The sequence below is a fragment of the Mobula hypostoma genome, chromosome 6, assembly GCF_963921235.1.
Source record: "Mobula hypostoma chromosome 6, sMobHyp1.1, whole genome shotgun sequence".
In the NCBI taxonomy this organism is placed as follows: Eukaryota; Metazoa; Chordata; class Chondrichthyes; order Myliobatiformes; family Myliobatidae; genus Mobula; species Mobula hypostoma.
The window spans coordinates 73,210,536-73,280,984 of NC_086102.1; positions in this window are offsets into that span (position 1 = coordinate 73,210,536).

The window sequence follows — 70,449 nt, forward strand, 5'->3', positions numbered from 1 at the left end:
CATTGACCTGAGATGTCTGCATATGCATGAATGCAGCTCAGAGACAGCAGTGATTAACGTTCAATCTAGGATGTCTATAGTGTTGCTGTGAAAATGTAGATATTTGTAAATCATATGCAACATTGTCAACCCAGATTATTGAAGGAAATAATGTTATTGTAACTATTGAAACTATATTGCGTTACCATTGATCTTAAGGATATGAAAATATGATGTATTTTGAGTTTAGGAGCCTCCTCTTCCAAGAGTGTGTCCAGTATGATACCTGCTTGTTTTGCTGAATAAAGACTTCTACATCCACCAGCTTTAGTGTCTCTCCGGTGACTTCGACCACAGTCTCAACATAACAATATTAAATTTGTTGTTGACCTGCTATTGACTCACGTTACATGGGTGTTTCTGGTTACTGTCAATTAAAGGCTTGTCATCATTCTGGAAAAGAAGGCATGGGATGAGTATGTCAAGGCATCTTTGTTGCAAGAATGCACAGTTAATCATCTTCAACAGAATACCAACATTGCTGTGAATTATCTGATGGGGAAATTCAGTTATATCCAATTAGCTTCACAGAAATTAAGAACACTGTTGTTTCTGCAATTATTTTTAAATTGCCATGCCCTTTAAACATCATTGCTTATAATCTCCTTAGTAGACATTTGGTTATGCGTGCTGTGTATCTCTGTCAGTGTATCTCCATCAGATGTCTCTTTAAAGGGCACTGAGAAGGGAGCCACACTGAACACATTGCCTCGGACTGATTTATTAAAGACAGCATAACAAGGTATGAACTGTGAGGACGAATAGAGTAGCATATACAGTACAGACTTATAAAAACTATTTGGACAAATATGGGTGTAATTTGCTGCTTGCTTGGACACACAGTTCCAGCAATGTATGATAAGTACCTATATACTGGCGTGGAAGTAGGATGACACAGATATTCATTGTTTCTCCTGATACTTTGTCTTTAGTCCAGCTTCTGCATTTAGTTAGAAGTATTTTGCTATTTTTGTGCAGGCTGAGTTTTGTTTAGTCATCTTTTATTTAAGTGGGTTAACCGAGTACGGTATATAAAGAAAAGTTTAACTATTCACTTGTACCAATATAAAGGGTTTAATGAGTAAAATAGCAATGCAGTTTTTTTTTTGGTTATGGTTTGGAGGCTGGCATGCCTTGACCCAGAGAGCTATGCTCTATGCTTTGACTCTTGCTGGTGTTAGAGCGATTTTTGGGCTCAGCGCATTTACAGTTAGCAAATGACTTCGGCTAGCAATGTTCACATGTGAATATGTATTGTGGATTTGATTTTAATGCAGCTTGGAATAGGTTTGCAGACCAGGAAACAGGAACTTTGCTGATTGTCCACATTGGCATGAGTCCAATCATCATTCCATTGGATGGGATGTGGCAGTGATTAACATTTATTTTGGGTGTGATTTTGGGAAAATTGTAAATATGGATTTGTTTGAATCACCCTGAATTTTTTGTTTTGTCCTTTAGCCGCTAAAATGTGTGTAGTGTTGGGCGTTATCAGACCTTTCCACTGAAAGCATCTCCTTATGATGCCTGCTATACCTTGTGTTGTTGAATAAAGAAACAGCTTCGTCTCGACCAGTGCTTTGCTCGGGTGACTTCGTTAACAGACCAACATTAGGGTCACCCATGCCAAACAGGTCAAAGGGTAGAAGTCGGACTAAGTGTGGTCCCCTGATCCTCTAGGTTTGGGGGTTCAACTCAAGGCCAACAACTGTGACAGGTCAAAGCAAAATGGTAACAGCAATGAACAATCCTCCTGGGACCTGCATAACTGACAGTAAACCAAGAGGAAGCAACAGTGGCCGTGCCTCTGGCACTGAGTCTGGTCCTGTCGCTCAGAGGGTAGGGAATGGAAGAGGATGGCAGCGGCGACAGGGGACTCAAGAGTTAGGGGGACAGATAGGCGATACTGTGGATGCGAAAAAGAAACATGGATGGTAGTTTGCCTCCCAGGTGCCAACGTTCATGATGTTTCTGAGCATGTCCACAATATCCTGAAATGGGAGGGTGAGCAGCCAGAGGTCATGGTACATATTGGTAGAAAAATAGAAAAACAGCAACATAGGTAGAAAAAGGGAGGAGGTCTTGAAAAGCAGAATACAGAGAGTTGGGAAGGAAGCTGAGAAGCAGGACCTTAAAGGTAGTAATCTCAGGATTACTGCCTGTGCCACGCGACAGTGAGTATAGGAATAGAATGAGGTGGAGGATAAGTGCGTGGCTAAAGGATTGGACGAAAAGGACAGGTTGCACGTGAATCTGATGGGGACCAATATCCTGGCGGGAGATTTGCTAATGCTTTTAGAAAAGGTTTAAACTTGATTTGCAGGGGGGTGGGAACTGAAGTGAAGAGGCAGAGGATGGGGAAGTTGGAGCACAAGTAGAGACAGTTTGAAGGGAGTTTGTGAGGTAGGATAGGCAGTTGAAATGATAACGTATGTAAAAGAAGCAACAATTTGTTAAACAACAGCAGCCTGTTTTTCTGAAAGAAACTGCTGATGTTCAACGCATCTGCTAAGCCATGCTGAGCCATATTTCTTCTTGATGGTAGCTAGCTAGGGTTTCAGGATGTTTATCTCCTTGTGCGCTCATGTGCAAGGATAGGACCACTTCAGCCTGTTTATGTATGTTCCATTTATGCCTATTCTGCAATTTGTTTTTCGAGGCTGCCATGTAGTGGGTAACTTTGACTTCAGCCTGTCTTGTGTGGGGGGTATCTGAACAAATATATCTGTGTTGTAAGGGGAATTGTGAGTTAGTTGGTGGATTCGGCAGAAACAGTCACAGACAGACTGTTCCTGTTTGAGTGACTAACTGAGTAAGCCCTGGGTGCTTTGAATAAAGAGTTTTTACTTATGTAGTCTCTGAGTGACTTTACCCGGATACGACTTCTACAAAAAGAACAAAGATGCACTCAGGCTGATGGTTTGAGATGAGTCTATTTTAATGCAAGGAGTATCATAAATAAGGCAGATGAACTTAGAGCGTGAATCAATATGTGGAACTTTGACGTTGTGGCCATTACAGAGACTTGGATGTCTCAGGAGCAGGAATGGCTGCTAAGTGTGCCAGGCTTGAGATGTTTCAAAAAGAACAGAGAGGGAGGCAAAAGAGGTGGGGGCGTGGCATTGCTAATCAGGGATAGTGTCACGGCTGCAGGAAAGGAGGAAGTTATGGAGGGATTGTCTACTGAGTCAGTATGGGAGGAAATCAGAAATGGGAAAGGGGCAATAACTCTACTGGGTGCTTTTTTATAGACTCCCCAATAGTAACAGGGATATCGACGAACAGATAGAGAGACAGATTCTGGAATGGTGCAATAATAATAGGGTTGTTGTGATGGGAGATTTTAACTTCCCTTTTTTTTGGTGCGTGCGTGTGCGATGTTGGCGGGATGATGTTTTCTTTTTCATGCCTTTACAAGGCGCGGAGCGAGAGAGAGACTGAGTGGCGAGCCACTCTTCACACAGACATTTTGCAGTATTTTTCCCTTTATTTTACGAGGTCGAGTTGCGATATCGACACTCAACCCGGCATGGATGGAAAGTGTACTTGGGAACGATTCCGACTGGATTCCAACCCGGGAACATTCATTCCAGAGTCCAGCGCTGAGGTCATTGCGCCACCAGCCGGCCCGATTTTAACTTTCCTAATATTGATTGGCATCTCCTTAGAGCAATGGTTTTAGATGGGGGGGAGTTTGTTGAGTGTGTTCAGGAAGGTTTCTTTACTCAATATGTAGATAAGCCTACAAGAGGAGAGGCTGTACTTGATCTGGTATTGGGAAATGAACCTGGTCAGGTGTCAGATCTCTTGGTGGGAGAGCATTTTGGAGGTAGTGACCATAAATCTATCTCCCTCAGCATAGCACTGGAGGGGAATAGGAGCAGACAATTTCGGAAAACATTTAATTGTGGTAGGCACTGGAAGACAGCACCTTCAAGTGCAGTCAGTGTAGCCGAGACTATCACTCTCGTGTGGGCCTCTACAGCCACAATAGATGCTGCTCTAACACAGACTGAAGCAAGACCTTCCAGGCGCAGATCCATGGTCTTGTGAGACTAACGGATGCCACCACCACCACCATAGGGGGAAATATGATGCTATTAGGCGGTAACTTGGGAGCATAAATTGTGAGCAGATGTTCTCAGGGAAATGCATGGCAGAATTGTGGCAAACATTCAGGGAACATTTGCATGGAGTTCTGCATAGGTATGTTCCATTGAGGCAGGGAAAGGATGGTAGGGTTAAAGAACCATGGTGTACAAAGTGTGTAGATAATCTAATTAAGAAAAGAAAAGCTTATGAAAAGTTCAAGAAACTAGGTACTGTTAGAGCTCTAGAAAATTACAAGGTTGCTAGGAAGGGGCTTAAGAATGGAATTAGGAGAGCCAGAAGGAGCCATGAGAAGGCCTTGGTGGGCAGGATTAAGGAAAACCCCAGGCATTCTACAAGTATGTGAAGAGCGAGAGGATAAGCAACATGAAAATAGGACCAATCAGGAACAAAAGTGGAAATGTGTGCATGGAGTTGGAGGAGCTAGTGGAAATACTTAATGAATACTTTGCTTCAGTATTCACCAAGGAAAAAGTGACATTTGTGGGGATGACTTACAGTGGACTGAAACACTTGAGCATATAGACATTAAGAAAGAGGATGAGCTAGATATTTTGAAAAGCATTAAGTTAGTTAAATCACTGGGACCGGATGAGATATACCCCCAGCTACTGTGGGAAGTGAAGGAGGAGATTGCTGAACCTCCTGTGTTGATCTTTGCATCATCAATAGGGATGGGAGAAGCACTGGAGGATTGGAGGGTTGCAAATGTTGTTCCCCTGTTCAAGAAAGGGAGTAGAGATAACACAGGAAATTACAGACCAGTGAGTCTGACTTCAGTGGTGGGCAAGTTGTTGGAGAAGATTCTGAGAGGCAGGATTTATGAGTATTTGGAGAGACATAATCTGATTAGGGATAGTCAGTATGGCTTTGCTAAGGGCAGGTCTTGCCTTACAAGCCTGATTGAATTCCTTGAAAAAGTAACAAAGCACATTGATGAAGGTAGAGCCATCGATGTAGTGTATATGGATTGCAGTAAGGCATTTGATAAGGTTCCCCATGCAAGGCTCCTTCAGAAAGTATAGAGGCATGGGATCCAAGGAAATCTTGCTTTGTGGATCCAGAATTGGCTTGCCCACAGATGGCAAAGGGTGGTTGTAGATGATTTGTATTTTACATGAAGTTCGGTGACCAGTGGTCCACAGGGATCTGTTCTGCAACCCCTCCTCTTTGTGATTTTTATAAATGACCTGGATGAAGAAGTAGAAGGGTGAGTTAGTAAGCCTGCTGATGACACAAAGGTTGGGGGTGTTTTGGATAGTCTGGATGGTTGTCAAAGGTTACAGTGGGACATCGATAGGATGCAGAACTGGGCTAAGAAGTGGCAGATGAACTTCAACCCAGATAAGTGTGAAGTTGTACATTTTGGTAGGTCCAATTTGAGGACAGAATAAAATATAAATGGTAAGACTCTAGGCAGTGTGGAGGATGTGAGAGATCTTGGGGTCCATGTCCATAGACCACTCAAAGCTGCTGCGCAGGTTGACAGAGTTGTTAAGAAGGTGTATAGCGTGTTGGCATTCATCAACCATGGGATTGAGTTTAAGAGCCGTGAGGTAATGTTACTGGTATACAAGACCTTGGTCAGACCCCGCTTGGAGCGCTGTGTTCAGTTCTGGTCACCTCACTACAGGAAGGATGTGGATACTATAGAGATAGTGCAGAGGAGATTTACAAGGATGTTGCCTGGATTGGAGGATATAATTTATGAGAATAGATTGAGTGAATTTGGCCTTTTCTCCTTGGAGTGATGGAGGATGAGAGGTGACCTGATAGAGGTGTATAAGATTATGAGGGGCATTGATTGTGTGGATAGTCAGAGGATTTTTCCCAGGGTTGAAATGGCTAACATGAGGGGGCAAAGTTTTAAGGTGCTTGGAAATCGGTACAGAGGGGATGTCAGGGGTAAGTTTTTCACACAGAGAATGGAGGGTGTGTGGAATGCACTGCCAGTGGTGGTGGTGGTAGCAGATACAATGTGGTCTTTAAAGAGCCTCTTAGATAGGTACATGGAGCTTAGAAAAATAGAGGGCTATGTGCTAGGGAAATTCTAGGCAGTCTGTCAAGTAGGTTACATAGTTGGCACAACATTGTGGGCAGAATGTTCTATGAAGTTACTGACACAATGAAGGAAGCTGTGAATGCCGCCAGAAATGGAAGACCTTTACTGCTGCTCTCAATGCCAGAGGCATAATGGCAAAAGAAAGAAGCCTTGCAAAATATGGAATCTGATATTGGACTGGGTGCATGGATTCTGTTTTTATTTTCTCATTGACTGTGCACTTGTTTGAAAATCACGTATCCAAAGGCATCTTTATATTGATCCACTGTGCTCCTCTGATTGGGAACAAATTCTCTCTTCTAGTAGAAGAAACAGGATACGTGAAGTGAGAACATTAGTAAGGGCATCAAATGTTATGGGGCAAAGGCAGGAGAATAGGGTTGAGAGAGATGATGAATTAGCCAAGATCGAATGACAGAGCAGATTCAGTGTGCCAAATTGCCTAATTCTGCTCTTATGTCCTATGGTCTAAGTATGAATTAAGCTAATTTACTATTAACCTCAGGTTTGCTATCAACAGCTAACACCATTGTTAACACCGAACTGTACTTCATCCAGAGTATCCAGTGCATTATTGTACAAAACCTTTTATGTTGAAATGCAATCCCACAAATGATTTAAATTAGCTCTGTATGCTGGTGGATGAAGATAATAGTCAATTAGTGCTGGCACTACTTTGTTATTTTGTCATTGGCTATGCTTAGCTGAACTTCATCCTTTATAACAGATTTCATTTGATGTTCGATTAGATGCACACTGAAGGTTAAATAATTTCCCTGTGGGGGGAGAAGTGTTTATAAATTTTAGTATATCCTTTATAGATATCATACAGTCTGCTGGTGGTTGATCAGCTAGTCTGCTGCCCAAATTTTCACTCCTTGCAGATTTAATAGTTTTATTGGTCTTACCACAAAACAAGTTAAAATGTGCCACCTACTCAGCCACCAGAGAATTTTTAATTTTTAGTTTCATTATTTAGTATGGAAAAGGCCCTTTTGGTCCAATTAGCTACACCACAGAGCAACCCACCCATTTAATCCTAGCCTAATCACAGGGCAATGACCAATTAACTAGTAAGTCTTTGGACTGTGAGTGGAAACCCGTGGATCCCAGGAGACCCACATGCTCAAACATTAGAGGATGATGGAATTGAACTCCTAACTCCAAGTTCCAACACCCTGAGCTGTAATAGTGTTATGCTAACTGCTACAGTACCATGGTGGCCCATTATATCCAGTTAGATTATTGGAATTAACAGTTAGGCAATGGAAGGGACAAAAGATCGGTCCATTCTGGAATCTTGTATTTTCTTACCAAAAACAGACAGAGTGACACTCTTAAAGTGAATCAAGGAGTTTTAAAATGCCTTTTTACGTTTAAATAATCATCCAGATTACTAACTTACGAACAGCATAGCCAAGTACTCAGTTTTTAGAGCACAGCATCCGTTAGTCTTGCGAGACCATAGATCTGTGCCTGGAGAGTCTTCACTCTCCAGGGCACAGGCCTGGGCAAGCTTGTATGGAAGACCAGCAGTTGCCTATGCTTCAAGTCTCCCCTCTCCTCGACACCAATGTTGTCCAAGGGAAGGGCATTAGGACCCATACAGCATAGCACCACTGTCATCGTAGAGCAATGTGTGATTAAGTGCCTTGCTCAAGGACACAACACGTTGCCTCGGCTGGGGCTCAAACCCACAACCTTCAGGTCGTTAGTCCAATGCCTTAACCACTTGGCCACGTGCCCAACACAGAGCATGAGCAATACTAATTTGGGGAGGGGGTGATTTCAGGGTTGGGATTGCTTCTGGGATTTGGAGTGGGTTTTATGGTTGTTGTTTTTGTTTTGGAATTGAATGCTCGAGTGGCAGAGTTTGAGAGTTGGGTTAGACATTTATCAGGTTTTAATTCACTAGCCTCTCCTACTTTCCCAACATTACTAAAAAATCCTTTCAAGTTTAATTAATGGTGAAAGCCAAGAAAGATGTGGGTGTTGGGATAAAATGGTGACTGAAGTGGGCTATGGCTCCCAGCCTGGCCTGGACAATGAATCGGGAGAAACTGATCACAAGAGAGGTTGAAGATACAAGTGTGTGAATTTGAGGGTGTTTGCACTAGAGTGGGAGATGTTAGGCGGGTGGGAGAATGGAGTTGTACTGGAGTCATAATTGAAAGAATGTTTTAACAATCCAGTGAAGGACGGGTGCTGTGGTGTGTTTGGAGGTTGTGGGTTTCCTGACTAGCTAGGCTATGGATGAGAGTCACTAATCACAAAGGGGTATAGAAGGTTACATGATGGGAGCCACAGGTAAATTGTTGGACCTGGAAGAATGGTGATTTTTGCCTCTCGATCACGTCAACTCTGCGCTTTTGGATGCAACCCACCTATCTCCTCGTCCTTTCTAGGATTCCCAAATTCAAGGGAATACGGTTAATATTAGCCTGCAGGCCAACCTAATTCTGATTAGCACATATTTAATTCTAGCCCAAACCAAGCAAACTTATTCATATTGATTATAAGGAGTAAGATGTGTCCTTTTGCTTCAGAGTACCAATAATCCTGGAAGATTTTTCCTAGTAAATTCGAGATGTGGGAATGTGTTTGCTACCATCACGGAGGAAGTACAGAAGCCTGAAGTCGCAAACTCAACAAGTCAGGAACAGCTTCTTCCCTTCTGCCATCTGATTTCTGAATGGACATTGAACCTACGAATGCTACCTCACTACCATTTTATTTCTATGTTTGCAGTACTTATTTAATGTAACTATTTAATATATATATACTCACTGTAATTCATGATTTTCTTTATTGCATTGTAGTGCTGCAGTAAAAACAGCAAATTTCACGACATGTGCTGGTGATATTAAACCTGATTCTGATTAGCTGAAGTTTCAAAGAAATAGTTAAAAAGATATCAAAAAAGATAAACTACCATTTAACTGAGTAACAAAGTATATATTTAAATAAAATACAGAATAAATTAGAACACTATCAATACCATTACAATACCTTAAAACTGTGGATTAGTTCCTAGTAATTATCGATGACGGAATTCAACCAGTGTATGCTGACATGTTCTTTTGATTGACTGTAAATGAGTAAAATCAATGCAGACACCTCATGCAGATCATGGACTGCCTTCATGCAATGTTATCAATGATTGCATCCTCCAAATCTTCACTTTCATTGTAGCATTCAGGATGATTGCCGATACCTTCAATTTTTTTGTAGTTTCTAACCTGAAGTAGTGAAATCATTTCATTTTCACTCCTGACCATTTCTGACATCTCCAATACTGAATGCTTGAAACTGCAGTGAATAAAACAATTCTGAAATATCTTACTGATTACTTCTCACCAACAATCAGTGACAAAAATCACTGCTTTTTGAACAGAGAAACATGCAACTGACACTATGTAAAAACTGTTTGCTTTAAGCACAATATAGTGTCTAATAGCCTCACAAGTGCATGCAACTGTTGCTAGTTAGAAACTGTTTGGCAGCTGTCTTCTGTCCCAAATAAGCAGCATAGTGTCTGAAATAACGAAGAGAATCCTGGCTATTTTTTCTATTACTTTTTGTTCATTAAGAATTGCCCCAAATCAGCAGCTGGTCCAATTAACTGGACTCCACTGTTTCTGTGCATGGTTTGACTAATTTGGAAGTCTGATGGTAATTTGGTTTCTTGTGCAGAAAATTCAATGAAATGTTTCACAGGATGAAACTTGCAAATAATATCAGAGCTAAGAACAAAAGAATTATTAATAAATAAAATAGGAGGAAGGTGTTTAAGGGAATGTGTGAACCTGTTGAGGATAATTGTTGGTAAATCTGTACTGTAAAATAACAAAGTGCCGAACTTTGTACGAGAGAGTTTTTCACAGGGAGGGAGACCAAAGACATGTAAATGGAGGCAAAAAGTGACACTAATTTCAAGTCTGTAACTTAATTCAAAACTAAGATTGCATACCCTGTGACAATTTTACTATCACAATTTGCTACTTGGAAATAAATTAAAGCTTTGTAAAGTAGTCATTGATTTCTGTTTCCTGACTTCTCTGCTTTTGCACGTATTATCTGGTCTATATGATTGGTTTTGAGACTTCAAATCAGAATAAAAGATGCACTGCCATGTTGATTAATGTTGAAAATGGTATTTCTTCCTCTTTTTTTAAAAAAAAAGCTCACTGCATAAACTACTGAATAAAGACCCACTTTCATGTTGGAATCTATTGTCAAAGAAGTAGGAGCAGGAATTTGGAAAATCGTAAAAAAACCAAGTAGAGTTGACATGAGTTTATGAAAGGGGAATCATCTGTGTCAAATGTATTAGAGTACTTTGAGTACTGAATAAACAGGACGATGAAGGGGAATACATTAACGTGTACAGTATTTGGATTTCCAGAAGGCAGTGGACACAAGATAAGAGTTTGTGGGATTGGGAAAATGCTCAGAGGATTAACTCTGACAGTCAGGGTAATTAGGTCATTTTCAGATTGGTAAATGGTAAACCATTAGAGATTGGAGTAGTTTTAGAGCATTTAGCCCATTGAGTCTGCTCCACCATTTGATCATACTGTAGCTGATTTTTTTTTTATCCCTCTCAACTTCATTCTTCTATCTTCTGCCTGTAACTTTTGACACTCTCAGGAAGCTATTAACTCCTGCTTTGAACGTACCCAATGACTTGACCTCCACTGCCATCTCTGGCAATAACACTCTGATTAAAGAAATTCTTTCTCATCTCTGTTCTAAAAGGACATCTCTTTATTCTAAGGCCATGCCCTCTGGTCCTAGATTTTCCCATTACTGGAAACATACTCTCCACATCCACTCTTATATTAACCCTTTCATCCCCAGGTTTATAAACCTCGTCTGTATCCTCCCCAACAGCAGAACTTTCTTTCTTATATGGAGCCTAAAACTGCTCACACCACTCTATTTGTGGCCTGATCAATGCCTTCTAAAGCCTTAGCGTTACATCCTTGCTTTTATATTCAAGTCCTCGCAACATGAAATCTAACATTGCATTTGCCTTCCTTAATACTGGCTCAACCTGCAAATTAAACTTCAGGAAATCCTGTACTAGGACTCCCAAGACTCTTTGCATCCCTCATCTCTGGATTATCTCCCCATTTAGAAAAAGTGTGCCCCTTTATTCCTTCGACCAAGATGCATGACCGTACACTTCCCTGTGTGATATTTCATCTGAAACTTCTTTTCCCAATCTGCCAACCTGTCTAAGTCCTACTGCAGACTCCTTGACACTACCTGCCCCTCCACCTATTTTTGTATCATCTACAACTGGGACTGAAAGCCATCAATTCTGTCATCCAGGTAATTAGCATACAGTATGACGTGAAAGGTAACTGACCCAACACCAACTCGTGTAGAACACTAAGGAAGTGTCGAACTGTGGGAGGGGTGGTAGTTTGCAATATTGTATGCCTGCTCTTTTGCCTCACCTTCCCTTTAGAATGCTGTTGTTTCTTTGGGATGGAATAGCGTTTGATTTCCAAGTTACTCCCAGAAACTCCTGTCACTGCTGCTGCACAATTACCCCCGTTAGGATTCCCTTCCAGTCATCTTCAGCCAACTCCTCTGTTTCTCATTTCTCTGTGGTTACCTTTACTGAATTGTAATACTCATTCATCCAATTTTAGCTTCTCCCTCAAAGTGCAAGGTAAATTCTATCGTGCTATGATCTGCCTCCCAAGTATACCTTTACCTTTATCTCCGTAATCATATCTGGTTCATTGCACAGCACCAAATCCAGAGTTGTATTTTCCCTAGTTGACTTGGCCACAAGCTGCTCTGAAAAAATACATCTTACAGGCATTCTACAAATTTCTTCCATTGCAATCCAGTGTCAACCTGATTTTGTCAGTCCGCTTGCATAATGAAGTCCCCAATAACCAGGATTGAACATTGCCTTTCTTACATACCTTTTCCAACTCCTGTTGGAATTTGTAGCCACAACCTAGCAACTGTAAGAAGGCCTTTGTATAACCCCCATCAGAGTCTTCTTATCCTGGCAATTTCTTAACTCTATAAAAAGATTCCTCATCTTCTGATCCTATGTCACTTTTCCCTGACTTCACTTTTCACCATCAGAGCCACACCACTCTCTCTGAGGTTCATCTTCTCCAGATAGCCATGAAACAAAGAAAACCATGGAAGTCATTCAAAGAAAAATATCAACCTCCCCTCTCACCACACACACAAAAAAATCGTAAATCTCTCAGATGGCAACATGGTCATCAACCCTCTCCACGTAAAAAGAAAAATCAAGCAAATAGCAACAAGAACATCAAGAAGAACATCACCCCCCCCAAAACGAAACAAATCATACAAACGGCAACAAGAACATCACCCCACCGCACAACAAAACAAATTATGTAAACTGCAATTACATCAAACCCCAAATTCCAACAACCCCCACAAAAAAAAATCGTGCCAAGCGGCAACAAGAAAGAACAGGTGAAAAGCACAGGAATCCTCTCCGATAGCAGTGATGGAGATTCCATCACCCCAGGCATCTTCTCCGGCAGCATTGAGGGAGATTCCGTCACCCCAGGCATCTTCTCCGAAGCAATGAGGGAGATTCCAGCACCCCAGCATCTTCTCCAGCTGCAGTGAGGGAGATGCGGTCACCCCAGGCATTTTCTCCGACAGCAGTGAGGGAGATTCTGTCACCCCAGGCATCTTCTCCGAAAGCAGTGAGGGAGATCCCATCACCCCAGCATCTTCTCCGGCAGCAGTGAGGGAGAGTCTGTCACCCCAGGCATCTTCTCCAGCTGCAGTGAGGGAGATTCCGTCACCCCAGGCATTTTCTCCGACAGCAGTGAGGGAGATTCCGTCACCCCAGGCATCTTCTCCGACAGTAGTGAGGGAGATTCCATCCCCCCAGCATCTTCTCCGGCAGCAGTGAGGGAGAGTCTGTCACCCCAGGCATCTTCTCCAGCTGCAGTGAGGGAGATTCCATCACCCCAGGCATCTTCTCCGGCAGCAGTGAGGGAGAGTCTGTCACCCCAGGCATCTTCTCCGACAGCAGTGAGGGAGATTCCGTCACCCCACGCATCTTCTCCGAAAGCAGTGAGGGAGATTCCATCACCCCAGGCATCTTCTCCGATAGCAGTGAGGGAGATTCCATCACCCCAGGCATCTTCTCCGGCAGCATTGAGGGAGATTCCGTCACCCCAGGCATCTTCTCCGGCTGCAGTGAGGGAGATTCTGTCACCCCAGGCATCTTCTCCGAAGCAATGAGGGAGATTCCAGCACCCCAGCATCTTCTCCAGCTGCAGTGAGGGAGATTCCGTCACCCCAGGCATTTTCTCCGACAGCAGTGAGGGAGATTCCGTCACCCCAGGCATCTTCTCCGACAGCAGTGAGGGAGATTCCATCACCCCAGCATCTTCTCCGGCAGCAGTGAGGGAGAGTCTGTCACCCCAGGCATCTTCTCCAGCTGCAGTGAGGGAGATTCCGTCACCCCAGGCATTTTCTCCGACAGCAGTGAGGGAGATTCCGTCACCCCAGGCATCTTCTCCGACAGCAGTGATGGAGATGCCAACACCCCAGCATCTTCTCCGGCAGCAGTGAGGGAGCGTCTGTCACCCCAGCATCTTCTCCGGCAGCAGTGAGGGAGATTCCGTCACCCCAGGCATCTTCTCCGGCAGCAGTGAGGGAGCATCTGTCACCCCAGGCACCTTCTCCGGCAGCAGTGAGGGAGCGTCTGTCACCCCAACACCTTCTCCGGCAGCAGTGAGGGAGCGTCTGTCACCCCAACACCTTCTCCGGCAGCAGTAAGGGAGATTCCGTCACCCCAGGCATCTTCTCCAACAGCAGTGAGGGAGATTCCATCACCCCAGGCATCTTCTCCGGCAGCAGTGAGGGAGCGTCTGTCACCCCAGGCATCTTCTCCGGCAGCAGTGAGGGAGATTCCATCACCCCAGCATCTTCTCCGGCAGCTGTGAGGGAGATTCCTTCACCCCAGCATCTTCTCCGGCAGCAGTGAGGGAGATTCCGTCACCCCAGGCATCTTCTCCAACAGCAGTGAGGGAGATTCCGTCACCCCAGGCATCTTCTCCGACAGCAGTGAGGGAGATTCCATCACCCCATCATCTTCTCCGGCTGCAGTGAGGGAGATTCCATCACCCCAGGCATCTTCTCCGATAGCAGTGAGGGAGATTCCATCACCCCAGGCATCTTCTCCGACAGCAGTGAGGGAGATTCCGTCACCCCACGCATCTTCTCCGAAAGCAGTGAGGGAGATTCCATCACCCCAGGCATCTTCTCCGATAGCAGTGAGGGAGATTCCATCACCCCAGGCATCTTCTCCGGCAGCATTGAGGGAGATTCCGTCACCCCAGGCATCTTCTCCTGCTGCAGTGAGGGAGATTCTGTCACCCCAGGCATCTTCTCCGAAGCAATGAGGGAGATTCCAGCACCCCAGCATCTTCTCCAGCTGCAGTGAGGGAGATTCCGTCACCCCAGGCATTTTCTCCGACAGCAGTGAGGGAGATTCCGTCACCCCAGGCATCTTCTCCGACAGCAGTGAGGGAGATTCCATCACCCCAGCATCTTCTCCGGCAGCAGTGAGGGAGAGTCTGTCACCCCAGGCATCTTCTCCAGCTGCAGTGAGGGAGATTCCGTCACCCCAGGCATTTTCTCCGACAGCAGTGAGGGAGATTCCGTCACCCCAGGCATCTTCTCCGACAGCAGTGATGGAGATGCCAACACCCCAGCATCTTCTCCGGCAGCAGTGAGGGAGCGTCTGTCACCCCAGCATCTTCTCCGGCAGCAGTGAGGGAGATTCCGTCACCCCAGGCATCTTCTCCGGCAGCAGTGAGGGAGCATCTGTCACCCCAGGCACCTTCTCCGGCAGCAGTGAGGGAGATTCCTTCACCCCAGCATCTTCTCCGGCTGCAGTGAGGGAGATTCCGTCACCCCAGGCATCTTCTCCCACAGCAGTGAGGGAGATTCCATCACCCCAGCATCTTCTCCGGCTGCAGTGAGGGAGATTCCGTCACCCCAGGCATTTTCTCCGACAGCAGTGAGGGAGAGTCTGTCACCCCAGGCATCTTCTCCGGCTGCAGTGAGGGAGATTCTATCACCCCAGCATCTTCTCCGGCAGCAGTGAGGGAGATTCCATCACCCCAGGCATTTTCTCCGACAGCAGTGATGGAGATTCCATCACCCCAGGCATCTTCTCTGGCAGCAGTGAGGGAGATTCCATCACCCCAGCATCTTCTCCGGCAGCAGTGAGGGCGCGTCTGTCACCCCAGCATCTTCTCCGGCAGCAGTAAGGGAGATTCCATCACCCCAGGCATCTTCTCCAACAGCAGTGAGGGAGATTCCATCACCCCAGGCATCTTCTCCGGCAGCAGTGAGGGAGCGTCTGTCACCCCAGGCACCTTCTCCGGCAGCAGTGAGGGAGCGTCTGTCACCCCAACACCTTCTCCGGCAGCAGTAAGGGAGATTCCGTCACCCCAGGCATCTTCTCCAACAGCAGTGAGGGAGATTCCATCACCCCAGGCATCTTCTCCGGCAGCAGTGAGGGAGCGTCTGTCACCCCAGGCATCTTCTCCGGCAGCAGTGAGGGAGATTCCATCACCCCAGCATCTTCTCCGGCAGCTGTGAGGGAGATTCCTTCACCCCAGCATCTTCTCCGGCAGCAGTGAGGGAGATTCCGTCACCCCAGGCATCTTCTCCAACAGCAGTGAGGGAGATTCCGTCACCCCAGGCATCTTCTCCGACAGCAGTGAGGGAGATTCCATCACCCCATCATCTTCTCCGGCTGCAGTGAGGGAGATTCCATCACCCCAGGCATCTTCTCCGATAGCAGTGAGGGAGATTCCATCACCCCAGGCATCTTCTCCGACAGCAGTGAGGGAGATTCCATCACCTCAGCATCTTCTCCGGCTGCAGTGAGGGAGATTCCGTCACCCCTGGCATTTTCTCCGACAGCAGTGAGGGAGAGTCTGTCACCCCAGGCATCTTCTCCGGCTGCAGTGAGGGAGATTCCATCACCCCAGCATCTTCTCCGGCAGTAGTGAGGGAGATTCCGTCACCCCAGGCACCTTCTCTGGCAGCAGTGAGGGAGATTCCATCACCCCAGCATCTTCTCCGGCAGCAGTGAGGGAGCGTCTGTCACCCCAGCATCTTCTCCGGCTGCAGTGAGGGAGATTCTATCACCCCAGCATCTTCTCGGGCTGCAGTGAGGGAGATTCCGTCACCCCAGGCACCTTCTCTGGCTGCAGTGAGGGAGATTCCGTCACCCCAGGCACCTTCTCTGGCTGCAGTGAGGGAGATTCCATCACCCCAGCATCTTCTCTGGCAGCAGTGAGGGAGATTCCGTCACCCCAGGCATCTTCTCTGGCTGCAGTGAGGGAGAGTCTGTCACCCCAGGCACCTTCTTGGGCTGCAGTGAGGGAGATTCTATCACCCCAGGCATCTTCTCTGGCTGCAGTGAGGGAGATTCCATCACCCCAGGCATTTTCTCCGACAGCAGTGAGGGAGATTCCGTCACCCCACGCATCTTCTCTGGCAGCAGTGAGGGAGATTCCATCACCCCAGCATCTTCTCGGGCTGCAGTGAGGGAGATTCCGTCACCCCAGGCACCTTCTCTGGCAGCAGTGAGGGAGATTCCATCACCCCAGCATCTTCTCCGGCAGCAGTGAGGGAGCGTCTGTCACCCCAGCATCTTCTCCGGCTGCAGTGAGGGAGATTCTATCACCCCAGCATCTTCTCCGGCAGCAGTGAGGGAGATTCCATCACCCCAGCATCTTCTCGGGCTGCAGTGAGGGAGATTCTGTCACCCCAGGCACCTTCTCTGGCTGCAGTGAGGGAGATTCCATCACCCCAGCATCTTCTCCGGCAGCAGTGAGGGAGATTCCGTCACCCCAGGCATCTTCTCTGGCTGCAGTGAGGGAGAGTCTGTCACCCCAGGCACCTTCTCGGGCTGCAGTGAGGGAGATTCCATCACCCCAGGCATCTTCTCCAACAGCAGTGAGGGAGATTCCGTCACCCCAGGCATCTTCTCTGGCTGCAGTGAGGGAGATTCCGTCACCCCAGGCACCTTCTCTGGCTGCAGTGAGGGAGATTCCATCACCCCAGGCATCTTCTCTGGCTGCAGTGAGGGAGATTCCGTCACCCCAGGCACCTTCTCTCGCAGCAGTGAGGGAGATTCCGTCACCCCAGGCATCTTCTCTCGCAGTAGTGAGGGAGATTCCGTCACCCCAGGCATCTTCTCCGGCTGCAGTGAGGGAGAAGCAGGTAGTCACCGTTGAACACTTGTTTGCTTTCTTCCATGCTTTTAAGTTTGCATCACCATGTGCCCCAGAAGCGCATAGGGAGCTGCCTCAACAACTATCACCCACTTACACTCATATTTCCTGTGGTAAAGTGCTTTGAGAGGTTGATCATGGCCAGAGTCAACTCCTGCCTCAACAAAGACCTGGACCTGCTGCTATTTGCCTGTCACCACAATAGGTCTACTATGGATGTAACCTCATTGGCTCTCCATTTGGCCTTGGATCACCTAGACATTAGCAATACCTACATCAGGCTGCTGTTTATTGATTACAACTCAATGTTCTACACAATCATACCCTCAGTTCTAATCAAAAAGCTCCAAAACCTGGGCCTCTGTACCTCCCTCTGCAACTGGATCCTTGACTTCCTCTGCGGGAGTCCATATTGGCTATATCACTCATGCTGCTTTCATCAATACATTTTGCTACCTTTTTGAAAAATTCAGTAAGTTTGGCCACCCCCTAACAAAACCATGTGATTCATAATTAATCCCTGCCTTTCAAAGTACAGAGTAATCCTCTCCCTCAGGTTTTTTCCAATGATGTACCCACCACAGATGCTGGACTCATTACCTGATTAATTTCTGCTGTCCTCCTTGAATAAGAGTGCCATTTTTGCTGTCTTCCAGTAGCCAGCAATAATTTGAAGTCACGATTAGGGCCCCAGCACTCACTGCCCTTGCATCCTAAAGCAGTCTGGGATACATCTCTGGGGATGAATCTACTTTCAAGCCCTCTAAGATATCAAATACTTCCTTTTTCAGTGGAGATTAATGACAATAGAGAGGAAGGAAAATAATAATAATACTTTATTGATCTTTCATTACAGCAGCAATATTTAAAAACACACTTAGCAGTGTGCAGACTTAACTAGAAATAAATGCAGAATAATAATCGTGTAAAAATAGGAATAATATAAAAATAAAAGCACAAAAATAAAAGAAAAAAAATAATGGTGAGGTACAAAAACCCATAATTGCTGCAATTCTGAATTATGGAAAATAGTGGAAATGTTTAACAGTTGAGATAAAATCTGAGGATAAGCGTTGCTATGGTTACAGTTTCATTGAATGATAGAATGGTATGGCACTGAAGTAGGCCATTTAAGTGCACCCCATTCGTGCTGACCATTCCTGTTCAGGTACTTGTCCAAACACCTTTTAGATGAACAGGAGGGGGATAGGGGGAGGGCTTGTTGAGATTTCTGGAGAACAGACCACACAATGAAACCGAGGCCAGGATCAGATCAGCCATGATTTTACTGAAAGGCTCAAGGCTTCATTTGGCTCCTTCTCCTCTTTTGTGCTATTGTGATCTTATTTTTCTGTAAGGACAACTACAATTAGAACTCATAACTTAGTGTTTCTTTTGTCCTTTTTATTCTGCAACCTTATAAGGTTATTTTGGCACTAGTTTGTGTGACAAGAATACACATAGATTACGATGTAGCTGTCCTGTGCTGGCACCAGTGGAATCAGCAGTTGGTCTGCCACCTGTCTTCAGGAGAGAGAGAGAGAGATGAGGAAAACAATGGAACAGCATTTGGAGATGTTAATGAAGGAAGGAGAGCTGTCAAGAGCGGCTCCCCCTTTGAACCCTGAACTGTTTGAAGTGATGGACAGGCGATACCCCAGCAGGGGGATAAAAAGGGACAGGTTCGCTAAGGCGACACACACGACACCACGAGGTAACAAGACCCTGGAAGCGGTGCGTCTCTCATAAGTCGGTGGAAAGTACCTGGCCATAAACGCATAGGGTGGAAAGGCACGATCGGCGGGAACCTGGTGTGTGTCCACCCTTGCCTGGGTGCCAGGTTCAGCGCAGGGAAACGATCGTATCTGGAAATGGAGGGGTCACGGTCGGTGACCTCAGATGACATCACAAAGGACTCGCCCGAAAGCTGACTGCGAAGGTTTGTCTGGAAACCTTGAATATTCATTCATTTTGCTCTCTCTCTCCTTCCCCCCACTGTCCATCGCCACAGCAGCGATTACTGCGAACTGAGCTGAACTAAATTGAACTGAACTTTGCGTCACTTTGAAACTGGTCATTTACCCCTAGACAACAATAGAGCTTGATTGATCCTGTTATCTTAATTCTGTGTACATGTATGTTTATCATTGCTGAACTGTTGCATTTATTATCCTTTTTATTAGAGTACTGTGTTGCTTGTTTCTTTAATAAAACTTTCTTAGTTCTAGTAATCCAGACTCCAACTGGGTGATCCATTTCTGCTGGTTTGGCAACCCAGTTACAGGGTACGTAACATTTGTTTCAGAGGTTATGGGTGGTGCAGCAACTACTGAAGCTCCCCATGTTATTTGTGTGTAGTCTCATCTGTATTGATAATAGTGATGTAATTGTCAAAACTAATTGAAAAATAATTTGGATTTAATTGCTGTGAAATTACTCGATCTGTATTCTCATTGCTGAAAAAATAAGATAACCTTTGTAAACATCATTTTATAACACAATGTCTGTTTCTAGCAGGGTTGGTTACCATGGTGCTTCTTGCTAACATGTGAAATGTTCACCTCCAGCAGAGCTGGTCATCAATTCACAGTTACATATTCTGCACATCCAAGATCAAACAATTAATAATGAAAATGTTGACAAGCCTTCAAAGACGACAAGATATTGTATCACCTTCCATTCAACACCTCTGCTGGGTTTATGACCTTACAACATTGGACCATGTACCTTTGGAATCATACAGCTGTCCACAAGACCATAAGACATTGGATCAGAATTAGGCCATTTGGCCCATCGAATCTGCTCCACCATTCAATCATGGCTGATCCTTTATCCCCCTCCTCACCCCCACTCCCCTGCCTTCACCCTGTAACCTTTGATGCGGAGTCCAATCAGGAACCTATCAAGATCTGACTTGAATACACCCAATGATATGGCCCCTAAAGCTGCCTGTGGTAAAAAAAATTCCACAAATTCACTACCCTCTGGCTAAAGAAATTTCTCCACATCTCTGTTTAAATGGATGCCCCTCTATCCTGAGGCTGTGCCCTCTTGTCCTAGACTCTCCCACCATGGGAAACATCCTTTCCACATCTACTCGGTCTAGGCCTTTCAACACTCGGTCCCCTCTTATCTTTCTAAATTCCAGTGAGTACAGGCTCAGAGCTGTCAAACATTCCTCATATGTTAACCCTTTCATTCCTTGTGAACCTCCTCTGAACCCTCTCCAATGCCAACACACCTTTTCTTAAATGAGGAGCCCAAAACTGTCTGCAATACTCAAGATGAGGCCTCACCAGTGCCTTATAAAGCCTCAGCATCACATCCCTGTTCTTATATACTAAACCTCTTGAAATGAGTGCTAACATTGCATTTGCCTTCCTCACCACCAACTCTATCTGCAAGTTAACCTTTAGGGTGACTGTACAAGGACTCCCAAGTCCCTTTGCATCTCAGAGTTTTGGATTTTCTCCTCATTTAGAAAATAGCCTGCACATTTATTTGTACTACCAAAGTGCATGACCTTGCATTTTCTAGCATTGCATTTCATTTGTTACTCTCCTGTCCATTCACTCCATCTGTTTAATTCCTTCTGCAGCCTACCTGTTTCCTCAACACTACCTGCCCCTCCACCAAACTTCGTATCATTTACAAACTTGACAACAAAGCCATCTATTCCATCATCTAAAGCATTGATATACAACATAAAAAGAAGTGGTCCCAACACTGACCCCTGCGGAACACCACGAGTCATTATGTCAGACTTCACTTTCTCCCTATCAAATTTCAAATTGAACTCAATCATATTGTGATCACTGCCTCCTAAGGGTTGCTTTACCCCAGGCTCCTTAATCGCCTCTGGTTCATTACATAACACCAATCCAGTATAGCTGATACTGTAATAGGCTCAATGATAAACTGCTCTAAAAAGCTATCTCTTAGACATTCACAAACTCACTCTGAGATCTATTTCCAACCTGATTTTCCCAACCGACCTGCATGTTGAAATCTCCCATGACCATCATAACCTTACACTTTTGACACTCTTTTTCTATTTCCTGTTGTAATCTGTGGTTCAAATCCCATCTACAGTCCAGTCAATGCAAGTGCTGGTGCTATGATTGGTCTAGAGTGGGGTACACAAGCCTGGTACTAGGATCAGCCATTTTGGTCAGGGTTTGTGTTTAATTGCCATAAGGCTGGGAAGGCAGGGAGATATGATCGCATCCCATGCTATGGGTGGCAGATATAATTACTAAAATAAATATCACATATCAAAATGTAAGGGATTTCTAAGTTCAAAGTTCAAAATACATTTATTAGCAAAGTATGAAAACTGTGTCCCAGCAATGTCCCTTTAAACCCAGCAGGATTCTTTAATGTTAATGCGATGGACATGAGCTGTGAGTTAATTATAGAAATACAGAAACAGAGAAAACCTACAGCACAATACAGGCCCTTCGGCCCACAAAGTTGTGCCGAACACGTCCCTACCTTAGAAATTATTAGGCTTACCTATAGCCCTCTGTTTTACTAAGCTCAGTGTACCTATCTAAATGTCTCTTAAAAGACCCTATCATATCCTCCTCCACCACTGTTGCCGGCAGCCCATTCCATGCACTCACCACTTTCTGAGCAGAAAACTTACCCCTGACATCTCCTCTGTACCTACTCTCCAGCACCTCAAACCTGTGTCCTCTTGTGGCAACGATTTCAGGTCTGGGAAAAAGCCTCTGACTATCCGCATGATCAATGCCTCTCATCATCTTATGCACCTCTATCAGGTCACCTCTCATCCTCTGTCGCTCCAAGGAGAAAAGGCTGAGTTCACTCAACCTATTCTCATAAGGCATGCTCCCCAATCCAGGCAACATCCTTGTGAATCTCTTCTGTCCCCTTTCTATGGCTTCCACATCTTTCCTGTAGTGAGGTGACCAGAACTGAGCACAGTACTCCAAGTGGGGTCTGACCAGGGTCCTATATAGCTGCAACATTACCTCTCGGCTCCTAAATTCAATTCCACGATTGATGAAGACCAATATACTGTACACCCTCCCAACCACAGAGTCAACCTGTGCTGCTGCTTTGAACGTCCTATGGACTATGGAGGTCATTAGTTGCAAGCAGGCAAACGGCAAGTTTATTCCGTTAAGTAATTAATGTATATGATGTATGCTTGATACAGCATCATGTGTAGAAATCATTCTACTATCATTTGCATTTCCTGAGAGTGAATCCCATCAGGATGTACCTGATCCAATATCCCAAACTATTCCAATGGACATGGAGATATCCCAATGGGACTTTAGTAGTTGACACATTAAAGCAGGCATGAAATTACTTTTTATCTACCAAATATGCACAGAAATTGAGAGTAAATAGAGTTTCTCTAATTCAATTTCTGGAGAACGATTTTTTAGAGAAATGGCCATAATGTTCTGTTAAAAAGCAATATCATTAGTTCAAATGAGTGCAATATTACTTTAATAGCAGTAAGTGATTATGTTTTGCTCTTGCTAGGAAAATTAGATAGAAACTTCCAACATCCACAGGTATTCAGTTTCTTACAGAAATTGGGAAGTTGATTTTCAATTTAGCCTGCATCTCCATAATCCTTGTTAAACAATCTCATTGACACAGTTACGTAGTCTCACTCATTTGAATTTAATTATTGTAGGAAATTATAAAGAATTAAATGTTTTTATTAAACTTTTCCTATGTTTTATTCCCTTAATGACAGTCTATTTTGCTTTCTCTACATAATTTGCATTGAATAAAATTTCCTTGCATCGAAGTAAATACTCTAACCATGAATTAGATTCTGTAGGTCTCAATAATGAGACAGCAATCTGATCAGTTGAAAAAGTACAATTTTGCGTGCACTGTAGTACTGGGTCACAGCCTCCCAAAAGGCCTTGCAAAATGTTGTTGCAATGATCTGGTTTTCTTTGCCAGGAAGACTTTCGTAAGTGAATGGAAAAGGTCACAGGTCATGGAAAAAGGGCAAATTAGAGAGTTTTATAAAACCTCCTGCAGATGTACAATAGGCTTGAATAAGTTCTTCTGTGTTGTATGGTTGTTTATAATCATAAGGATGATTCACCTAATGTGGCACTGATTTCATTCCTGTCGAAACTTCTGTATTTACTGTACCATTGCAATAGTTCATGATACATCACATCAGTAAGGTTGTGTTGTTGATCAGCTGTAAGATTCAATTTGCACTAATCTGGAATTGTTCCATTTTTTTCAAACTATGAATATCTTAGACCACATTTTCACCCTGGGAATGTTAAGAGTTTGGATGCAGGAAAGAGCGTTGGTAAAATGAGACGGGTATGTTACAACTTAATGACAATGCATTGACCAAGATGAATGATCAGGAAGCTGCAGGTGTCTTTTAAAGACAGTTTGGTGTTAATGAAAACCTGTAGGGAAAATTAAACAATGGCTTAATATCAATTCTCATCATAAATAATTGATAAAATATGAACATAAGGTATGCACTCCTTTTTATGCCACACCAAATTTCCTCTTTCCTTTACAATGATTCTGAGAAACCGTAATTAAAACATGATACTTTCACAGCCCACACAGTATGTCCTAAATTCCTACCAGTGCTGAACAGCCTGCAAATAGGAAATTAAAATTTTAAGTGCAAGAAGGTTCAGATTCACATATAACAATTTTCAAGATTCTTTTAAAACAGCTCTCCTTACTTAGGCCATTGTGGATTTTGCCCCTTTATGTCATCAGAATGATTTACTCCAGCCATTTCCACATTTGCTTATTCAAAAACATTCTGTTCCTGAAATGCACACAAGATGGTTTAAAGACTGCATAGTTCAGCTTTTTTTCCACAAGGGGATTCTTCTCTTTCAATATTTTTATTAATATTGTATAAATTGCATAAATACAAATACAAAATTCATAAGGATACAAGTAAGTAATATGAATTACATTACATTTAAATCACAGTAATATGATCACAGTATCCCATATTCCAAATCAATTATGTCAAAAAAAAGATTGAATTATGAAATGAAATAAAATAAAATAATAGTATTTTATTAAAAAAACCTACCCCCACTACCAAAATGAGCTGGTTGGTAAAAAAAAAGAGAAGAAAAAAAAATACCTTACTATATAATATTATAATAATAATGGCTCAGATCCATACTTTAATAACAGTTCAAAGATTATGAAAATAACTCAGAAAGGGTCCCCATAACATTAGAAAATCATGTTTAGAATTAGAAATCGAACAACAAATCTTCTCTAGATCAAGGCGCAACATAACGTCAGATAGCCATTGAACATGAGTGGGTGGGGCGGCCTCCTTCCACTTGAGCAAGATCGTCCTCCTGGCCATAAGAGACATAAAGGCCAATACCCACAAATTAGATGACTTCAGTTTTGTTGCACTATCCTCGACAATACCAAACAAGGCAGTCAAAGGTTTGGGCTTAAATCTGATATTGAAAAGTACAGAAAAAGTTTGAAATACATCTTTCCAAAATTTTTCAAGGCTCGGACATGTGCAAAACATATGAATTAGTGTGGCCACTCCATGAGTACATCTATCACAGTAAGGGGAAATATCTGTGTAGAAACGAGAGAGCTTGTCTTTAGACATATGAACTCTATGTACCACTTTGAATTGTAGTAAAGAATGACGAGCACATAATGATGAAGAATTAATCAATTTTAAAATAATCTTCCAGCTCTCTTCGGATATGAAAATCTGTAAATCCTTTTCCCAGTTTCCTTTAATTTTATCTAAAGAGGCCTTTTTCAGACCCAACAACAGACCGTAAATGTAAGATAGTGAACCGTTGTCAAAGGGTTTCGGATTAAAAATTGTATCTATTATATTCTTATCTATTGTAACAATGAATGCACTGGGAGTGCAAATCAGAAATAAGAGTGGTATTTTACATAGGGCTTAAACTCCTTTTCGTGTGTGTTTGGTTACATAAAAAACAAAATAGCTAATCGTCCTTAATTCCACACTATGTATCATCAATTTGAACTCTCAAACCTTAAATATGTGTCCCCTTTCCTATCCTTGTGCTGTGGGTGCAGTATGAATGTTTATATACAGCGATTAGGACCACACTGACAGCATCCCCCCTCCATCTGCCAAGGCGTAACTTCCCGGTGGCCAAACATTTTAACTTTGATTCCCAACCCTGGACACTGAGCTTCGTGTCTTCAAACTTTGCAGTGACCTGCCCCGCTAATATGATGAACTGAATTCCAAGGCCTTGGGCCTACTGGGAGCTGCTCCAGGGATTTGGATGTAAGGGGTTATTCTGCTGTGGAATTCGGATGTTGTTGCTCATTCTATAATTTGCAAGATTTGTTTTATTTTCTTTTTCCTCTGTGGGCACTGGGAATTGGGCTTACTGTTAAGCAAACAAATCTCAAGTTTGTATAATTTATACACTTGTTAATACATTTGAATCTTTGAATCTGACATGTCAAACCATGGCTCCTCTTGTCCCAAGATGGTGGGACTCTCAGGGTGGAGGAGCGCCACGTTATATTCCATCTCGGATGTCTCCAACCTGATGGCATGAATATTGATTTCTCATTTGGGTAAAAAACCTTTCCCCCCTTTCTATTCCCCTCTCTGACCTTTTGCCTCTTCTCATCTGCCTATCAGTTTCCCCGGGTCCCCTCCACCTTCCCTTTCTCCTATAGTCCACCCTTCTCTCCTTTCAGATTCCTTCTTCTTCAACTCTTTAACATTTCCACCCAGCTGGCTTTGCCTATCACCTTCCATCTAGCCTCCTTCCCCTCTCTTACCTTTTTATTCTGGTGCCCTCACCCTTCCTTTCCAGTCCTGAAGAAGGGTCTTGGCCCGAAACATCAACAGTTTACTCTTCTCCATAGATGCTGCCTGACCTGTTGAGTTCCTCCAGCATTTTGTGTGTGTTGCTTTGGATTTCCAGAGTCTGCAGACTTTCTCGTGTTTATGATTTACTCCCCCAAAAACCTGCAATATCCAAAATTTTCTTCTTCTTTTCTAAGATGGAACTAGTGATTTTTTAAATGCACCTGCTAACCTTGTCCTCATAGGAGTAAAGGAAACATGCTTGATAAGCATTGCTTCATCATCACAGGGCCAAAATCCGAATGCTCTACAACACTGTGAGATTCCATTTGCCACTGGACAATAGCTCAAAGATTGTTTACAGACCATGCAAATGCCATTGTTCAAATTGATGAGAAAGCCACCTCAAGCACTGAGTTCTGTTTCTCTCCCTGCATACACTGCCTGACCTGCCGGCTATATCCAGCATTTACTGTTTTTATTACAAATTTGAAAGAAGAGGTGAAAGCCACTAAGCAGTCTGAATGTGTTCACAGTCTCTGGTATGTTTACAGATATTGTATACTAATAAGTCAAGAGAATGTTGTGTTGGTATGGTGGTATATGCAAGTGCAATCAATCATAATTTGTTACAAATGCAAGACAAAGGATTGTAAAAATCACGGTTGCATACCTGCACACTAGGACTACAAACGATCTCTGAATGATGAAAACTGTGAATTACATGTGTAATGCCCTGGTTGAAATCTTCACTCTTATGCTGTAGGTATTTCATTTGAGCAGTTCTGTAAGCGTCATCTGTTCTGCTTTCACCCTGTTTGGGTTATTGTTGATGATAAGGGATGATGCGGAATGTGTGGCCTCCAATTAGGATGGTGGAACTGGGTGGGTGGGGGAGGTTTCTTTGGTGAAGGACACTAAGTCTGGTCTTGGATCTTTTGTTCGGCGGGAGATGAAGAGAGAAGACGCTTGGGAGAACCGGTCATGGGATACGACCCAGTGGGAGACCTGTTTTTTCGAGATGGATTGCGAGCAACATTTGGAAAGTGGTGTGTGCTTTCACGTTGACGGAGGGCCCAGCGCGTGAGTGATGGAGAAGTTCAAGATGAGCTCCAACTTGTGCACATTTGACTGTTTAATTATAGTTAGCCCGTTTTGATATTTCTTTCTTTTCTTTACTAACACTTTAGTTAAGTAAGTTTCATAAATATAATTCATTTAATTGTATGCAGTGTGCTGTCGGTATTTCTTGGCACTGGCTTGTAACGGGGTAGCAAATTACACAACATCCACGCAAACTGGGGTTTGGAGTGGGAGAGCCGTCTAAATCTCATAGGTTACTCCCACAGACAAACCAGCGGGGTTTCACATGTTAATACATTGTATTTCTAAACCAGTATAAACTTATACACGGGAGTCTGCAGATACCGGAAGTCCAAAGCAACACACACAAAATGCTGGAGGAACTTAGCAGGTCAGGCAGCATCTATGGAAATGAACAGATAGTTGACAGCCCGAGACCCTTCATCAGTAGTGAGAAGGAGGGGGGATGATGCCAGAACAAAAAGGTGGGGGGAGGGGAAGAAAAGGCTAGCTGGAAGGTGATAGGTGAATCCAGGTGGGTGGGAAAGGTCAAGTGGTGAAGAAGAAAGAATCTGATAGGAGAGGAGAGCGGACAATAGGAGAAAGGGAAGGAGGAGGGGACCCAGGGGGAAGTAATAGGCAGGTGAGAACAGGTAAAAGTTAGAATGGGTAATTGAGAAAGGGGGGGATTTGTTTACCAGAAGGAGAAATTGATATTCATGGTATCAGGTTACAGGCTGCCCAAACAGAATATAGAGTATTGCTCCTCCACCTTGAGCATGGCCTCAAAGTGGCACAAGAGGAGGCCGCAAACTTAAACACGAGGAAATCTGCAGATGCTGGAATTTCAAGCAACGCACAAAAAAATTGCTGGTGAACGCCGCAGGCCAGGCAGCATCTCTAGGAAGAGGTACAGTGGACATTTCGGGCCGAGACCCTTCGTCAGGACTAACTGAAAGAAGAGCTAGTAAGAGATTTGAAAGTGGGAGGGGGAGATCCAAGATGATAGGAGAAGACGGGAGGGGGAGGGATGGAGCCAAGAGCTGGACAGGTGATAGGCAAAAGGGATATGAGAGGATCATTGGACAGGAGGCCCAGGGAGAAGGAAAAGGGGGGGGAACCCAGAGGATGGGCAAGGGGTATAGTGAGATGGGCAGAGGGAGAAAAAGGAGAGAGAGAGAAAGAATGTGTGTATATAAATAAATAATGGATGGGGTATGAGGGGGAGGTGGGACACTAGCGGAAGTTTGAGAAGTCAATGTTCATGTCATCAGTTTGGAGGCTACCCAGACGGAATATAAGGTGTTGTTCCTCCAACTTGAGTGTGGCTTCATCTTTACAATAGTGGAGGCCGTGGATAGACATATCAGAATGGGAATGGGACGTGGAATTAAAATGTGTGGCCACTGGGAGATCCTGCTTCCTCTGGCAGACAGAGCGTAGGTGTTCAGCCAAATGTTCAGTGAGGTGTCTGGATAGCCTCTAACTTGATGGCATGAACATTGACTTCTCAAACTTCCACTAATGCCCCACCTCCCGCTCATACCCCATCCATTATTTATTTATATACACACATTCTTTTTCTCTCTCTCCTTTTTCACCCTCTGTCACCCTCACTATACCCCTTGCCCATCCTCTGGGTTTCCCCCCCCCCCCTTTTCTTTCTCCCTGGGCCTCCTGTCCCATGATCCTCTCATATCCCCTTTGCCAATCACCTGTCCAGCTCTTGGCTCCATCCCTCCCCCTCCTGTCTTCTCCTATCATTTTGGATCTTCCCCTCCCCCCTCACTTTCAAATCTCTTACTAGCTCTTCTTTCAGTTAGTCCTGACGAAGGGTCTCGGCCCAAAACGTCGACTGTACCTCTTCCTAGAGATGCTGCCTGGCCTGCTGCGTTCACCAGCAATTTTTATGTGCGTTGGCCGTAAACTTAACACTGGTTGGTACTCTATAAAGAATGACTATTCAGTTTACTGAATCAAAAGAAAATTTAGACCTGTCTTTAAACATTCACAGATCTTCAGTTTTAAAGGTATTCTTGATTCAGGCAGTTTACACTGAATACTGAATGGTATAAATTTGTCTTTTGCATAAAATGCAGTAAGAATTATTTGCTCCTTCCTTTAGTGCCTATTTATCTTTTATAGAAAATAGGGGTCAACTGCAAATGAAAGCATATGGCAGAGATAAGAGTGCACAGCAGGCTAATCTGTGTGCACCCTTTGAAAATGGTATTAGCTGGTAATTGGCAAAATGCTCTAAGTTTGCATAGGCTGGAAGGAAAAAATATGGTTCATATTTCTGCTATCTGTGTCACATAAACTTTATACTAATCAAACATGAACTACTGGCATGCACTGTGAAATCAACATACTGTGCAAAAGCATACACATTATTTTGTAATTTGTCCTTTCTCTTACTGTACAAATGTCACAGGAGCAACAGATGGACCTCAGCAACAAGTCCATCACAGTTCTCAACGTATCATCACCTACACCACGCACTGGGTCTGTGCACAGTGTCGGTGATTCAGAAGAGGAAGTCGTTTCTCACAGGTAAGGAGAAGACCAAAATAGGACAGGAAACTGGTAGCTGGAAACCCAGACTCCCACAGTCAGTATTTACATCTAATGACATAGACGTTAGTTGAACTGCTCTGTGCTCCCACAAATTACTTTCCAGTTTAAGTAAAAAAAAAACTGAGGCAGATACTGGGAATCTGAATTACCATCAGAAACTGCTGATGATGCTAGGAAGGCTGCATCTGTGGAAGGAGAACCAGAGCTGGTGTTTCAGTTTGGAGACCCTTCATCAGCACTGTGAATGAGACAAGAGCTTGTTACACTGCTGGGAGAATGGGAGAGGTGCGTGTCTGATGGGTTGAGGCCAAGCTGATCATGGGCTTAAGCTGTGAAGAAGGTTATCTAGCTAATGAGTGAATTGGCACAGAAGGAGTCTGAAGACACACACCAATGAACCTAGACAAAAGACTGTGGGGTTTGCAAAATGCAGGCAGGAAGGCGTGCTCCACAGGTATCCTCCATCTATGTATGCTTCAGCCTTCTGGACAGAATGTTGAATTCTGCATCTTCTGATAACATGGTCCATGGTCACTTATCTGTGATATTGTCTCAGCATCTTTATTGCTTTATTCCCTTTTATTATCGCCATATTTCTCTCTTTATTTATTTAGAAATACAGAGTGCAACAGGTCGTTCTGGCCCTATAAGCCGCACTGCCCAGCAACCCACCTATGTAACCTTAGCCTAATCACAGGACAATTTACAATGATCAATTAACCTGCTAACTGGCACACCTTTGGAATATGTGAGGAAGCCAGAGCACCCAGAAGAAATACACTTCTTCTGGGAATGAAGGACATACAGTACTGCAGACCACTTGCTTTGCATTATGCAACACGTGCAGACTTTTGCTCTCTGTTCTCACGCTCTGACTGTACCCACTCACTCAGAGCACAGAACTGTACAGTCCAGCAACAGGGTCTTTGGTTCATGATGCCAAATTAAACCAACCTGTTCTGCCTGCACATGATTTATTTTCCTCCATTTCATATCTAAAATCACCTTGAATGCCACGATCATAATGGCTTCCACTGACAGCTTGTTCCAAGGATCTGCCACCCTTTGTGTTTAAAGGGGATGTGTAGAGTGTGTTTCTTTTTAAATATTACCCCTCACCCTAAAGCCATGCCCCTTAGTATTGGACTTTTCTACCCTAGGAAAAAGTTTCTAGCTGTCTACTCTGTCTATGTCTCTCAAAACTTTACACTAATTCTCAATCAGGTCTCTCCTCAGGCTCGGATGCTTCAGAGGAAATGACCCAGCTTTTTATAGCGTATTCCCCTATTCCAGGCAGCAATCGTGTAAGCTTCTTCTGAGCCCTCTTCAAAGACTCCATAGCCTTCCTGTGCACCTGTATCCAATACTCCAAGTGCAGCCTAGCTAAATTTTGTACCAGATAGCCTTGCATTTTGCTTACTTCCATAAATGTGGCCTGACCTGCCGAATACCTTGAGCATTTTCCATTTATATTTCCTCTTCAGTCCACTTCATTCAATACTTCTATCTCTTTTTCCTTGTATGATCATTTGGTTTCTCTTACATGCTCTTTACCTCCATCGTGAGTAATCTCCATATAACAAAACCACACGGGGTCAGCAAATCTCTCTGGAATTCCTCTTTGAATTATTCGTGACAGTCTGGTATCTTGGGATCCGTTTTTGTGTTCTACACAATTTGCTTCTCACCTCACAGAGCTGATGATGAAATTAGTCCTTCTTCAAGTGTATGAAAATCTAAGCCGGCTCATTGCCTTTCAAAGGTATTCCATTAGGCAATGTCGCAGAGGAGTCATTAGACTACCATTGAGCGGTACATAAAGCCTGCGACATCTGAGGTGAGATTTCACGCACAGCGTTTAATTATCTCCCACACTGTGGAAGAACAAGCTGCACTCATACGCATGGTAACAAATTCCACAGAATGCTGAACAAGTGAATCAGCATTGCTGAGACATCTCAGTGTTCTGCGCTCGTACAGAATGCTGCCTCTTATGGCGTATTCTGGAGTTAGGTTAGTAGCAAAATATGAACTTCAGCAACAGTCTTTAGACCTGAATGTGGATTGTAGATTAAATTTAAAATTCAGCCCTGGACAACAGTTTCCTGGAGCTGTGGACTACTGCTAACTGAAAACCAGACAATACTGATTAACATTCATTTTGGGTGCCTGGAGTGTGATGTGAAAATTATATGTAATTAAAGGAAGCATTGTAGATTTGTAAATTGTAACTATAGATTTGTCCTTTGATCTTTAGCATGTAAAATGTCATGTAATATTGGGTTGACCCAGCCTTTTCCTCTGAAAAGTTCTCAGTATAATGACTGTTGCTTGTTTTTGTTGAATAAAAGACTTCCATATCCATTAGCTTCAGCATCTCTCCAGTGACTTTGTTCACGTTACAACAGTGGCCAACGAAAAGATGATTCCTCCAGAGGAAGTGGCTCTCAGGTCTCCATATACTCCTTCTAGCAGCCACCTCCAGACATGAAAGAAGGAAGGATTCAAAATAACCAATGTATGTAGGCAGAACAGAACAGGATCATTTAGGCCTGTGACATCTTGAAGTATGCATTCAGGTTATTTTGGAACATGCAGCAGAATGGACTAGAGGGATCCAATATCTTTCTCACCTATACTTGTACATCTTTGTATAAATACCCTTTCAGAAATGCAACTGCTCAGAGATGTTATCTGTGGGATGCCATTTTGTGCCTCAAAGATTTAGAACAGAGTGGAAATACAAGTTTGGGCCAGTTTGCCTGTCACAGAGAATGGGCACATTGCCATATCACCACATTGCGTCAACTACACAACAAATAATGTGAAAACTTTCAGTCATAATTTCCTCATTAGTTTCATACCTTTAATTCAAATTGTAAGAAATGATTGCTTGTATTTATGAACCAGATCTGAAAGAAAAAGGTTAGACTTTAAAAAAATATTTTTGCTTCATTAGATGTTGTTGTATTTGTGTCATATGTTTTGAATGGATCCTTTCATTTCCTGTCAGCTGTCATTGCTCTGTTACTATCTGCTAGAGTTCAGACAACAGCCGAGTCATTCCAATTCGTTAATTTGGAAATAAACGAACCAATGACTCTTTTTTCTGTAGCAAGGTTTTTCAATTCACGTTCAATTATCCAATTGCCATTAATTCTTATAATAATGATCTTTTTTTAGACATTTTAATTAATATATAGTGAAATCAAATTCAAATTATCTCATTGGCTATGCTTTTATCTAACAATTTACTTTGCTTCATAAAATGTACATTAAGTAAATTCCTTTCACTTCGAAGTCTATGCTTAAAACCCTTATGACTTCTTTTCACCTACAACCCTTTTTTCCATCTTAAGTAAGCTATTGATTCTCAATTCATGATTCATGAGCACCCTTTCTTTCAGTTCTCGGGTCTATTCCTGCTTTTAGAGAGTACAAGTGTTAAAAAAGATGCCTACCTTATTCTTTATTCAGCCTCTTGAGGATTTATGAAACTGGAACCACGCAGGAAGAATAGGAAGTCATTCCAAGTGACTATGAGACGATGTTTGAGGCTTCAAGGAATTCGTAGGGAACTAATGAAGTAAATAAGTACATTTCAAGACACTTGGCTGTCAATAGTATTCATACAGATTTAAGGCAATGTCACAATGGGGTGCTGGTAACGGACCCAAATGCAAGACACAGACACTGAAGTACACAGAACAGGATTTGACTAGAGCAGGGACGTGACAGGATTCAGACCAGGAGCAGGGACAAAAATGTAGACTTGGGCTAGGGAAAGCGGGACCAGGACTAGAAACCATGGACGAGGAGACAAGGTTTCGACTCCGAGCCCGAGGCTGGACAAGAACCCAGAACCTGGGTCTTGCCCGGGCTCTGACCGCAGAGCCAGGAAAGGACATAACATGGGCTCAGGACAGGAAGTAGCTGGGGTCTAGAGGCCTGAGCTAGGAGACAGGCTGGGGGCTTTGCTCTTGGTAATCGAGGCTGGGATCTTGGTTCTTGGAGCTCGGCTGCGGGATGCTCCAGGCTGGGATCTTGGTTCTGGGAGCTTGGCTGCGGGATGCTCCAGGCTGGGATCTTGGTTCATGGAGCTCGGCTGCGGGATTATCCAGGCTAGGATCTTGGTTCCTGGAGCTCGGCTGTGGGATGCTCCAGGCTGGGATCTTGGTTCTTGGAGCTCAGCTGCGGATGCTCCAGGCTGGGATCTTGGTTCTTGGAGCTCGGCTGCGGGATGCTCCAGGCTGGGATCTTGGTTCTTGGAGCTCGGCTGCGGGATGCTCCAGGCTGGGATCTCGGTTCTGGAGCTCGGCTGCGGGATGCTCCAGGCTGGGATCTTGGTTTTGGAGCTCGGCTGCGGGATGCTCCAGGCTGGGATCTTGGTTCTTGGAGCTCGGCTGCGGGATGCTCCAGGCTGGGATCTTGGTTCTTGGAGCTCGGCTGCGGGATGCTCCAGGCTGGGATCTTGGTTCTTGGAGCTCGGCTGCGGGATGCTCCAGGCTGGGATCTTGGTTCTTGGAGCTGGCTGCGGGATGCTCCAGGCTGGGATCTTGGTTACTTGGTTCTTGGAGCTGGCTGGGGATTATCCAGGCTGGGATCTTGGTTCCTGGAGCTCGGCTGCGGGATGCTCCAGGCTGGGATCTTGGTTCTTGGAGCTCGGCTGCGGGATGCTCCAGGCTGGGATCTTGTCTGGAGCTCGGCTGCGGGATGCTCCAGGCTGGGACTTGGTTCTTGGAGCTCGGCTGCGGGATGCTCCAGGCTGGGATCTTGGTTCTTGGAGCTCGGCTGCGGGATGCTCCAGGCTGGGATCTTGGTTCTTGGAGCTCGGCTGCGGGATGCTCCAGGCTGGGATCTTGGTTCTTGGAGCTCGGCTGCGGGATGCTCCAGGCTGGGATCTTGGTTCTGTGAGCTCCGGCTGCGGGATGCTCCAGGCTGGGATCTTGGTTCTTGGAGCTCGGCTGCGGGATGCTCCAGGCTGGGATCTTGGTTCTTGGAGCTCGGCTGCGGGATGCTCCAGGCTGGGATCTTGGTTCTTGGAGCTCGGCTGCGGGATGCTCCAGGCTGGGATCTTTGGTTCTTGGAGCTCGGCTGCGGGATGCTCCAGGCTGGGATCTTGGTTCTTGGAGCTCGGCTGCGGGATGCTCCAGGCTGGGATCTTGGTTCTTGGAGCTCGGCTGCGGGATGCTCCAGGCTGGGATCTTGGTTCTTGGAGCTCGGCTGCGGGATGCTCCAGGCTGGGATCTTGGTTCTTGGAGCTCGGCTGCGGGATGCTCCAGGCTGGGATCTTGGTTCTTGGAGCTCGGCTGCGGGATGCTCCAGGCTGGGATCTTGGTTCTTGGAGCTCGGCTGCGGGATGCTCCAGGCTGGGATGCTCCAGGCTGGGATCTTGGTTCTGGAGCTCGGCTGCGGGATGCTCCAGGCTGGGATCTTGGTTCTTGGAGCTCGGCTGCGGGATGCTCCAGGCTGGGATCTTGGTTCTTGGAGCTCGGCTGCGGGATGCTCCAGGCTGGGATCTTGGTTCTTGGAGCTCGGCTGCGGGATGCTCCAGGCTGGGATCTTGGTTCTTGGAGCTCGGCTGCGGGATGCTCCAGGCTGGGATCTTGGTTCTTGGAGCTCGGCTGCGGGATGCTCCAGGCTGGGATCTTGGTTCTTGGAGCTCGGCTGCGGGATGCTCCAGGCTGGGATCTTGGTTCCTGGAGCTCGGCTGCGGGATGCTCCAGGCTGGGGATCTTGGTTCTTGGAGCTCGGCTGCGGGATGCTCCAGGCTGGGATCTTGGTTCTTGGAGCTCGGCTGCGGGATGCTCCAGGCTGGGATCTTGTCTGGGATCTCGGCTGCGGGATGCTCCAGGCTGGGATCTTGGTTCTTGGAGCTCGGCTGCGGGATGCTCCAGGCTGGGATCTTGGTTCTTGGAGCTCGGCTGCGGGATGCTCCAGGCTGGGATCTTGGTTCTTGGAGCTCGGCTGCGGGATGCTCCAGGCTGGGATCTTGGTTCTTGGAGCTCGGCTGCGGGATGCTCCAGGCTGGGATCTTGGTTCTTGGAGCTCGGCTGCGGGATGCTCCAGGCTGGGATCTTGGTTCTTGGAGCTCGGCTGCGGGATGCTCCAGGCTGGGATCTTGGTTCTTGGAGCTCGGCTGCGGGATGCTCCAGGCTGGGATCTTGGTTCTTGGAGCTCGGCTGCGGGATGCTCCAGGCTGGGATCTTGGTTCTTGGAGCTCGGCTGCGGGATGCTCCAGGCTGGGATCTTGGTTCTTGGAGCTCGGCTGCGGGATGCTCCAGGCTGGGATCTTGGTTCTTGGAGCTCGGCTGCGGGATGCTCCAGGCTGGGATCTTGGTTCTTGGAGCTCGGCTGCGGGATGCTCCAGGCTGGGATCTTGGTTCTTGGAGCTCGGCTGCGGGATGCTCCAGGCTGGGATCTTGGTTCTTGGAGCTCGGCTGCGGGATGCTCCAGGCTGGGATCTTGGTTCTTGGAGCTCGGCTGCGGGATGCTCCAGGCTGGGATCTTGGTTCTTGGAGCTCGGCTGCGGGATGCTCCAGGCTGGGATCTTGGTTCTTGGAGCTCGGCTGCGGGATGCTCCAGGCTGGGATCTTGGTTCTTGGAGCTCGGCTGCGGGATGCTCCAGGCTGGGATCTTGGTTCTTGGAGCTCGGCTGCGGGATGCTCCAGGCTGGGATCTTGGTTCTTGGAGCTCGGCTGCGGGATGCTCCAGGCTGGGATCTTGGTTCTTGGAGCTCGGCTGCGGGATGCTCCAGGCTGGGATCTTGGTTCTTGGAGCTCGGCTGCGGGATGCTCCAGGCTGGGATCTTGGTTCTTGGAGCTCGGCTGCGGGATGCTCCAGGCTGGGATCTTGGTTCTTGGAGCTCGGCTGCGGGATGCTCCAGGCTGGGATCTTGGTTCTTGGAGCTCGGCTGCGGGATGCTCCAGGCTGGGATCTTGGTTCTTGGAGCTCGGCTGCGGGATGCTCCAGGCTGGGATCTTGGTTCTTGGAGCTCGGCTGCGGGATGCTCCAGGCTGGGATCTTGGTTCTTGGAGCTCGGCTGCGGGATGCTCCAGGCTGGGATCTTGGTTCTTGGAGCTCGGCTGCGGGATGCTCCAGGCTGGGATCTTGGTTCTTGGAGCTCGGCTGCGGGATGCTCCAGGCTGGGATCTTGGTTCTTGGAGCTCGGCTGCGGGATGCTCCAGGCTGGGATCTTGGTTCTTGGAGCTCGGCTGCGGGATGCTCCAGGCTGGGATCTTGGTTCTTGGAGCTCGGCTGCGGGATGCTCCAGGCTGGGATCTTGGTTCTTGGAGCTCGGCTGCGGGATGCTCCAGGCTGGGATCTTGGTTCTTGGAGCTCGGCTGCGGGATGCTCCAGGCTGGGATCTTGGTTCTTGGAGCTCGGCTGCGGGATGCTCCAGGCTGGGATCTTGGTTCTTGGAGCTCGGCTGCGGGATGCTCCAGGCTGGGATCTTGGTTCTTGGAGCTCGGCTGCGGGATGCTCCAGGCTGGGATCTTGGTTCTTGGAGCTCGGCTGCGGGATGCTCCAGGCTGGGATCTTGGTTCTTGGAGCTCGGCTGCGGGATGCTCCAGGCTGGGATCTTGGTTCTTGGAGCTCGGCTGCGGGATGCTCCAGGCTGGGATCTTGGTTCTTGGAGCTCGGCTGCGGGATGCTCCAGGCTGGGATCTTGGCTCTTGGAGCTCGGCTGCGGGATGCTCCAGGCTGGGATCTTGGTTCTTGGAGCTCGGCTGCGCGATGCTCCAGGCTAGGATCTTGGTTCTTGGAGCTCGGCTGCGGGATTATCCAGGCTGGGATCTTGGTTCCTGGAGCTCGGCTGCGGGATGCTCCAGGCTGGGATCTTGGTTCTTGGAGCTCGGCTGCGGGATGCTCCAGGCTGGGATCTTGGTTCTTGGAGCTCGGCTGCGGGATGCTCCAGGCTGGGATTTGGTTCTTGGAGCTCGGCTGCGGGATGCTCCAGGCTGGGATCTTGGTTCTTGGAGCTCGGCTGCGGGATGCTCCAGGCTGGGATCTTGGTTCTTGGAGCTCGGCTGCGGGATGCTCCAGGCTGGGATCTTGGTTCTTGGAGCTCGGCTGCGGGATGCTCCAGGCTGGGATCTTGGTTCTTGGAGCTCGGCTGCGGGATGCTCCAGGCTGGGATCTTGGTTCTTGGAGCTCGGCTGCGGGATGCTCCAGGCTGGGATCTTGGTTCTTGGAGCTCGGCTGCGGGATGCTCCAGGCTGGGATCTTGGTTCTTGGAGCTCGGCTGCGGGATGCTCCAGGCTGGGATCTTGGTTCTTGGAGCTCGGCTGCGGGATGCTCCAGGCTGGGATCTTGGTTCTTGGAGCTCGGCTGCGGGATGCTCCAGGCTGGGATTTGGTTCTTGGAGCTCGGCTGCGGGATGCTCCAGGCTGGGATCTTGGTTCTTGGAGCTCGGCTGCGGGATGCTCCAGGCTGGGATCTTGGTTCTTGGAGCTCGGCTGCGGGATGCTCCAGGCTGGGATCTTGGTTCTTGGAGCTCGGCTGCGGGATGCTCCAGGCTGGGATCTTGGTTCTTGGAGCTCGGCTGCGGGATGCTCCAGGCTGGGATCTTGGTTCTTGGAGCTCGGCTGCGGGATGCTCCAGGCTGGGATCTTGGTTCTTGGAGCTCGGCTGCGGGATGCTCCAGGCTGGGATCTTGGTTCTTGGAGCTCGGCTGCGGGATGCTCCAGGCTGGGATCTTGGTTCTTGGAGCTCGGCTGCGGGATGCTCCAGGCTGGGATCTTGGTTCTTGGAGCTCGGCTGCGGGATGCTCCAGGCTGGGATCTTGGTTCTTGGAGCTCGGCTGCGGGATGCTCCAGGCTGGGATCTTGGTTCTTGGAGCTCGGCTGCGGGATTATCCAGGCTGGGATCTTGGTTCCTGGAGCTCGGCTGCGGGATGCTCCAGGCTGGGATCTTGGTTCTTGGAGCTCGGCTGCGGGATGCTCCAGGCTGGGATCTTGGTTCTTGGAGCTCGGCTGCGGGATGCTCCAGGCTGGGATCTTGGTTCTTGGAGCTCGGCTGCGGGATGCTCCAGGCTGGGATCTTGGTTCTTGGAGCTCGGCTGCGGGATGCTCCAGGCTGGGATCTTGGTTCTGGGAGCTCGGCTGCGGGATGCTCCAGGCTGGGATCTTGGTTCTTGGAGCTCGGCTGCGGGATGCTCCAGGCTGGGATCTTGGTTCCTGGAGCTCGGCTGCGGGATGCTCCAGGCTGGGATCTTGGTTCTTGGAGCTCGGCTGCGGGATGCTCCAGGCTGGGATCTTGGTTCTTGGAGCTCGGCTGCGGGATGCTCCAGGCTGGGATCTTGGTTCTTGGAGCTCGGCTGCGGGATGCTCCAGGCTGGGATCTTGGTTCTTGGAGCTCGGCTGCGGGATGCTCCAGGCTGGGATCTTGGTTCTTGGAGCTCGGCTGCGGGATGCTCCAGGCTGGGATCTTGGTTCTTGGAGCTCGGCTGCGGATGCTCCAGGCTGGGATCTTGGTTCTTGGAGCTCGGCTGCGGGATGCTCCAGGCTGGGATCTTGGTTCTTGGAGCTCGGCTGCGGGATGCTCCAGGCTGGGATCTTGGAGTGCTGCGGATTCCAGGCTGGAGGTCTGAGCTCGGCTGCGGGATGCTCCAGGCTGGGATCTTGGTTCTTGGAGCTCGGCTGCGGGATGCTCCAGGCTGGGATCTTGGTTCTTGGAGCTCGGCTGCGGGATGCTCCAGGCTGGGATCTTGGTTCTTGGAGCTCGGCTGCGGGATGCTCCAGGCTGGGATCTTGGTTCTTGGAGCTCGGCTGCGGGATGCTCCAGGCTGGGATCTTGGTTCTTGGAGCTCGGCTGCGGGATGCTCCAGGCTGGGATCTTGGTTCTTGGAGCTCGCTGCGGGATGCTCCAGGCTGGGATCTTGGTTCTTGGAGCTCGGCTGCGGGATGCTCCAGGCTGGGATTTGGTTCTTGGAGCTCGGCTGCGGGATGCTCCAGGCTGGGATCTTGGTTCTTGGAGCTCGGCTGCGGGATGCTCCAGGCTGGGATCTTGGTTCTTGGAGCTCGGCTGCGGGATGCTCCAGGCTGGGATCTTGGTTCTTGGAGCTCGGCTGCGGGATGCTCCAGGCTGGGATCTTGGTTCTTGGAGCTCGGCTGCGGGATGCTCCAGGCTGGGATCTTGGTTCTTGGAGCTCGGCTGCGGGATGCTCCAGGCTGGGATCTTGGTTCTTGGAGCTCGGCTGCGGGATGCTCCAGGCTGGGATCTTGGTTCTTGGAGCTCGGCTGCGGGATGCTCCAGGCTGGGATCTTGGTTCTTGGAGCTCGGCTGCGGGATGCTCCAGGCTGGGATCTTGGTTCTTGGAGCTCGGCTGCGGGATGCTCCGCGAGTGCTGCCGGATGGCTCTCAGGCTGGCTTGGTTCTTGGAGCTCGGCTGCGGGATGCTCCAGGCTGGGATCTTGGTTCCTGGAGCTCGGCTGCGGGATGCTCCAGGCTGGGATCTTGGTTCTTGGAGCTCGGCTGCGGGATGCTCCAGGCTGGGATCTTGGTTCTTGGAGCTCGGCTGCGGGATGCTCCAGGCTGGGATCTTGGTTCTTGGAGCTCGGCTGCGGGATGCTCCAGGCTGGGATCTTGGTTCTTGGAGCTCGGCTGCGGGATGCTCCAGGCTGGGATCTTGGTTCTTGGAGCTCGGCTGCGGGATGCTCCAGGCTGGGATCTTGGTTCTGGGAGCTCAGCTGCGGGATGCTCCAGGCTGGGATCTTGGTTCTTGGAGCTCGGCTGCGGGATGCTCCAGGCTGGGATCTTGGTTCTTGGAGCTCGGCTGCGGGATGCTCCAGGCTGGGATCTTGGTTCTTGGAGCTCGGCTGCGGGATGCTCCAGGCTGGGATCTTGGTTCTTGGAGCTCGGCTGCGGGATGCTCCAGGCTGGGATCTTGGTTCTTGGAGCTCGGCTGCGGGATTATCCAGGCTGGGATCTTGGTTCCTGGAGCTCGGCTGCGGGATGCTCCAGGCTGGGATCTTGGTTCTTGGAGCTCGGCTGCGGGATGCTCCAGGCTGGGATCTTGGTTCTTGGAGCTCGGCTGCGGGATGCTCCAGGCTGGGATCTTGGTTCTTGGAGCTCGGCTGCGGGATGCTCCAGGCTGGGATCTTGGTTCTTGGAGCTCGGCTGCGGGATGCTCCAGGCTGGGATCTTGGTTCTTGGAGCTCGGCTGCGGGATGCTCCAGGCTGGGATCTTGGTTCTTGGAGCTCGGCTGCGGGATGCTCCAGGCTGGGATCTTGGTTCTTGGAGCTCGGCTGCGGGATGCTCCAGGCTGGGATCTTGGTTCTTGGAGCTCGGCTGCGGGATGCTCCAGGCTGGGATCTTGGTTCTTGGAGCTCGGCTGCGGGATGCTCCAGGCTGGGATCTTGGTTCTTGGAGCTCGGCTGCGGGATGCTCCAGGCTGGGATCTTGTTCTTGGAGCTCGGCTGCGGGATGCTCCAGGCTGGGATCTTGGTTCTTGGAGCTCGGCTGCGGGATGCTCCAGGCTGGGATCTTGGTTCTTGGAGCTCGGCTGCGGGATGCTCCAGGCTGGGATCTTGGTTCTTGGAGCTCGGCTGCGGGATGCTCCAGGCTGGGATCTTGGTTCTGGAGCTCGGCTGCGGGATGCTCCAGGCTGGGATCTTGGTTCTTGGAGCTCGGCTGCGGGATGCTCCAGGCTGGGATCTTGGTTCTTGGAGCTCGGCTGCGGGATGCTCCAGGCTGGGATCTTGGTTCTTGGAGCTCGGCTGCGGGATGCTCCAGGCTGGGATCTTGGTTCTTGGAGCTCGGCTGCGGGATGCTCCAGGCTGGGATCTTGGTCTCTTGGACTGGGTGCGGGATGCTCCAGGCTGGGATCTTGGTTCTTGGACCTCGGCTGCGGGATGCTCCAGGCTGGGATCTTGGTTCCTGGAGCTCGGCTGCGGGATGCTCCAGGCTGGGATCTTGGTTCTTGGAGCTCGGCTGCGGGATGCTCCAGGCTGGGATCTTGGTTCTTGGAGCTCGGCTGCGGGATGCTCCAGGCTGGGATCTTGGTTCTTGGAGCTCGGCTGCGGGATGCTCCAGGCTGGGATCTTGGTTCTTGGAGCTCGGCTGCGGGATGCTCCAGGCTGGGATCTTGGTTCTTGGAGCTCGGCTGCGGGATGCTCCAGGCTGGGATCTTGGTTCTTGGAGCTCGGCTGCGGGATGCTCCAGGCTGGGATCTTGGTTCTTGGAGCTCGGCTGCGGGATGCTCCAGGCTGGGATCTTGGTTCTTGGAGCTCGGCTGCGGGATGCTCCAGGCTGGGATCTTGGTTCTTGGAGCTCGGCTGCGGGATGCTCCAGGCTGGGATCTTGGTTCTTGGAGCTCGGCTGCGGGATGCTCCAGGCTGGGATCTTGGTTCTTGGAGCTCGGCTGCGGGATGCTCCAGGCTGGGATCTTGGTTCTTGGAGCTCGGCTGCGGGATGCTCCAGGCTGGGATCTTGGTTCTTGGAGCTCGGCTGCGGGATGCTCCAGGCTGGGATCTTGGTTCTTGGAGCTCGGCTGCGGGATGCTCCAGGCTGGGATCTTGGTTCTTGGAGCTCGGCTGCGGGATGCTCCAGGCTGGGATCTTGGTTCTTGGAGCTCGGCTGTGGGATGCTCCAGGCTGGGATCTTGGTTCTTGGAGCTCGGCTGCGGGATGCTCCAGGCTGGGTTCTTGGAGCTAGGCTGCGGGATGCTCCAGTCTGGGATCTTGGTTCCTGGAGCTCGGCTGCGGGATGCTCCAGGCTGGGATCTTGGTTCTTGGAGCTCGGCTGCGGGATGCTCCAGGCTGGGATCTTGGTTCTTGGAGCTCGGCTGCGGGATGCTCCAGGCTGGGATCTTGGTTCTTGGAGCTCGGCTGCGGGATGCTCCAGGCTGGGATCTTGGTTCTTGGAGCTCGGCTGCGGGATGCTCCAGGCTGGGATCTTGGTTCTTGGAGCTCGGCTGCGGGATGCTCCAGGCTGGGATCTTGGAGCTAGGCTGCGGGATGCTCCAGTCTGGGATATTGGTTCTTGGAGCTCGGCTGCGGGATCATACAGGCTGGGATCTTGGTTCCTGGAGCTCGGCTGCGGGATGCTCCAGGCTGGGATCTTGGTTCTTGGAGCTCGGCTGCGGGATGCTCCAGGCTGGGATCTTGGTTCTTGGAGCTCGGCTGCGGGATGCTCCAGGCTGGGATCTTGGTTCTTGGAGCTCGGCTGCGGGATGCTCCAGGCTGGGATCTTGGTTCTTGGAGCTCGGCTGCGGGATGCTCCAGGCTGGGATCTTGGTTCTTGGAGCTCGGCTGCGGGATGCTCCAGGCTGGGATCTTGGTTCTTGGAGCTCGGCTGCGGGATGCTCCAGGCTGGGATCTTGGTTCTTGGAGCTCGGCTGCGGGATGCTCCAGGCTGGGATCTTGGTTCTTGGAGCTCGGCTGCGGGATGCTCCAGGCTGGGATCTTGGTTCTTGGAGCTCGGCTGCGGGATGCTCCAGGCTGGGATCTTGGTTCTTGGAGCTCGGCTGCGGGATGCTCCAGGCTGGGATCTTGGTTCTTGGAGCTCGGCTGCGGGATGCTCCAGGCTGGGATTTGGTTCTTGGAGCTCGGCTGCGGGATGCTCCAGGCTGGGATCTTGGTTCTTGGAGCTCGGCTGCGGGATGCTCCAGGCTGGGATCTTGGTTCTTGGAGCTCGGCTGCGGGATGCTCCAGGCTGGGATCTTGGTTCTTGGAGCTCGGCTGCGGGATGCTCCAGGCTGGGATCTTGGTTCTTGGAGCTCGGCTGCGGGATGCTCCAGGCTGGGATCTTGGTTCTTGGAGCTCGGCTGCGGGATGCTCCAGGCTGGGATCTTGGTTCTTGGAGCTCGGCTGCGGGATGCTCCAGGCTGGGATCTTGGTTCTTGGAGCTCGGCTGCGGGATGCTCCAGGCTGGGATCTTGGTTCTTGGAGCTCGGCTGCGGGATGCTCCAGGCTGGGATCTTGGTTCTTGGAGCTCGGCTGCGGGATGCTCCAGGCTGGGATCTTGGTTCTTGGAGCTCGGCTGCGGGATGCTCCAGGCTGGGATCTTGGTTCTTGGAGCTCGGCTGCGGGATGCTCCAGGCTGGGATCTTGGTTCTTGGAGCTCGGCTGCGGGATGCTCCAGGCTGGGATCTTGGTTCTTGGAGCTCGGCTGCGGGATGCTCCAGGCTGGGATCTTGGTTCTTGGAGCTCGGCTGCGGGATGCTCCAGGCTGGGATCTTGGTCTTGGAGCTCGGCTGCGGGATGCTCCAGGCTGGGATCTTGGTTCTTGGAGCTCGGCTGCGGGATGCTCCAGGCTGGGATCTTGGTTCTTGGAGCTCGGCTGCGGGATGCTCCAGGCTGGGATCTTGGTTCTTGGAGCTCGGCTGCGGGATGCTCCAGGCTGGGATCTTGGTTCTTGGAGCTCGGCTGCGGGATGCTCCAGGCTGGGATCTTGGTTCTTGGAGCTCGGCTGCGGGATGCTCCAGGCTGGGATCTTGGTTCTTGGAGCTCGGCTGCGGGATGCTCCAGGCTGGGATCTTGGTTCTTGGAGCTCGGCTGCGGGATGCTCCAGGCTGGGATCTTGGTTCTTGGAGCTCGGCTGCGGGATGCTCCAGGCTGGGATCTTGGTTCTTGGAGCTCGGCTGCGGGATGCTCCAGGCTGGGATCTTGGTTCTTGGAGCTCGGCTGCGGGATGCTCCAGGCTGGGATCTTGGTTCTTGGAGCTCGGCTGCGGGATGCTCCAGGCTGGGATCTTGGAGCTCTGCGGATGCTCGGCTGCGATTTTGGAGTGCTGCGGATCTCAGGCTGGGATCTTGGTTCTTGGAGCTCGGCTGCGGGATGCTCCAGGCTGGGATCTTGGTTCTTGGAGCTCGGCTGCGGGATGCTCCAGGCTGGGATCTTGGTTCCTGGAGCTCGGCTGCGGGATGCTCCAGGCTGGGATCTTGGTTCTTGGAGCTCGGCTGCGGGATGCTCCAGGCTGGGATCTTGGTTCTTGGAGCTCGGCTGCGGGATGCTCCAGGCTGGGATCTGGAGCTGGCTGCGGGATGCTCCAGGCTGGGATTTGGTTCTTGGAGCTCGGCTGCGGGATGCTCCAGGCTGGGATCTTGGTTCTTGGAGCTCGGCTGCGGGATGCTCCAGGCTGGGATCTTGGTTCTTGGAGCTCGGCTGCGGGATGCTCCAGGCTGGGATCTTGGTTCTTGGAGCTCGGCTGCGGGATGCTCCAGGCTGGGATCTTGGTTCTTGGAGCTCGGCTGCGGGATGCTCCAGGCTGGGATCTTGGTTCTTGGAGCTCGGCTGCAGGCGATCGACTCCGGCTGGGATCTTGGTTCTTGGAGCTCGGCTGCGGGATGCTCCAGGCTGGGATCTTGGTTCTTGGAGCTCGGCTGCGGGATGCTCCAGGCTGGGATCTTGGTTCTTGGAGCTCGGCTGCGGGATGCTCCAGGCTGGGATCTTGGTTCTTGGAGCTCGGCTGCGGGATGCTCCAGGCTGGGATCTTGGTTCTTGGAGCTCGGCTGCGGGATGCTCCAGGCTGGGATCTTGGTTCTTGGAGCTCGGCTGCGGGATGCTCCAGGCTGGGATCTTGGTTCTTGGAGCTCGGCTGCGGGATGCTCCAGGCTGGGATCTTGGTTCTTGGAGCTCGGCTGCGGGATGCTCCAGGCTGGGATCTTGGTTCTTGGAGCTCGGCTGCGGGATGCTCCAGGCTGGGATCTTGGTTCTTGGAGCTCGGCTGCGGGATGCTCCAGGCTGGGATCTTGGTTCTTGGAGCTCGGCTGCGGGATGCTCCAGGCTGGGATCTTGGTTCTTGGAGCTCGGCTGCGGGATGCTCCAGGCTGGGATCTTGGTTCTTGGAGCTCGGCTGCGGGATGCTCCAGGCTGGGATCTTGGTTCTCTGGAGCTCGGCTGCGGGATGCTCCAGGCTGGGATCTTGGTTCTTGGAGCTCGGCTGCGGGATGCTCCAGGCTGGGATCTTGGTTCTTGGAGCTCGGCTGCGGGATGCTCCAGGCTGGGATCTTGGTTCTTGGAGCTCGGCTGCGGGATGCTCCAGGCTGGGATCTTGGTTCTTGGAGCTCGGCTGCGGGATGCTCCAGGCTGGGATCTTGGTTCTTGGAGCTCGGCTGCGGGATGCTCCAGGCTGGGATCTTGGTTCTTGGAGCTCGGCTGCGGGATGCTCCAGGCTGGGATCTTGGTTCTTGGAGCTCGGCTGCGGGATGCTCCAGGCTGGGATCTTGGTTCTTGGAGCTCGGCTGCGGGATGCTCCAGGCTGGGATCTTGGTTCTTGGAGCTCGGCTGCGCGATGCTCCAGGCTGGGATCTTGGTTCTTGGAGCTCGGCTGCGGGATTATCCAGGCTGGGATCTTGGTTCCTGGAGCTCGGCTGCGGGATGCTCCAGGCTGGGATCTTGGTTCTTGGAGCTCGGCTGCGGGATGCTCCAGGCTGGGATCTTGGTTCTTGGAGCTCGGCTGCGGGATGCTCCAGGCTGGGATCTTGGTTCTTGGAGCTCGGCTGCGGGATGCTCCAGGCTGGGATCTTGGTTCTTGGAGCTCGGCTGCGGGATGCTCCAGGCTGGGATCTTGGTTCTTGGAGCTCGGCTGCGGGATGCTCCAGGCTGGGATCTTGGTTCTTGGAGCTCGGCTGCGGGATGCTCCAGGCTGGGATCTTGGTTCTTGGAGCTCGGCTGCGGGATGCTCCAGGCTGGGATCTTGGTTCTTGGAGCTCGGCTGCGGGATGCTCCAGGCTGGGATCTTGGTTCTTGGAGCTCGGCTGCGGGATGCTCCAGGCTGGGATCTTGGTTCTTGGAGCTCGGCTGCGGGATGCTCCAGGCTGGGATCTTGGTTCTTGGAGCTCGGCTGCGGGATGCTCCAGGCTGGGATCTTGGTTCTTGGAGCTCGGCTGCGGGATGCTCCAGGCTGGGATCTTGGTTCTTGGAGCTCGGCTGCGGGATGCTCCAGGCTGGGATCTTGGTTCTTGGAGCTCGGCTGCGGGATGCTCCAGGCTGGGATCTTGGTTCTTGGAGCTCGGCTGCGGGATGCTCCAGGCTGGGATCTTGGTTCTTGGAGCTCGGCTGCGGGATGCTCCAGGCTGGGATCTTGGTTCTTGGAGCTCGGCTGCGGGATGCTCCAGGCTGGGATCTTGGTTCTTGGAGCTCGGCTGCGGGATGCTCCAGGCTGGGATCTTGGTTCTTGGAGCTCGGCTGCGGGATGCTCCAGGCTGGGATCTTGGTTCTTGGAGCTCGGCTGCGGGATGCTCCAGGCTGGGATCTTGGTTCTTGGAGCTCGGCTGCGGGATGCTCCAGGCTGGGATCTTGGTTCTTGGAGCTCGGCTGCGGGATGCTCCAGGCTGGGATCTTGGTTCTTGGAGCTCGGCTGCGGGATGCTCCAGGCTGGGATCTTGGTTCTGGAGCTCGGCTGCGGGATGCTCCAGGCTGGGATCTTGGTTCTTGGAGCTCGGCTGCGGGATGCTCCAGGCTGGGATCTTGGTTCCTGGAGCTCGGCTGCGGGATGCTCCAGGCTGGGATCTTGGTTCTTGGAGCTCGGCTGCGGGATGCTCCAGGCTGGGATCTTGGTTCTTGGAGCTCGGCTGCGGGATGCTCCAGGCTGGGATCTTGGTTCTGGAGCTCGGCTGCGGGATGCTCCAGGCTGGGATCTTGGTTCTTGGAGCTCGGCTGCGGGATGCTCCAGGCTGGGATCTTGGTTCTTGGAGCTCGGCTGCGGGATGCTCCAGGCTGGGATCTTGGTTCTTGGAGCTCGGCTGCGGGATGCTCCAGGCTGGGATCTTGGTTCTTGGAGCTCGGCTGCGGGATGCTCCAGGCTGGGATCTTGGTTCTTGGAGCTCGGCTGCGGGATGCTCCAGGCTGGGATCTTGGTTCTTGGAGCTCGGCTGCGGGATGCTCCAGGCTGGGATCTTGGTTCTTGGAGCTCGGCTGCGGGATGCTCCAGGATCTCAGGCTGGATCTTGGTCTGGAGCTCGGCTGCGGGATGCTCCAGGCTGGGATCTTGGTTCTTGGAGCTCGGCTGCGGGATGCTCCAGGCTGGGATCTTGGTTCTTGGAGCTCGGCTGCGGGATGCTCCAGGCTGGGATCTTGGTTCTTGGAGCTCGGCTGCGGGATGCTCCAGGCTGGGATCTTGGTTCTTGGAGCTCGGCTGCGGGATGCTCCAGGCTGGGATCTTGGTTCTTGGAGCTCGGCTGCGGGGATGCTCCATTCGCTGGGATCTTGGTTCTTGGAGCTCGGCTGCGGGATGCTCCAGGCTGGGATCTTGGTTCTTGGAGCTCGGCTGCGGGATGCTCCAGGCTGGGATCTTGGTTCTTGGAGCTCGGCTGCGGGATGCTCCAGGCTGGGATCTTGGTTCTTGGAGCTCGGCTGCGGGATGCTCCAGGCTGGGATCTTGGTCTATGGAGCTCGGCTGCGGGATGCTCCAGGCTGGGATCTTGGTTCTTGGAGCTCGGCTGCGGGATGCTCCAGGCTGGGATCTTGGTTCTTGGAGCTCGGCTGCGGGATGCTCCAGGCTGGGATCTTGGTTCTTGGAGCTCGGCTGCGGGATGCTCCAGGCTGGGATCTTGGTTCTTGGAGCTCGGCTGCGGGATGCTCCAGGCTGGGATCTTGGTTCTTGGAGCTCGGCTGCGGGATGCTCCAGGCTGGGATCTTGGTTCTTGGAGCTCGGCTGCGGGATGCTCCAGGCTGGTGGTTCAGGCTGGGATCTTGGTTCTTGGAGCTCGGCTGCGGGATGCTCCAGGCTGGGATCTTGGTTCCTGGAGCTCGGCTGCGGGATGCTCCAGGCTGGGATCTTGGTTCTTGGAGCTCGGCTGCGGGATGCTCCAGGCTGGGATCTTGGTTCTTGGAGCTCGGCTGCGGGATGCTCCAGGCTGGGATTTGGTTCTTGGAGCTCGGCTGCGGGATGCTCCAGGCTGGGATCTTGGTTCTTGGAGCTCGGCTGCGGGATGCTCCAGGCTGGGATCTTGGTTCTTGGAGCTCGGCTGCGGGATGCTCCAGGCTGGGATCTTGGTTCTTGGAGCTCGGCTGCGGGATGCTCCAGGCTGGGATCTTGGTTCTTGGAGCTCGGCTGCGGGATGCTCCAGGCTGGGATCTTGGTTCTTGGAGCTCGGCTGCGGGATGCTCCAGGCTGGGATCTTGGTTCTTGGAGCTCGGCTGCGGGATGCTCCAGGCTGGGATCTTGGTTCTTGGAGCTCGGCTGCGGGATGCTCCAGGCTGGGATCTTGGTTCTTGGAGCTCGGCTGCGGGATGCTCCAGGCTGGGATCTTGGTTCTTGGAGCTCGGCTGCGGGATGCTCCAGGCTGGGATCTTGGTTCTTGGAGCTCGGCTGCGGGATGCTCCAGGCTGGGATCTTGGTTCTTGGAGCTCGGCTGCGGGATGCTCCAGGCTGGGATCTTGGTTCTTGGAGCTCGGCTGCGGGATGCTCCAGGCTGGGATCTTGGTTCCTGGAGCTCGGCTGCGGGATGCTCCAGGCTGGGATCTTGGTTCTTGGAGCTCGGCTGCGGGATGCTCCAGGCTGGGATCTTGGTTCTTGGAGCTCGGCTGCGGGATGCTCCAGGCTGGGATCTTGGTTCTTGGAGCTCGGCTGCGGGATGCTCCAGGCTGGGATCTTGGTTCTTGGAGCTCGGCTGCGGGATGCTCCAGGCTGGGATCTTGGTTCTTGGAGCTCGGCTGCGGGATGCTCCAGGCTGGGATCTTGGAGCTCGGCTGCGGGATGCTCCAGGCTGGGATCTTGGTTCTTGGAGCTCGGCTGCGGGATGCTCCAGGCTGGGATCTTGGTTCTTGGAGCTCGGCTGCGGGATGCTCCAGGCTGGGATCTTGGTTCTTGGAGCTCGGCTGCGGGATGCTCCAGGCTGGGATCTTGGTTCTTGGAGCTCGGCTGCGGGATGCTCCAGGCTGGGATTTGGTTCTTGGAGCTCGGCTGCGGGATGCTCCAGGCTGGGATCTTGGTTCTTGGAGCTCGGCTGCGGGATGCTCCAGGCTGGGATCTTGGTTCTTGGAGCTCGGCTGCGGATGCTCAGGCTGGACTTGTTCTGAGCTCGGCTGCGGGATGCTCCAGGCTGGGATCTTGGTTCTTGGAGCTCGGCTGCGGGATGCTCCAGGCTGGGATCTTGGTTCTTGGAGCTCGGCTGCGGGATGCTCCAGGCTGGGATCTTGGTTCTTGGAGCTCGGCTGCGGGATGCTCCAGGCTGGGATCTTGGTTCTTGGAGCTCGGCTGCGGGATGCTCCAGGCTGGGATCTTGGTTCTTGGAGCTCGGCTGCGGGATGCTCCAGGCTGGGATCTTGGTTCTTGGAGCTCGGCTGCGGGATGCTCCAGGCTGGGATCTTGGTTCTTGGAGCTCGGCTGCGGGATGCTCCAGGCTGGGATCTTGGTTCTTGGAGCTCGGCTGCGGGATGCTCCAGGCTGGGATCTTGGTTCCTGGAGCTCGGCTGCGGGATGCTCCAGGCTGGGATCTTGGTTCTTGGAGCTCGGCTGCGGGATGCTCCAGGCTGGGATCTTGGTTCTTGGAGCTCGGCTGCGGGATGCTCCAGGCTGGGATCTTGGTTCTTGGAGCTCGGCTGCGGGATGCTCCAGGCTGGAGCGGCTGCGATCTTGGGTTCTTGGAGCTCGGCTGCGGGATGCTCCAGGCTGGGATCTTGGTTCTTGGAGCTCGGCTGCGGGATGCTCCAGGCTGGGATCTTGGTTCTTGGAGCTCGGCTGCGGGATGCTCCAGGCTGGGATCTTGGTTCTTGGAGCTCGGCTGCGGGATGCTCCAGGCTGGGATCTTGGTTCTTGGAGCTCGGCTGCGGGATGCTCCAGGCTGGGATCTTGGTTCTTGGAGCTCGGCTGCGGGATGCTCCAGGCTGGGATCTTGGTTCTTGGAGCTCGGCTGCGGGATGCTCCAGGCTGGGATCTTGGTTCTTGGAGCTCGGCTGCGGGATGCTCCAGGCTGGGATCTTGGTTCTGGAGCTCGGCTGCGGGATGCTCCAGGCTGGGATCTTGGTTCTTGGAGCTCGGCTGCGGGATGCTCCAGGCTGGGATCTTGGTTCTGGAGCTCGGCTGCTGCGGATGCTCCAGGCTGGGATCTTGGTTCTTGGAGCTCGGCTGCGGGATGCTCCAGGCTGGGATCTTGGTTCTTGGAGCTCGGCTGCGGGATGCTCCAGGCTGGGATCTTGGTTCTTGGAGCTCGGCTGCGGGATGCTCCAGGCTGGGATCTTGGTTCTTGGAGCTCGGCTGCGGGATGCTCCAGGCTGGGATCTTGGTTCTTGGAGCTCGGCTGCGGGATGCTCCAGGCTGGGATCTTGGTTCTTGGAGCTCGGCTGCGGGATGCTCCAGGCTGGGATCTTGGTTCTTGGAGCTCGGCTGCGGGATGCTCCAGGCTGGGATCTTGGTTCTTGGAGCTCGGCTGCGGGATGCTCCAGGCTGGGATCTTGGTTCTTGGAGCTCGGCTGCGGGATGCTCCAGGCTGGGATCTTGGTTCTTGGAGCTCGGCTGCGGGATGCTCCAGGCTGGGATCTTGGTTCTTGGAGCTCGGCTGCGGGATGCTCCAGGCTGGGATCTTGGTTCTTGGAGCTCGGCTGCGGGATGCTCCAGGCTGGGATCTTGGTTCTTGGAGCTCGGCTGCGGGATGCTCCAGGCTGGGATCTTGGTTCTTGGAGCTCGGCTGCGGGATGCTCCAGGCTGGGATCTTGGTTCCTGGAGCTCGGCTGCGGGATGCTCCAGGCTGGGATCTTGGTTCTTGGAGCTCGGCTGCGGGATGCTCCAGGCTGGGATCTTGGTTCTTGGAGCTCGGCTGCGGGATGCTCCAGGCTGGGATTTGTTCTGTTGGTTCGCTGGAGCTCGGCTGCTGGGATGCTCCAGGCTGGGATCTTGGTTCTTGGAGCTCGGCTGCGGGATGCTCCAGGCTGGGATCTTGGTTCTTGGAGCTCGGCTGCGGGATGCTCCAGGCTGGGATCTTGGTTCTTGGAGCTCGGCTGCGGGATGCTCCAGGCTGGGATCTTGGTCTTGGAGCTCGGCTGCGGGATGCTCCAGGCTGGGATCTTGGTTCTTGGAGCTCGGCTGCGGGATGCTCCAGGCTGGGATCTTGGTTCTTGGAGCTCGGCTGCGGGATGCTCCAGGCTGGGATCTTGGTTCTTGGAGCTCGGCTGCGGGATGCTCCAGGCTGGGATCTTGGTTCTTGGAGCTCGGCTGCGGGATGCTCCAGGCTGGGATCTTGGTTCTTGGAGCTCGGCTGCGGGATGCTCCAGGCTGGGATCTTGGTTCTTGGAGCTCGGCTGCGGGATGCTCCAGGCTGGGATCTTGGAGCTCGGCTGCGGGATGCTCCAGGCTGGGATATTGGTTCTTGGAGCTCGGCTGCGGGATCATACAGGCTGGGATCTTGGTTCCTGGAGCTTGGCTGCGGGATGCTCCAGGCTGGGATCTTGGTTCTTGGAGCTCGGCTGCGGGATGCTCCAGGCTGGGATCTTGGTTCTTGGAGCTCGGCTGCGGGATGCTCCAGGCTGGGATCTTGGTTCTTGGAGCTCGGCTGCGGGATGCTCCAGGCTGGGATCTTGGTTCTTGGAGCTCGGCTGCGGGATGCTCCAGGCTGGGATCTTGGTTCTTGGAGCTCGGCTGCGGGATGCTCCAGGCTGGGATCTTGGTTCTGGGAGCTCGGCTGCGGGATGCTCCAGGCTGGGATCTTGGTTCTTGGAGCTCGGCTGCGGGATGCTCCAGGCTGGGATCTTGGTTCCTGGAGCTCGGCTGCGGGATGCTCCAGGCTGGGATCTTGGTTCTTGGAGCTCGGCTGCGGGATGCTCCAGGCTGGGATCTTGGTTCTTGGAGCTCGGCTGCGGGATGCTCCAGGCTGGGATCTTGGTTCTTGGAGCTCGGCTGCGGGATGCTCCAGGCTGGGATCTTGGTTCTTGGAGCTCGGCTGCGGGATGCTCCAGGCTGGGATCTTGGTTCTTGGAGCTCGGCTGCGGGATGCTCCAGGCTGGGATCTTGGTTCTTGGAGCTCGGCTGCGGGATGCTCCAGGCTGGGATCTTGGTTCTTGGAGCTCGGCTGCGGGATTATCCAGGCTGGGATCTTGGTTCTTGGAGCTCGGCTGCGGGATGCTCCAGGCTGGGATCTTGGTTCTTGGAGCTCGGCTGCGGGATGCTCCAGGCTGGGATCTTGGTTCTTGGAGCTCGGCTGCGGGATGCTCCAGGCTGGGATCTTGGTTCTTGGAGCTCGGCTGCGGGATGCTCCAGGCTGGGATCTTGGTTCTTGGAGCTCGGCTGCGGGATGCTCCAGGCTGGGATCTTGGTTCTTGGAGCTCGGCTGCGGGATGCTCCAGGCTGGGATCTTGGTTCTTGGAGCTCGGCTGCGGGATGCTCCAGGCTGGGATCTTGGTTCTTGGAGCTCGGCTGCGGGATGCTCCAGGCTGGGTTCTTGGAGCTAGGCTGCGGGATGCTCCAGTCTGGGATCTTGGTTCTTGGAGCTCGGCTGCGGGATGCTCCAGGCTGGGATCTTGGTTCTTGGAGCTCGGCTGCGGGATGCTCCAGGCTGGGATCTTGGTTCTTGGAGCTCGGCTGCGGGATGCTCCAGGCTGGGATCTTGGTTCTTGGAGCTCGGCTGCGGGATGCTCCAGGCTGGGATCTTGGTTCTTGGAGCTCGGCTGCGGGATGCTCCAGGCTGGGATCTTGGTTCTTGGAGCTCGGCTGCGGGATGCTCCAGGCTGGGATCTTGGTTCTTGGAGCTCGGCTGCGGGATGCTCCAGGCTGGGATCTTGGTTCTTGGAGCTCGGCTGCGGGATGCTCCAGGCTGGGATCTTGGTTCTTGGAGCTCGGCTGCGGGATGCTCCAGGCTGGGATCTTGGTTCTTGGAGCTCGGCTGCGGGATGCTCCAGGCTGGGATCTTGGTTCTTGGAGCTCGGCTGCGGGATGCTCCAGGCTGGGATCTTGGTTCTTGGAGCTCGGCTGCGGGATGCTCCAGGCTGGGATCTTGGTTCTTGGAGCTCGGCTGCGGGATGCTCCAGGCTGGGATCTTGGTTCTTGGAGCTCGGCTGCGGGATGCTCCAGGCTGGGATCTTGGTTCTTGGAGCTCGGCTGCGGGATGCTCCAGGCTGGGATCTTGGTTCTTGGAGCTCGGCTGCGGGATGCCCAGGCTGGGATCTTGGTTCTTGGAGCTCGGCTGCGGGATGCTCCAGGCTGGGATCTTGGTTCTTGGAGCTCGGCTGCGGGATGCTCCAGGCTGGGATCTTGGTTCTTGGAGCTCGGCTGCGGGATGCTCCAGGCTGGGATCTTGGTTCTTGGAGCTCGGCTGCGGGATGCTCCAGGCTGGGATCTTGGTTCTTGGAGCTCGGCTGCGGGATGCTCCAGGCTGGGATCTTGGTTCTTGGAGCTCGGCTGCGGGATGCTCCAGGCTGGGATCTTGGTTCTTGGAGCTCGGCTGCGGGATGCTCCAGGCTGGGATCTTGGTTCTTGGAGCTCGGCTGCGGGATGCTCCAGGCTGGGATCTTGGTTCTTGGAGCTCGGCTGCGGGATGCTCCAGGCTGGGATCTTGGTTCTTGGAGCTCGGCTGCGGGATGCTCCAGGCTGGGATCTTGGTTCTTGGAGCTCGGCTGCGGGATGCTCCAGGCTGGGATCTTGGTTCTTGGAGCTCGGCTGCGGGATGCTCCAGGCTGGGATCTTGGAGCTCGGCTGCGGGATGCTCCAGGCTGGGATCTTGGTTCTTGGAGCTCGGCTGCGGGATGCTCCAGGCTGGGATCTTGGTTCCTGGAGCTCGGCTGCGGGATGCTCCAGGCTGGGATCTTGGTTCTTGGAGCTCGGCTGCGGGATGCTCCAGGCTGGGATCTTGGTTCTTGGAGCTCGGCTGCGGGATGCTCCAGGCTGGGATCTTGGTTCTTGGAGCTCGGCTGCGGGATGCTCCAGGCTGGGATCTTGGTTCTTGGAGCTCGGCTGCGGGATGCTCCAGGCTGGGATCTTGGTTCTTGGAGCTCGGCTGCGGGATGCTCCAGGCTGGGATCTTGGTTCTTGGAGCTCGGCTGCGGGATGCTCCAGGCTGGGATCTTGGTTCTTGGAGCTCGGCTGCGGGATGCTCCAGGCTGGGATCTTGGTTCTTGGAGCTCGGCTGCGGGATGCTCCAGGCTGGGATCTTGGTTCTTGGAGCTCGGCTGCGGGATGCTCCAGGCTGGGATCTTGGTTCTTGGAGCTCGGCTGCGGGATGCTCCAGGCTGGGATCTTGGTTCTTGGAGCTCGGCTGCGGGATGCTCCAGGCTGGGATCTTGGTTCTTGGAGCTCGGCTGCGGGATGCTCCAGGCTGGGATCTTGGTTCTTGGAGCTCGGCTGCGGGATGCTCCAGGCTGGGATCTTGGTTCTTGGAGCTCGGCTGCGGGATGCTCCAGGCTGGGATCTTGGTTCTTGGAGCTCGGCTGCGGGATGCTCCAGGCTGGGATCTTGGTTCTTGGAGCTCGGCTGCGGGATGCTCCAGGCTGGGATCTTGGTTCTTGGAGCTCGGCTGCGGGATGCTCCAGGCTGGGATCTTGGTTCTTGGAGCTCGGCTGCGGGATGCTCCAGGCTGGGATCTTGGTTCCTGGAGCTCGGCTGCGGGATGCTCCAGGCTGGGATCTTGGTTCTTGGAGCTCGGCTGCGGGATGCTCCAGGCTGGGATCTTGGTTCTTGGAGCTCGGCTGCGGGATGCTCCAGGCTGGGATCTTGGTTCTTGGAGCTCGGCTGCGGGATGCTCCAGGCTGGGATCTTGGTTCTTGGAGCTCGGCTGCGGGATGCTCCAGGCTGGGATCTTGGTTCTTGGAGCTCGGCTGCGGGATGCTCCAGGCTGGGATCTTGGTTCTTGGAGCTCGGCTGCGGGATGCTCCAGTCTGGGATCTTGGTTCTTGGAGCTCGGCTGCGGGATTATCCAGGCTGGGATCTTGGTTCCTGGAGCTAGGCTGCGGGATGCTCCAGGCTGGGATCTTGGTTCTTGGAGCTCGGCTGCGGGATGCTCCAGGCTGGGATCTTGGTTCTTGGAGCTCGGCTGCGGGATGCTCCAGGCTGGGATCTTGGTTCTTGGAGCTCGGCTGCGGGATGCTCCAGGCTGGGATCTTGGTTCTTGGAGCTCGGCTGCGGGATGCTCCAGGCTGGGATCTTGGTTCTTGGAGCTCGGCTGCGGGATGCTCCAGGCTGGGATCTTGGTTCTTGGAGCTCGGCTGCGGGATGCTCCAGGCTGGGATCTTGGTTCTGAGCTCGGCTGCGGGATGCTCCAGGCTGGGATCTTGGTTCTTGGAGCTCGGCTGCGGGATGCTCCAGGCTGGGATCTTGGTTCTTGGAGCTCGGCTGCGGGATGCTCCAGGCTGGGATCTTGGTTCTTGGAGCTCGGCTGCGGGATGCTCCAGGCTGGGATCTTGGTTCTTGGAGCTCGGCTGCGGGATGCTCCAGGCTGGGATCTTGGTTCTTGGAGCTCGGCTGCGGGATGCTCCAGGCTGGGATCTTGGTTCTTGGAGCTCGGCTGCGGGATGCTCCAGGCTGGGATCTTGGTTCTTGGAGCTCGGCTGCGGGATGCTCCAGGCTGGGATCTTGGTTCTTGGAGCTCGGCTGCGGGATGCTCCAGGCTGGGATCTTGGTTCTTGGAGCTCGGCTGCGGGATGCTCCAGGCTGGGATCTTGGATTCCGGAGCTCGGCTGCGGATGCTCCAGGCTGGGATCTTGGTTCTTGGAGCTCGGCTGCGGGATGCTCCAGGCTGGGATCTTGGTTCTTGGAGCTCGGCTGCGGGATGCTCCAGGCTGGGATCTTGGTTCTTGGAGCTCGGCTGCGGGATGCTCCAGGCTGGGATCTTGGTTTCTTGGAGCTCGGCTGCGGGATGCTCCAGGCTGGGATCTTGGTTCTTGGAGCTCGGCTGCGGGATGCTCCAGGCTGGGATCTTGGTTCTTGGAGCTCGGCTGCGGGATGCTCCAGGCTGGGATCTTGGTTCTTGGAGCTCGGCTGCGGGATGCTCCAGGCTGGGATCTTGGTTCTTGGAGCTCGGCTGCGGGATGCTCCAGGCTGGGATCTTGGATCTGGAGTCGGCTGCGGGATGCTCCAGGCTGGGATCTTGGTTCTTGGAGCTCGGCTGCGGGATGCTCCAGGCTGGGATCTTGGTTCTTGGAGCTCGGCTGCGGGATGCTCCAGGCTGGGATCTTGGTTCTTGGAGCTCTGGCTGCGGGATGCTCCAGGCTGGGATCTTGGTTCTTGGAGCTCGGCTGCGGGATGCTCCAGGCTGGGATCTTGGTTCTGGAGCTCGGCTGCGGGATGCTCCAGGCTGGGATCTTGGTTCTTGGAGCTCGGCTGCGGGATGCTCCAGGCTGGGATCTTGGTTCTTGGAGCTCGGCTGCGGGATGCTCCAGGCTGGGATCTTGGTTCTGGAGCTCGGCTGCGGGATGCTCCAGGCTGGGATCTTGGTTCTTGGAGCTCGGCTGCGGGATGCTCCAGGCTGGGATCTTGGTTCTTGGAGCTCGGCTGCGGGATGCTCCAGGCTGGGATCTTGGTTCTTGGAGCTCGGCTGCGGGATGCTCCAGGCTGGGATCTTGGTTCTTGGAGCTCGGCTGCGGGATGCTCCAGGCTGGGATCTTGGTTCTTGGAGCTCGGCTGCGGGATGCTCCAGGCTGGGATCTTGGTTCTTGGAGCTCGGCTGCGGGATGCTCCAGGCTGGGATCTTGGTTCTTGGAGCTCGGCTGCGGGATGCTCCAGGCTGGGATCTTGGTTCTTGGAGCTCGGCTGCGGGATGCTCCAGGCTGGGATCTTGGTTCTTGGAGCTCGGCTGCGGGATGCTCCAGGCTGGGATCTTGGTTCTTGGAGCTCGGCTGCGGGATGCTCCAGGCTGGGATCTTGGTTCTTGGAGCTCGGCTGCGGGATGCTCCAGGCTGGGATCTTGGTTCTTGGAGCTCGGCTGCGGGATGCTCCAGGCTGGGATCTTGGTTCTTGGAGCTCGGCTGCGGGATGCTCCAGGCTGGGATCTTGGTTCCTGGAGCTCGGCTGCGGGATGCTCCAGGCTGGGATCTTGGTTCTTGGAGCTCGGCTGCGGGATGCTCCAGGCTGGGATCTTGGTTCTTGGAGCTCGGCTGCGGGATGCTCCAGGCTGGGATCTTGGTTCTTGGAGCTCGGCTGCGGGATGCTCCAGGCTGGGATCTTGGTTCTTGGAGCTCGGCTGCGGGATGCTCCAGGCTGGGATCTTGGTTCTTGGAGCTCGGCTGCGGGATGCTCCAGGCTGGGATCTTGGTTCTTGGAGCTCGGCTGCGGGATGCTCCAGTCTGGGATCTTGGTTCTTGGAGCTCGGCTGCGGGATTATCCAGGCTGGGATCTTGGTTCCTGGAGCTCGGCTGCGGGATGCTCCAGGCTGGGATCTTGGTTCTTGGAGCTCGGCTGCGGGATGCTCCAGGCTGGGATCTTGGTTCTTGGAGCTCGGCTGCGGGATGCTCCAGGCTGGGATCTTGGTTCTTGGAGCTCGGCTGCGGGATGCTCCAGGCTGGGATCTTGGTTCTTGGAGCTCGGCTGCGGGATGCTCCAGGCTGGGATCTTGGTTCTTGGAGCTCGGCTGCGGGATGCTCCAGGCTGGGATATTGGTTCCTGGAGCTAGGCTGCGGGATGCTCCAGGCTGGGATCTTGGTTCTTGGAGCTCGGCTGCGGGATGCTCCAGGCTGGGATCTTGGTTCTTGGAGCTCGGCTGCGGGATGCTCCAGGCTGGGATCTTGGTTCTTGGAGCTCGGCTGCGGGATGCTCCAGGCTGGGATCTTGGTTCTTGGAGCTCGGCTGCGGGATGCTCCAGGCTGGGATCTTGGTTCTTGGAGCTCGGCTGCGGGATGCTCCAGGCTGGGATCTTGGTTCTTGGAGCTCGGCTGCGGGATGCTCCAGGCTGGGATCTTGGTTCTTGGAGCTCGGCTGCGGGATGCTCCAGGCTGGGATCTTGGTTCTTGGAGCTCGGCTGCGGGATGCTCCAGGCTGGGATCTTGGTTCTTGGAGCTCGGCTGCGGGATGCTCCAGGCTGGGATCTTGGTTCTTGGAGCTCGGCTGCGGGATTATCCAGGCTGGGATCTTGGTTCCTGGAGCTCGGCTGCGGGATGCTCCAGGCTGGGATCTTGGTTCTTGGAGCTCGGCTGCGGGATGCTCCAGGCTGGGATCTTGGTTCTTGGAGCTCGGCTGCGGGATGCTCCAGGCTGGGATCTTGGAGCTCGGCTGCGGGATGCTCCAGGCTGGGATCTTGGTTCTTGGAGCTCGGCTGCGGGATGCTCCAGGCTGGGATCTTGGTTCTTGGAGCTCGGCTGCGGGATGCTCCAGGCTGGGATCTTGGTTCCTGGAGCTCGGCTGCGGGATGCTCCAGGCTGGGATCTTGGTTCTTGGAGCTCGGCTGCGGGATGCTCCAGGCTGGGATCTTGGTTCTTGGAGCTCGGCTGCGGGATGCTCCAGGCTGGGATCTTGGTTCTTGGAGCTCGGCTGCGGGATGCTCCAGGCTGGGATCTTGGTTCTTGGAGCTCGGCTGCGGGATGCTCCAGGCTGGGATCTTGGTTCTTGGAGCTCGGCTGCGGGATGCTCCAGGCTGGGATCTTGGTTCTTGGAGCTCGGCTGCGGGATGCTCCAGGCTGGGATCTTGGTTCTTGGAGCTCGGCTGCGGGATGCTCCAGGCTGGGATCTTGGTTCTTGGAGCTCGGCTGCGGGATGCTCCAGGCTGGGATCTTGGTTCTTGGAGCTCGGCTGCGGGATGCTCCAGGCTGGGATCTTGGTTCTTGGAGCTCGGCTGCGGGATGCTCCAGGCTGGGATCTTGGTTCTTGGAGCTCGGCTGCGGGATGCTCCAGGCTGGGATCTTGTTGGAGCTGGCTGCTGCTCCAGGCTGGGATCTTGGTTCTTGGAGCTCGGCTGCGGGATGCTCCAGGCTGGGATCTTGGTTCTTGGAGCTCGGCTGCGGGATGCTCCAGGCTGGGATCTTGGTTCTTGGAGCTCGGCTGCGGGATGCTCCAGGCTGGGATCTTGGTTCTTGGAGCTCGGCTGCGGGATGCTCCAGGCTGGGATCTTGGTTCTTGGAGCTCGGCTGCGGGATGCTCCAGGCTGGGATCTTGGTTCTTGGAGCTCGGCTGCGGGATGCTCCAGGCTGGGATCTTGGTTCTTGGAGCTGGCTGCGGATCTCCAGGCTGGGATCTTGGTTCTGGAGATGCTCCAGGCTGGGATCTTGGTTCTTGGAGCTCGGCTGCGGGATGCTCCAGGCTGGGATCTTGGTTCTTGGAGCTCGGCTGCGGGATTATCCAGGCTGGGATCTTGGTTCCTGGAGCTCGGCTGCGGGATGCTCCAGGCTGGGATCTTGGTTCTTGGAGCTCGGCTGCGGGATGCTCCAGGCTGGGATCTTGGTTCTTGGAGCTCGGCTGCGGGATGCTCCAGGCTGGGATCTTGGAGCTCGGCTGCGGGATGCTCCAGGCTGGGATCTTGGTTCTTGGAGCTCGGCTGCGGGATGCTCCAGGCTGGGATCTTGGTTCTTGGAGCTCGGCTGCGGGATGCTCCAGGCTGGGATCTTGGTTCTTGGAGCTCGGCTGCGGGATGCTCCAGGCTGGGATCTTGGTTCTTGGAGCTCGGCTGCGGGATGCTCCAGGCTGGGATCTTGGTTCTTGGAGCTCGGCTGCGGGATGCTCCAGGCTGGGATCTTGGTTCTTGGAGCTCGGCTGCGGGATGCTCCAGGCTGGGATCTTGGTTCTTGGAGCTCGGCTGCGGGATGCTCCAGGCTGGGATCTTGGTTCTTGGAGCTCGGCTGCGGGATGCTCCAGGCTGGGATCTTGGTTCTTGGAGCTCGGCTGCGGGATGCTCCAGGCTGGGATCTTGGTTCTTGGAGCTCGGCTGCGGGATGCTCCAGGCTGGGATCTTGGTTCTTGGAGGCTCGGCTGCGGGATGCTCCAGGCTGGGATCTTGGTTCTTGGAGCTCGGCTGCGGGATGCTCCAGGCTGGGATCTTGGTTCTTGGAGCTCGGCTGCGGGATGCTCCAGGCTGGGATCTTGGTTCTTGGAGCTCGGCTGCGGGATGCTCCAGGCTGGGATCTTGGTTCCTGGAGCTCGGCTGCGGGATGCTCCAGGCTGGGATCTTGGTTCTTGGAGCTCGGCTGCGGGATGCTCCAGGCTGGGATCTTGGTTCTTGGAGCTCGGCTGCGGGATGCTCCAGGCTGGGATCTTGGTTCTTGGAGCTTGGCTGCGGGATGCTCCAGGCTGGGATCTTGGTTCTTGGAGCTCGGCTGCGGGATGCTCCAGGCTGGGATCTTGGTTCTGGGAGCTCAGCTGCGGGATGCTCCAGGCTGGGATCTTGGTTCTTGGAGCTCGGCTGCGGGATGCTCCAGGCTGGGATCTTGGTTCTTGGAGCTCGGCTGCGGGATGCTCCAGGCTGGGATCTTGTAGCTCGGCTGCGGGATGCTCCAGGCTGGGATCTTGGTTCTTGGAGCTCGGCTGCGGGATGCTCCAGGCTGGGATCTTGGTTCTTGGAGCTCGGCTGCAGGATGCTCCAGGCTGGGATCTTGGTTCTTGGAGCTCGGCTGCGGGATGCTCCAGGCTGGGATCTTGGTTCTTGGAGCTCGGCTGCGGGATGCTCCAGGCTGGGATCTTGGTTCTTGGAGCTCGGCTGCGGGATGCTCCAGGCTGGGATCTTGGAGCTCGGCTGCGGGATGCTCCAGGCTGGGATCTTGGAGCTCGGCTGCGGGATGCTCCAGGCTGGGATCTTGGTTCTTGGAGCTCGGCTGCGGGATGCTCCAGGCTGGGATCTTGGTTCTTGGAGCTCGGCTGCGGGATGCTCCAGGCTGGGATCTTGGTTCTTGGAGCTCGGCTGCGGGATGCTCCAGGCTGGGATCTTGGTTCTTGGAGCTCGGCTGCGGGATGCTCCAGGCTGGGATCTTGGTTCTTGGAGCTCGGCTGCGGGATGCTCCAGGCTGGGATCTTGGTTCTTGGAGCTCGGCTGCGGGATGCTCCAGGCTGGGATCTTGGAGCTCGGCTGCGGGATGCTCCAGGCTGGGATCTTGGTTCTTGGAGCTCGGCTGCGGGATGCTCCAGGCTGGGATCTTGGTTCTTGGAGCTCGGCTGCGGGATGCTCCAGGCTGGGTTCTTGGAGCTCGGCTGCGGGATGCTCCAGGCTGGGATCTTGGTTCTTGGAGCTCGGCTGCGGGATGCTCCAGGCTGGGATCTTGGTTCTTGGAGCTCGGCTGCGGGATGCTCCAGGCTGGGATCTTGGTTCTTGGAGCTCGGCTGCGGGATGCTCCAGGCTGGGATCTTGGTTCTTGGAGCTCGGCTGCGGGATGCTCCAGGCTGGGATCTTGGAGCTCGGCTGCGGGATGCTCCAGGCTGGGATCTTGGTTCTTGGAGCTCGGCTGCGGGATGCTCCAGGCTGGGATCTTGGTTCTTGGAGCTCGGCTGCGGGATGCTCCAGGCTGGGATCTTGGTTCTTGGAGCTCGGCTGCGGGATGCTCCAGGCTGGGATCTTGGTTCTTGGAGCTCGGCTGCGGGATGCTCCAGGCTGGGATCTTGGTTCTTGGAGCTCGGCTGCGGGATGCTCCAGGCTGGGATCTTGGTTCTTGGAGCTCGGCTGCGGGATGCTCCAGGCTGGGATCTTGGTTCTTGGAGCTCGGCTGCGGGATGCTCCAGGCTGGGATCTTGGTTCTTGGAGCTCGGCTGCGGGATGCTCCAGGCTGGGATCTTGGTTCTTGGAGCTCGGCTGCGGGATGCTCCAGGCTGGGATCTTGGTTCTTGGAGCTCGGCTGCGGGATGCTCCAGGCTGGGATCTTGGTTCTTGGAGCTCGGCTGCGGGATGCTCCAGGCTGGGATCTTGGTTCTTGGAGCTCGGCTGCTCCAGGGGGATGCTCCAGGCTGGGGATCTTGGTTCTTGGAGCTCGGCTGCGGGATGCTCCAGGCTGGGATCTTGGTTCTTGGAGCTCGGCTGCGGGATGCTCCAGGCTGGGATCTTGGTTCTTGGAGCTCGGCTGCGGGATGCTCCAGGCTGGGATCTTGGTTCTTGGAGCTCGGCTGCGGGATGCTCCAGGCTGGGATCTTGGTTCTTGGAGCTCGGCTGCGGGATGCTCCAGGCTGGGATCTTGGTTCTTGGAGCTCGGCTGCGGGATGCTCCAGGCTGGGATCTTGGTTCTTGGAGCTCGGCTGCGGGATGCTCCAGGCTGGGATCTTGGTTCTTGGAGCTCGGCTGCGGGATGCTCCAGGCTGGGATCTTGGTTCTTGGAGCTCGGCTGCGGGATGCTCCAGGCTGGGATCTTGGTTCTTGGAGCTCGGCTGCGGGATGCTCCAGGCTGGGATCTTGGTTCTTGGAGCTCGGCTGCGGGATGCTCCAGGCTGGGATCTTGGTTCTTGGAGCTCGGCTGCGGGATGCTCCAGGCTGGGATCTTGGTTCTTGGAGCTCGGCTGCGGGATGCTCCAGGCTGGGATCTTGGTTCTTGGAGCTCGGCTGCGGGATGCTCCAGGCTGGGATCTTGGTTCTTGGAGCTCGGCTGCGGGATGCTCCAGGCTGGGATCTTGGTTCTTGGAGCTCGGCTGCGGGATGCTCCAGGCTGGGATCTTGGTTCTTGGAGCTCGGCTGCGGGATCTCCAGGCTGGGATCTTGGTTCTTGGAGCTCGGCTGCGGGATGCTCCAGGCTGGGATCTTGGTTCTTGGAGCTCGGCTGCGGGATGCTCCAGGCTGGGATCTTGGTTCTTGGAGCTCGGCTGCGGGATGCTCCAGGCTGGGATCTTGGTTCTTGGAGCTCGGCTGCGGGATGCTCCAGGCTGGGATCTTGGTTCTTGGAGCTTGGCTGCGGGATGCTCCAGGCTGGGATCTTGGTTCTTGGAGCTCGGCTGCGGGATGCTCCAGGCTGGGATCTTGGTTCTTGGAGCTTGGCTGCGGGATGCTCCAGGCTGGGATCTTGGTTCTTGGAGCTCGGCTGCGGGATGCTCCAGGCTGGGATCTTGGTTCTTGGAGCTCGGCTGCGGGATGCTCCAGGCTGGGATCTTGGTTCTTGGAGCTCGGCTGCGGGATGCTCCAGGCTGGGATCTTGGTTCTTGGAGCTCGGCTGCGGGATGCTCCAGGCTGGGATCTTGGTTCTTGGAGCTCGGCTGCGGGATGCTCCAGGCTGGGATCTTGGTTCTTGGAGCTCGGCTGCGGGATGCTCCAGGCTGGGATCTTGGTTCTTGGAGCTCGGCTGCGGGATGCTCCAGGCTGGGATCTTGGTTCTTGGAGCTCGGCTGCGGGATGCTCCAGGCTGGGATCTTGGTTCTTGGAGCTCGGCTGCGGGATGCTCCAGGCTGGGATCTTGGTTCTTGGAGCTCGGCTGCGGGATGCTCCAGGCTGGGATCTTGGTTCTTGGAGCTCGGCTGCGGGATGCTCCAGGCTGGGATCTTGGTTCTGGAGCTCGGCTGCGGGATGCTCCAGGCTGGGATCTTGGTTCTTGGAGCTCGGCTGCGGGATGCTCCAGGCTGGGATCTTGGTTCTTGGAGCTCGGCTGCGGGATGCTCCAGGCTGGGATCTTGGTTCTTGGAGCTCGGCTGCGGGATGCTCCAGGCTGGGATCTTGGTTCTTGGAGCTCGGCTGCGGGATGCTCCAGGCTGGGATCTTGGTTCTTGGAGCTCGGCTGCGGGATGCTCCAGGCTGGGATCTTGGTTCTTGGAGCTCGGCTGCGGGATGCTCCAGGCTGGGATCTTGGTTCTTGGAGCTCGGCTGCGGGACTGCTGGGATCTCCAGGCTGGGATCTTGGTTCTTGGAGCTCGGCTGCGGGATGCTCCAGGCTGGGATCTTGGTTCTTGGAGCTCGGCTGCGGGATGCTCCAGGCTGGGATCTTGGTTCTTGGAGCTCGGCTGCGGGATGCTCCAGGCTGGGATCTTGGTTCTTGGAGCTCGGCTGCGGGATGCTCCAGGCTGGGATCTTGGTTCTTGGAGCTCGGCTGCGGGATGCTCCAGGCTGGGATCTTGGTTCTTGGAGCTCGGCTGCGGGATGCTCCAGGCTGGGATTTGGTTCTTGGAGCTGCGGCTGCTGGATGCTCCAGGCTGGGATCTTGGTTCTTGGAGCTCGGCTGCGGGATGCTCCAGGCTGGGATCTTGGTTCTTGGAGCTCGGCTGCGGGATGCTCCAGGCTGGGATCTTGGTTCTTGGAGCTCGGCTGCGGGATGCTCCAGGCTGGGATCTTGGTTCTTGGAGCTCGGCTGCGGGATGCTCCAGGCTGGGATCTTGGTTCTTGGAGCTCGGCTGCGGGATGCTCCAGGCTGGGATCTTGGTTCTTGGAGCTCGGCTGCGGGATGCTCCAGGCTGGGATCTTGGTTCTTGGAGCTCGGCTGCGGGATGCTCCAGGCTGGGATCTTGGTTCTTGGAGCTCGGCTGCGGGATGCTCCAGGCTGGGATCTTGGTTCTGGAGCTCGGCTGCGGGATGCTCCAGGCTGGGATCTTGGTTCTTGGAGCTCGGCTGCGGGATGCTCCAGGCTGGGATCTTGGTTCTTGGAGCTCGGCTGCGGGATGCTCCAGGCTGGGATCTTGGAGCTCGGCTGCGGGATGCTCCAGGCTGGGATCTTGGTTCTTGGAGCTCGGCTGCGGGATGCTCCAGGCTGGGATCTTGGTTCTTGGAGCTCGGCTGCGGGATGCTCCAGGCTGGGATCTTGGTTCTTGGAGCTCGGCTGCGGGATGCTCCAGGCTGGGATCTTGGTTCTTGGAGCTCGGCTGCGGGATGCTCCAGGCTGGGATCTTGGTTCTTGGAGCTCGGCTGCGGGATGCTCCAGGCTGGGATCTTGGTTCTTGGAGCTCGGCTGCGGGATGCTCCAGGCTGGGATCTTGGTTCTTGGAGCTCGGCTGCGGGATGCTCCAGGCTGGGATCTTGGTTCTTGGAGCTCGGCTGCGGGATGCTCCAGGCTGGGATCTTGGTTCTTGGAGCTCGGCTGCGGGATGCTCCAGGCTGGGATCTTGGTTCTTGGAGCTCGGCTGCGGGATGCTCCAGGCTGGGATCTTGGTTCTTGGAGCTCGGCTGCGGGATGCTCCAGGCTGGGATCTTGGTTCTTGGAGCTCGGCTGCGGAATGCTCCAGGCTGGGATCTTGGTTCTGGGAGCTCGGCTGCGGGATGCTCCAGGCTGGGATCTTGGTTCTTGGAGCTCGGCTGCGGGATGCTCCAGGCTGGGATCTTGGTTCTTGGAGCTCGGCTGCGGGATGCTCCAGGCTGGGATCTTGGAGCTCGGCTGCGGGATGCTCCAGGCTGGGATCTTGGTTCTTGGAGCTCGGCTGCTTGATTATCCAGGCTGGGATCTTGGTTCTTGGAGCTCGGCTGCGGGATGGTCCAGGCTGGGATCTTGGAGCTCGGCTGCGTTATGCTCCAGGCTGGGATCTTGGTTCTTGGAGCTCGGCTGCCGGATGCTCCAGGCTGGGGTCTTGGTTCTTGCAGCTCGGCTGCGCGATGCTCCAGGCTGGGATCTTGGTTCCTGGAGCTTGGCTGCGGGATGCTCGAGGCTGCGATCTTGGTTCCTGGAGCAAGGCTGCCGGATTATGCAGGCTGGGATCTTGGTTCTTGGAGCTCGGCTGCGGGATGCTCCAGGCTGGGATCTTGGTTCTTGGAGCTCGGCTGCGGGATGCTCCAGGCTGGGATCTTGGTTCTTGGAGCTCGGCTGCGGGATGCTCCAGGCTGGGATCTTGGTTCTTGGATCTCGGCTGCGGGACGCTCTAGGATTGGGTTCTTGAAGTGGCTGCGGGATGCACGAGGCTGTTATCTTGGTTCTTGGAACTCGGCTGCGGGATGCTCCAGGCTGGGATCTTGGTTCTTGGAGCTCGGCTGCGGGATGCTCCAGGCTGGGATCTTGGTTCTTGGAGCTCGGCTGCGGGATGCTCCAGGCTGGGATCTTGGTTCTTGGAGCTCGGCTGCGGGATGCTCCAGGCTGGGATCTTGGTTCTTGGAGCTCGGCTGCGGGATGCTCCAGGCTGGGATCTTGGTTCTGGAGCTCGGCTGCTGGGATGCTCCAGGCTGGGATCTTGGTTCTGGAGCTCGGCTGCGGGATGCTCCAGGCTGGGATCTTGGTTCTTGGAGCTCGGCTGCGGGATGCTCCAGGCTGGGATCTTGGTTCTTGGAGCTCGGCTGCGGGATGCTCCAGGCTGGGATCTTGGTTCTTGGAGCTCGGCTGCGGGATGCTCCAGGCTGGGATCTTGGTTCTTGGAGCTCGGCTGCGGGATGCTCCAGGCTGGCATCTTGGAGCTCGGCTGAGGGATGTTGCAGGATGGGATCTTGGTTCTTGGAGCTCGGCTGCGGGATGCTCCAGGCTGGGATCTTGGTTCTTGGAGCTCGGCTGCGGGATGCTCCAGGCTGGGATCTTGGTTCTTGGAGCTCGGCTGCGGGATGCTCCAGGCTGGGATCTTGGTTCTTGGAGCTCCGCTGCAGGATGCTGCAGGTTGGCATCTTGGAGCTCGGCTGCGGGATGCTCCAGGCTGGGATCTTGGTTATCGGAGCTCGCCTGTGGAATGCTCCAGCCTTGGGTTCTTGGTTCTTGGAGGTCCGCTGCGGGATGCACCGGGCTTGCATCTTTGTTCTTGGAGCTCGGCTGCGGGATGCTCCAGGCTGGGATCTTGGTTCTTGGAGCTCGGCTGCGGGATGCTCCAGGCTGGGATCTTGGTTCTTGGAGCTCGGCTGCGGGATGCTCCAGGCTGGGATCTTGGTTCTTGGAGCTCGGCTGCGGGATGCTCCAGGCTGGGATCTTGGTTCTTGGAGCTCGGCTGCGGGATTATCCAGGCTGGGATCTTGGTTCTTGGAGCTCGGCTGCGGGATGCTCCAGGCTGGGATCTTGGTTCTTGGAGCTCGGCTGCGGGATGCTCCAGGCTGGGATCTTGGTTCTTGGAGCTCGGCTGCGGGATGCTCCAGGCTGGGATCTTGGTTCTTGGAGCTCGGCTGCGGGATGCTCCAGGCTGGGATCTTGGTTCTTGGAGCTCGGCTGCGGGATGCTCCAGGCTGGGATCTTGGTTCTTGGAGCTCGGCTGCGCGATGCTCCAGGCTGGGATCTTGGTTCTTGGAGCTCGGCTGCGGGATTATCCAGGCTGGGATCTTGGTTCTTGGAGCTCGGCTGCGGGATGCTCCAGGCTGGGATCTTGGTTCTTGGAGCTCGGCTGCGGGATGCTCCAGGCTGGGATCTTGGTTCTTGGAGCTCGGCTGCGGGATTATCCAGGCTGGGATCTTGGTTCTTGGAGCTCGGCTGCGGGATGCTCCAGGCTGGGATCTTGGTTCTTGGAGCTCGGCTGCGGGATGCTCCAGGCTGGGATCTTGGTTCTTGGAGCTCGGCTGCGGGATGCTCCAGGCTGGGATCTTGGTTCTTGGAGCTCGGCTGCGGGATGCTCCAGGCTGGGATCTTGGTTCTTGGAGCTCGGCTGCGGGATGCTCCAGGCTGGGATCTTGGTTCTTGGAGCTCGGCTGCGGGATGCTCCAGGCTGGGATCTTGGTTCTTGGAGCTCGGCTGCGGGATGCTCCAAGATGGGGTTCTTGGAGCTCGGCTGCGGGATGCTCCATGCTGGGATCTTGGTACTTGGAGCTCGGCTGCGGGATCCTCTAGGCTGGCATCTTGGAGCTCGGCTGCGGCATGCTCCAGGCTGGGATCTTGATTCTTGGAGCTCGGCTGCGGGATGCTCCAGGCTGGGATCTTGGTTCTGGGAGCTCGGCTGCGGGATGCTCCAGGCTGGGATCTTGGTTCTTGGAGCTCGGCTGCGGGATGCTCCAGGCTGGGATCTTGGTTCTTGGAGCTCGGCTGCGGGATGCTCCAGGCTGGGATCTTGGTTCTTGGAGCTCGGCTGCGGGATGCTCCAGGCTGGGATCTTGGTTCTTGGAGCTCGGCTGCGGGATGCTCCAGGCTGGGATCTTGGTTCTTGGAGCTCGGCTGCGGGATGCTCCAGGCTGGGATCTTGGTTCTTGGAGCTCGGCTGCGGGATGCTCCAGGCTGGGATCTTGGTTCTTGGAGCTCGGCTGCGGGATGCTCCAGGCTGGGATCTTGGTTCTTGGAGCTCGGCTGCGGGATGCTCCAGGCTGGGATCTTGGTTCTTGGAGCTCGGCTGCGGGATGCTCCAGGCTGGGATCTTGGTTCTTGGAGCTCGGCTGCGGGATGCTCCAGGCTGGGATCTTGGTTCTTGGAGCTCGGCTGCGGGATGCTCCAGGCTGGGATCTTGGTTCTTGGAGCTCGGCTGCGGGATGCTCCAGGCTGGGATCTTGGTTCTTGGAGCTCGGCTGCGGGATGCTCCAGGCTGGGATCTTGGAGCTCGGCTGCGGGATGCTCCAGGCTGGGATCTTGGTTCTTGGAGCTCGGCTGCGGGATGCTCCAGGCTGGGATCTTGGTTCTTGGAGCTCGGCTGCGGGATGCTCCAGGCTGGGATCTTGGTTCTTGGAGCTCGGCTGCGGGATGCTCCAGGCTGGGATCTTGGTTCTTGGAGCTCGGCTGCGGGATGCTCCAGGCTGGGATCTTGGAGCTCGGCTGCGGGATGCTCCAGGCTGGGATCTTGGTTCTTGGAGCTCGGCTGCGGGATGCTCCAGGCTTGGGATCTTGGTTCTTGGAGCTCGGCTGCGGGATGCTCCAGGCTGGGATCTTGGTTCTTGGAGCTCGGCTGCGGGATGCTCCAGGCTGGGATCTTGGTTCTTGGAGCTCGGCTGCGGGATGCTCCAGGCTGGGATCTTGGTTCTTGGAGCTCGGCTGCGGGATGCTCCAGGCTGGGATCTTGGTTCTTGGAGCTCGGCTGCGGGATGCTCCAGGCTGGGATCTTGGTTCTTGGAGCTCGGCTGCGGGATGCTCCAGGCTGGGATCTTGGTTCTTGGAGCTCGGCTGCGGGATGCTCCAGGCTGGGATCTTGGTTCTTGGAGCTCGGCTGCGGGATTATCCAGGCTGGGATCTTGGTTCTTGGAGCTCGGCTGCGGGATGCTCCAGGCTGGGATCTTGGTTCTTGGAGCTCGGCTGCGGGATGCTCCAGGCTGGGATCTTGGTTCTTGGAGCTCGGCTGCGGGATGCTCCAGGCTGGGATCTTGGTTCTTGGAGCTCGGCTGCGGGATGCTCCAGGCTGGGATCTTGGTTCTTGGAGCTCGGCTGCGGGATGCTCCAGGCTGGGATCTTGGTTCTTGGAGCTCGGCTGCGGGATGCTCCAGGCTGGGATCTTGGAGCTAGGCTGCGGGATGCTCCAGTCTGGGATCTTGGTTCTTGGAGCTCGGCTGCGGGATTATCCAGGCTGGGATCTTGGTTCCTGGAGCTAGGCTGCGGGATGATCCAGGCTGGGATCTTGGTTCTTGGAGCTCGGCTGCGGGATGCTCCATGCTGGGATCTTGGTTCTTGTAGCTCGGCTGCGGGATGCTGCAGGCTGCGATCTTGGTTCTTGGAGCTGGGCTGCGGGATGCTCTAAGATTGGGTTCTTGGAGCTTGGCTGCGGGATGCTCAAGGCTGGCATCTTGGTTCTTGGAGCTCGGCTGCGGGATGCTCCAGGCTGGGATCTTGGTTCTTGGAGCTCGGCTGCGGGATGCTCCAGGCTGGGATCTTGGTTCTTGGAGCTCGGCTGCGGGATGCTCCAGGCTGGGATCTTGGTTCTTGGAGCTCGGCTGCGGGATGCTCCAGGCTGGGATCTTGGAGCTCGGCTGCGG